Raw genomic sequence first — 72089 nt, forward strand, 5'->3', positions numbered from 1 at the left:
TGTGGTTCCACCAAAGGTGTTCGGGTGTGTGTGTTTTGTGAAAGATTACATGCCATCTGTTGGAAAGTTAGATCCAAGGGTTGTGAAGTGTGTGTTTGTGGGGTATTCTGGGAAGCAGAAAGGCTATAAGTGTTGGTGTCCATCAGAAAAACGAATGTTTGTGAGCATGGATGTAATCTTCAGGGAACAAGTACCATTTTATGGGGAACCTGATGATTTAACCGATGTCTTTCCTGATCTGTTTTCTAGTGATGTTTCAGATCTGGACAACGGGACAGGGGGAGAAAAAGAAGGAGAAGAGAGCAATTCTACACCATCAAGAGAAATGGTGGTTGGAGTAATACCATTGGAAGACAGAAATGATAATATAGATGTGGATCTTATAGAAGGAGAACCAGGGCGAACTATGCAAGGGGAGAGACAAAATACATCAACTGAAGTTATGCGGTGGGCAAGACCGAATGAAGAACAAAATCTGTGGGTGTATACGTGGAGACATCAAACTGAGGAAGAACATGTGCAGGGGGAGGAAATTAGTCCAGCGAAGGATGATTCAGAAGCTCAAGTTCAATCCGACGGGCATGATTCCAGTTCACAACCATCAGCTTCATCTCATACTCCACTACTGGTCTCCACAAGCGATGGTATACCTCCTCTTGCTTATGATGACTTAAATGTTCCCATTGCCCTTAGAAAGCAGCCTCGCACTATTGCTGGAAAATTGCCCTCTAAATTAGCCCCATATGATGTCTCTAATTATGTTACATACAGTTCTATTGGGCCTTTGTATAAGTCATTTATAGCTTCCTTGCATTCAACTTTACCTATACCACGTGACTGGCAGGAAGCGAAGCAATACCCAGAATGGAGGGCGGCAATGTTAGAGGAAATGGCAGCACTTGATAAGAACCAAACATGGGTACTTACTTCTCTCCCTGTAGATAAGAAAGTTGTGGGTTGTAAATGGGTATTTACAGTTAAACAAACTCCAGATGGTAAGGTAGAAAGATATAAGGCTAGGCTAGTTGCAAAAGGGTATAGTCAAACTTACGGAGTGGATTATGATGAAACGTTTCTTCCAGTGGCGAAATTGAGTACTGTCAGGACTTTAATCTCGATAGCTGCAAATCAGAAGTGGAAATTGTTCCAGGTGGATGTTAAAAATGCTTTTCTCCATGGAGATCTGCAAGAGGAGGTTTATATGGAAATTCCTCCTGGGTTTAGAAGCCGGGAAACAGAGGGTAAAGTGTGTCGGTTAACAAAGTCTCTGTATGGACTAAAACAGTCTCCTAGGGCATGGTTCGGAAGGTTTCGAAAGGAAATCTGTTCCATGGGTTATCGGCAAAGCAATGCAGATCATACCCTATTCTTTAAATGCCAGTGCGATTACATTACTATACTTCTTGTTTATGTAGATGACATTGTGATTACAGGTAACAATGAGGTGGAGATATCTCAGTTGAAGAAGATGTTAGCAAAGTCGTTTGAAGTCAAGGATATGGGATATCTCCACTACTTCTTGGGAATCAAAGTTGCATATGGCCCAAAAGGTATTTATCTCTCACAAAGAAAATATGTGCTTGATTTACTTGAGGAGACAGGGATGTTAGGATGCAAACCTACAGTCACACCAATAGAACAGAATCATCGGATCTCTGCAGATGGTGGTGATCCCGTTGATAGGTACCGATACCAAAGGCTAGTTGGGCGGTTAATCTATCTGTCACATACGAGACCAGATATAGCATATGCTGTTAGTATTGTAAGCAGATACATGCATGACCCTAGAACTAGCCACTTAGATGCTGCGAATAGAATTCTAAGATACTTAAAGAGTTGTCCTGGGAAGGGAATCCTGTTCACTAATCATGGACATCTAAGAATTGAGGGGTACACAGATGCGGACTGGGCTGGTGCTTAGATGATAGGCGTTCAACTTCGGGCTACTGCATGTTTGTCGGAGGAAATTTGGTTAGTTGGAGAAGTAAGAAGCAGAGTGTGGTAGCTTGCTCGACAGCGGAAGCGGAGTTTAGGTCAATGGCTTCAGGGTTGTGTGAACTGATGTGGCTACAAACACTGCTAACGGAGTTGCAGTTGTGCAGTGGTGCACCCTATTCAGGTATATTGTGATAATCAGGCCACAATTAACATAGTGAACAACCCTGTTTATCATGATAGAACTAAACATATTGAGATAGATAGGCACTTTATCCGGGAGAAATTAGATGAAAGGTTATTCCAAATTAGTTACGTTAGGTCAGTAGATCAGCTTGCAGATGTATTAACAAAAGGGATAGGTGTTGTATCATTTACGAGGATTTGTAACAAGATGGGGCTTATTGACATCTTCGCCCCATCTCGAGGGGGAGTGTCGGTACTCTTGTCGTATAATAGGAAAGCTAGAGGTCTTATGTGTAAAAGTGAAGCTCTGTAAATATCTGTACTGAGGATGAATGGATGAGGTTGCCCCGACCAGAAATTCCAGTGTCTTCCCCTTCTCTCACCTTCGACTCCTCTCTGATTAGGTGTGTGTTCCACAACAGTATATAGAACTGGAAAAAGATGAGTGGGCATAATGGCAACAAGAAAAATGAACAAATAGAAGTACGTAATGAGCTGAATTTGTCACATGGCATGGAACGTAGCTAGCTGATATTGATCTTCAAAACGACACAGATAGAAGTATGTAATAATCAAGCTCCATAGAAAGCAAGCTGCATCAGTGGCTACTGTGTGAAGCATTGCTCTACAAGAATTTGAAGAGGCAAGAACGGTTGCCAGAGTTCAGGGTGCTGCCAGCTTCAGTGAACTTCTTCAGAGCAGAAACATCAAAGTCCTGCAGAATGTAGCATCAAAGTAAGCTGAATACAGATAAATGAGATTGGCTTTCAAATTAGAGTGGAACCTTGTTGTGAACAATGAGTTCATCGCATGGCTTGAACACAAGCACAAATGCGCCCAAACTAATCTGCATGTCAGATACAAATGTTAGGGCTACATGAGCTGATAAAAATCAAAAAAGTACCACAAAATTAAACTCACAAAACTGACATTAAGCTTGCTAAATTATCAAAGGTAGAGAGAAGACATGTACAACTAAAAGAGCATTGACAGTGACTGTAGTTACGAAAACTTGAATCTAGAATGAGACCCATTGTGCCAATATTGTTTGAAGCAAGCTGCTCTTCCTCGGGAATCCTCACCTGCTCCCTTAAAGGGGGGTTTCCTTATGTTCCATATCCTGAAATAGACCTAAAAAGTTCATTAGATTTAGCGTGCGTGGGACCTGGCAGTGTTTTATCAAAGACGGAAGATTGCATTATGCACTTGAGCAGAAACCGATGCAATCTATCAGGTGTTGGTGCGGCAGAGGTTTTTATTCACGAGACCGTTCAGAGAAGCTAACCAAAGTATGCAAGACTAGGCACCTGGAGGCACATGGATAGCTCCATCAAGCTCTTTACGTAAATTAGATGGGGAAAAACAATGTATGTGCTTCGCAGGACTTCTACCTGCCAATGAATGACTGGCTGAATGTGGATCTGAAAAAAAAACATACACTGTTACAAAGATAAATGGCACTGCCATTCACAATATAGTTCCCGAACTATTAGCATAGATCAATGTTTTATTAGGAGATGAATCAATCAAATCATGGAAGGGCATCGTAAGAAACAATTCCTGAGATATTAACAGAGAGCCAATGGAAGCTATAACAGATGGACTGAAGGACTGTCCCTATTCTAATACAAAACCCAAAAGCACAAGGGCGTTGTAATTTTAGGTTCAAATTCCAAGCCAAATACAAATAACTATTCTAAAAATGCAACTAACCAAAACGAATGGATATTATAGTTGCAAATTGTGGTAGAGACTAAAATACTACTAGGAGTGTTGCACCTTAAATATATAAGAAAATGTATTGCACAATTCATGAACGCTTTGGAAATGGAATTTGATTTTCATCTGCACCTTCTCTTGAGCTATGAATGGGATACCACAGCTACACATCTGGTTAGACCAAATGTTATTTTCATTTTAATTTTTGCCTAAATAATAAACATACTGCACAATTCATCAACACCAGTCTGTTTCAAAATTGAATTTGATCTCTTTATTGACTTTCAGGAGCGTTGAGACACCATCAGTGCCGCAAGGGTCATGATTGAAGTCAAAAGACAAATAAGAACGGAGTTATCTGTAAAAGGGATGAAAGGTGGTACTTCACACAAGCCTAGCACGCGGGGATCACATCAGAGTAACCAACTTCATTAAGGGCGTCATACAAATGATATAGTTACTCCAAAAAAATGAACGATAAATAGCATTGCATATTGAAAATTTGTGGGGCATGATGGTTACTACAGCCCACAAGCATATAATTGCAGATAAAGCTACACTGCTACCGAGACAAGCTACTGGGCAACTAAGGGCAAACATATTTCTCACTGGAAAAAAAGTCCTTATATGACAAGTTCGGATAACTGATGAACTATACTGTTTTTAGAAGGTCATCACAATCTCAATATTTTGTGCGTTCTTTCCTCCCCTTTTCTTAACTTTATGGTACAATAACAAAGGCCTGCTTTTCTTAAAGCCAAATTGTGATTTGGAGAAAATAAAAACAAGTACATACCATTTTAGGAAAATGTTTTTCCTTTTCTTCAGAAAAGACGTACTGAAGATAAGTTACAGGCATATGACAAAGGATAGGTGTTAACATGCTTGACTATTGGTGCTTACTTTCACATATGTATAAAGCAGGCAGATCAGCATTGATCGACTGCTTGTACTGTTATAACGACTGAAAGCCCTGAAATTCTGATAAGCTGCATTTTCAGCATTGATCGATGACGTTCAAAATTCATACAAGGCAGGGGAGAAAAAGTGGCAGGTGCACAGGTGGGAGGCCCCCATATTGGTTTTGTGTATTTGTCAGTAGTTTGCAAATTACTTAAATTAGTCAGCATTTTTTGGCTGGACAAACATTTTTGGGAAAATAATAGTTATATTAGACTAAAAAACAAAGGATCAGGAGGAATTTTCTTAGTTTATTTTTTATCTCTGCAATATTTTCTTAGTGTATTGAAGATACAGACAAAGAAGCAGCGCCCAAAAAAGAGTGTGGTGATAAATGGGGTGCTGGTCACAAATGCCCAAGACCATTCCTCTGTACGTCTTCCCTTAGGCTCCTATGGGCGGCAGCCAAGTAGAATTAATATAGCAGTGATTGGATCCACGGCTTCGTAGGCAATATGAATAAAGCTGACTAAGAGAAAGAAGTAAGCGTATCTTCCAGCTGTTTCCATTCCTAGGTCTTGAACCGTAGCAGATCAAGCATTGATCTGATGGATCAAATTCTTTCGGATGAACTACTCGGTCAAGGGCTTATTAAGAAAAGTAAAGAAGGGAAGCTGTCTACCATGTAGTGGTTACTTTTTACCTACTATCTACTCCACCAATATATCCAGTACTTGGACTCCTCGAGAAAGGATTTCTCTCCTTGAAGAGACCAAACTAGTCTAGTGGCGGGATGAAAAGGATGGGACTAACTATGTTCGAAAGACTTCATAAATAACATCAGTTTTTGACTTTGGTACAACATTGTCTTACATATGAGAGAAAGCCGGTGTAGTATCCTGACAGCTCTGGCCTAAGATAGACACATAGCTTGTCGACCACAAACAAAGTCCTAGAGATAGTCTCCCTTGCATAAGGATGAGATCGAGAGACAGGGTTCTTAAATGCTACAATCAAGAGTGATTCAAACATGCAACACTTTTTATACAATAAATATCTACACAGACAAGCTTAACACCCACTGATGATACACACCGGGATGGCTTCTTTCTGGGTCTCCCACTTGGCAGGCTCCCACCAAATCCAAAAGTAAGAAGTGGTTCAGGGGTTTCCATTTACAACGTCGGTTTCTTTCAAAATAATGGGACTAGAAAGTAAAACATCAGATGAGTTGGCACTCATTTGTTCATATCTTTCTGAAAAAGGAGATATCTTGCTCCTTTCCGGGCCTGCATATGAAGAATGGGGTCAACCAATCTTTCTAGCTGCATAGCGTAGGGATTCTACTCTATGGGTGGGTAAGTCTTATAAGCGAAGAGTTCGCCAAGGTGATCGTCGCTTCTCCAATTGTTCTATCTTTACTAAGATAATTCACATTTCAACGGAGGAGGTTGATGAGACGAGACGAGTCCACCAATACAAATTGTATCAACGCATATCAAAGAACAAAGAAATTAGACGTTTATCTGATTGATTGGCCAAGCCAATCCCTATACCCAGACCGCAGAGACAAGGAACAACAGAAGTAATTATCACCCAACCCCTGCACATGTTTTCTGCTAATCTATAGATAATAACAACTAACTAACCACTTCAGGCAGAGAAGATTCAAGAAGACTCGAGTCTCATGGATTGCAATAGCACTAAGAGAAAACAGCTCATAGTGTTTTGAAGGAACTAAACGGTAGGTTATCAGACCTTTCTTGTTTGATTTGGAAGTGCCTTTTCACCAAAGAAGTGGAATCGAGACCTCGGGAACAACTCCAGCCAGCGCAAGTAATAGTTGAAGCAGCTGCTGAGCGAAGTTTCACATGTGTCGCTCCATCCTGAGTCAGTGCAAGGAAAAGGCCAAGGCAAGAGCAGTATATCCTTGGTCAGGACTCGCTTCTTATAGACTGCCTTTCCACAATGGTAATGAAATGATTGGTTGTTTTGTTCCAAACTTTGCATTCTGGTATAGCAGCTATAAGAAGAGGTCAACTAGAGTGGCTCAGCCCAAGACAACCATAATTAAATTCAGCGCCAGGGCTTTCTCTTATCCTCAGCCATACAATGCAACTTTCTATAGATTTTTTTTTCCGGTACAAGCAATTACGAATGCTGCCCCGTGTTGAGAATAAAAAACCATGTATGCCGGTGAAAGAAAGTCAGCCATTAGTAAGCTGGAGCTCTTTCCCGGCCTAGAATGGCCTTGCCACTTTGAGGAATCCATTCCTACCGCTTATCAAGCAAACCCTGTCCTATGGTGAAAGAAAAAATAAATGTACCTTTGCCCGGACCAGGACCTAGAAATGGAAAACAAACCTACTATAGTACGAATTCTCTTCTCGGGGATCACAATGTCAAGTTGATTTCTTACTCGAAAGCTGTTGCACGGTACTCAGAATGCCAAATAGATAGGCACTTGGGTCAAGTAGAATTGAACGAAAAGAAGCAGACTACCGTTGTTTTAGCTGGAATGGAGGGCGAAGGCCAACTGACAGAAGTGTCTTTTCTTGGCTATCCGGATTTATTGGATCATTCCTTCTTGTGACGCCTTTTCCCCCATCCATCTCCTACGCTATGCATAGATCCTATCCTGTTGCTAGCGCTTGTGCTCAGTAGCTACTCAACTAGTATGGAATGAGCGATTAACACGAGGAGTATAAAAGGGATTGGTCTACCTACCAAATTAATTCCATTTCCACTAGCTCGAGGAGCAGTTAACTAGTGGTGTGTGATGACGCGTATTCTCCTCGGGTTAGGTGTTCATTCCGTACCATCTGAGTAGCTGCTGAGCTTAAGCGCCAGCAACAAGACATGATCCATCCGTAGCCTGGGAGATGGATGGGGGAAAAGACGTCACAAGAAGGAATGACCCAATAAATCCCAATAGCCAAGATAAGACACTTCTCTCGATCGGTCTCCATCCTCCATACCTCCTAAAACAACTTTAGTTTGCTTCTTTTCGTTCACTTGTACCTGGCCCAAGCGCCTATCTATTTAGTACTTTCGAGTGCCACGCAACTGCTTTCGAGTAAGAAAGCAAACTTGACATTATGATCCCCGAGAAGAGGATTCATATCATAGTAGGTTTGTCTGGGCAAAGGTACATTTATTTTTTCTTTCACCATAGGACGAGGTTTGCTTGATAAGCGGTACAAATTGATTCCTCACAAGTGGCAAGGCCATTCTAGGTCGGGAAAGAACTCCGGTTGACTAAACACTAGAAAACTAATGGCTGGCTTTCCCTCACCTTGGCATACATGGCCTTTTCTTCTTAACACAGGGAAACATTCGTAATCACTTGTACAAAACAAAATTTTATAGAAAGTTGCATCATCTAGCTGAGGATGCGAGAAAAGCCTGCAGCTGAATTTAAGCATGATTGTCTTGGGCTGGGCCACTCTAGTTGACCTCTTTCTTATAGCTGCTATCTAGCAAGCACAAACACGATAGGAATTGCCGATCTGTCGTTCTGATACGGCGGGATACGGGGACACAACGGGATACGACAGGATACACGTATCCCTAGTATCCCCTGATTTTTTATTTTAAAAAAGAAAACAATGCCGGGATTGTATGTGAGACGGTTGGGATACGGCCTAGTCCAAAAACGATTTTTTGTTAAAAGAGACCACCTGCCCAACAGAATTAACAGAAAAGACCCCCTTTGAATTTTTTTGACAAAAAAGACCCTCTGATCGTGGCGGCAGGCGCACCAAGCGACACGTCGCTCCTGCCGCCACGGTGCGAGGCGGCAGGCTGCTCGTAACCGGAATCAAATGTAGCAACGGAACGGGGCTGACGTGATGGGCCCTGCCGCCTCAAGAGCAGGCGGCAGCACTGTGAGATGCAGTGCAATATCACCTTTTTGCCTTGGTTTTACTACTTTCTAGTTTCCACCCATAAACAAACTGCTGCCTTCCTCCTCGTGCAATCTCATGCATGTGAGATGCAGTGCAAGACCAGCTGTTACATGCATGCACGCATGTTCTGCCGTGCCAGTTGCTAGCTAGCTTAAACGTACTGATTATAATACAATATATTTTAAATTTAAAACGTACAGCGAGACTAAAAATTGAGTGTAGCCGCCAGCCCGTGAGGCGGCGGGGCCCAGCAGCTACAGTATTGCCGCCAGCCACTAAGGCGGCAGGGCCCACCACGGCAGCTCCGTTCCGTCGCGATTGCTGATTTCAGTTATGGGCAGCCTGCCGCCTGGCCCGGTGACGGCAAGGGCTGCCGCCTCGCACCGTGGCGGCAGGTGCCACGTGTCGGTTGGCGCGCCTGCCGCCTCGCACCGTGGCGGCAGGTGCCACGTGTCGGTTGGCGCGCCTATCGCCATGGCCCAGGGGGTCTTTTTTGTCAATTTTAATCAGTGAGGGTCTTTTCTGGCAATTTCATTGGACAGGTGGTCTTTTTGGACAAAAAATCCCCAAAAACAGCCTTGACCCAAAATGAAACCCTATTTTTTGCAGGAGCCACACACACCTTTCCACACAAAAATGAGGTGCTCCCAGGTCGGAGCCTTTCTTGGATCGAAGCCGCGACCTCCTAGATCGACACCATCATCGCGTGGACTCGATGCCACTGCCGCCGGCCACGCGTGTAACACCTTGGATTTTCCCTTCTGGAAAATTCCTTTCTTGTTTTGCCTTGTGTCTTTTTCATTTGGTGTTCTTGCTTTTATTTGCACTAGTGTGTTTAATTTAGAGTATTGACTTGCCTAGCTACATGGAATTAGGGTTTTGCCTCCCAAAACCCTAACTGCCCCCTCTGCTAACAGAAACCCCAGGTCCCCAGTTGAACTGCAACACCCTTATTCCTTGTACATAAAATCCCCAAAATATTTGCAGAGCCTCTCCTACAAATATATTCACCATGTCCATCTTAAACCACCCACACCCAAGTCAATTTTGACCAAAGTATCCCTCCTAAGCTTTTGCCAGATCTATCAGGTCGCAAAGCAAGTGCATTATAGCTTCATACTTTGAAGCTCATATTTTGTATACACCACCATACACTCATATTTTACATGACCACCAAATTTGAGCCACATCCAACACCCATAGCTCCTCCACAGTTTTCCCAAAGGTTGCATCCACCTAGGCATGTTGTGAAGGAAGTATATTTTTCATCCACCCACTTGATCCAAAAAAAACATGATTCCCAAATATGACAAATTACCCATGCCACCAAAAATATAGCACATGACACCACTCCATATAACCCTGGTGAATTTCCAAAGATATGGACCAGAGAGCCTAGTTCTACATGAAGTGCACTTTTCCCTCAGTCATTTCATCCCAAATTTTGCATGCATGATCTACATCATATAGGACCCCACCGCACCAAAATTTGGCTTTATCAGCTTCACAATTTGAGCACAACAGGCTCTCCAAGTTTCTGTGCATACTATTAAATTGTACATGAAGTACCATTTAGGATCATCCACTTGCCACCAAAATTTACAGGCATGTGCATCACCATATTAGATCACCCTACAGCGAAAATCAGCCCAAGTGGTCAAGCCACTTCACCACAGAAAGATCACCAAGTCTCTGTACACAATTTCTGGTTGTACAGGAAGTGCCACATAGATGCATCCATATGTCCTCATATTTTGCATAAACATCCATCATCATACCAAACACCGCCACAACAAAAATGAGCATGTTTTGCGAAGCCAATTTCAAATGGCAGATCGCAAACACTTACTGATGGAAACCTAACATGGATGCTCAACTCACAACTGAACCTTACTAGACCCATTCGAGCACACACCCACACTAAAACCACTAGGGATTATACTCTGGACATGGTTGTTTACGTGGGAACGCGCCAGAGCATGCCACGCCCGTGGTGATCACCCCCAGAGCGTGCCATCTGTGCGCTCGACTGTTCATCCTATAATACCGATGTCTTTCTTGTTGATACCATTGTAAAGGGAAACGCTTAAAAATAGGTCAAAAACGTCCTGGACTGGCCATGTGGGACTGAAGCATCGGTCTTACCATGAACTGAAGCCGCCGGCGTGTCCACCCGCTCCGCCCCGCGTCCCGCTTCCGCCCGTCGCCGCTGCACTCGTCCCCGTATCTGCAGCCGGCGTGGGGAACGATGGACACTCGCCGGTGCGCGACCCCGATGCTCCTCCTCTCCACGCCGGCAGTCGCTGCCTCCCTCGCCGCTGACCGCGAACTAATCCTACACGCCAGGCCCGGTGGCGATATTCCGGCGCCGTAAGACGATGGCCGCGGCTGTGGATGGATTCGTGGCGGAGGAGACGGAGTTCAGATCGAGGCAGTGTAGGTACCGAGTCCATCACCTCCCTATATACAGTCGCGGGTGGATGGATGTGGCCCACAAAAAGTACAGGCCAGGCCCTGTCGATGACGGCCCAGGTTAAGGGCTAAAACTGCGGCCCCCTCAATCCCGGTCCCGTGCGCCACCCGCCTCCCCTGCCGCTCGGTTCTGAACTCCCGACTCCCGCGTCGACGCGCTCGATTCCGACGGGATGTCGTACATGCGAGGCGCGGTTGGTCAAGAACGCGCCGGAGGTGAAGAAGCTCGTTGTCCTCTCCCGAGCCGGCGGTACACGAGCCTCCCTCGCCCAGCTTCTCCTCATGCCTCGCCGGCGACTGCCTCCTCCCGGCCGCGCACGGCCGAGCCATCTTCACCGAGGCTCTCCCGGGTCTCTTCCTCACCAACTTCCTCCGCGGCTGCTCCAATCAAGCTGGTTCGCCTTGACGACGCCCGCCACCTGTTCGACCGGATGCCACGGTGGAACCTCGTCTCCGGGGGCTCCGACATCGCCATGTATGCGCAGCAGGACCGTGAGGGAGACGCCTCCGAAGGCCAGGGGCAGAGTGAGTTCCTACTCGCCACTGCCCTGAGGGCCTGAGCACATTCGAGGGCGGTCTGTTTTGGCGAGCAGGTGCAGGTTGCCTCTACGCGAAATGCTACTAATTCTGGGAAGATGGCACTTCGCTATAGTAATCCTGAACTATTTCATTGAGACTGTTAGTGTTACTTGCGGCATTTTGCCAACGACTATCTGACTGGTAACTGGTAAGTGGTAACTTAAAACCACGGTTGAGAAGGGATGAATGATCAGATCAAACGAAAAAGAAACGGGCATGAGACATCATATTAGCTTTGGTAATGCTTGTCTATGTCGAATACCATAGGCTACTCTGCCATAAGTACTTGTCATTCCTTCTGTTAGTGGTTTGGTGATTTGCAATTCTGAACACTTTGGCCTCCAGCCATCTTTTCCTTTCAAAAATAAAAATAAAAAAATTCTGAACACTTGAAGATTAACCAATCTTACATAAAAAAATAAGCTTGACAAATCTGTAAACCAAGTCAACTGTACACAATAAAATTACAGTACCTCCTCAATCAGGATTGTATTTAGTGTTGCTTATTTGATGTGGTTCAAGATTTGGGTTTCTTGATTGATAATTGTCTAACTATGGTTCGTGTACTATTAGGTTCTGATCTGCAAACTTGCCTAGTTCATTTGCAGCATCTATGCTTTTGTATCGATCATCTTGTTTTTTTAAATGCCTCTTTCTTTTCTTACATATGGATAAAATTTGTACCTCTTTTGTTTAGTTGGTTAATAGGAAGCAATGAAAAGGATTTATCGCACAGGTACTCAATTTTGGATGGAATAACTCATTTCATCTGCTCTTTGGAGCTGATGTCTCTCCTATAGATCCCGACCAGTTCTTGCTATAACTACATATGCACATATAAGTTTAGTTAATACACGCCATCTTATCAAACGCTATTATATTTTGCTAGGATTGACTTGAAGATGACCAGTTCATTTTTAGACTTTGTGTCTTTTGTTCTAGTTGTACTAAAATGGCTTCAACTTTGCTGTCGAGCAATCAGTAATTAATTGCTGAGTGTTCAATAAATTAGATGAGCTCTTTTACGGTGATTGGCGAGTTACAACTCGTAATTTCGTATAACTCCGTCTCTGTTTTTTCTAACCGTCGGATCTGAGAAATGACTTAAAGGGTTTTTTTTGTGTGCAAAGGATAGAGTTATAAATTAGCAGGTCAATCTAATCGCTAGTCAATCCCTGGCACAGCCCTCGTCGTTGTTAGGCTCCTCAATCCCCTCGCACAAGGAGCCACCGCCAACCCTGCCCTCGACCGTGGCGCCGTCGGCGTCCTATCGCTCGTGCCACCGCCGCCGGCGACCCTCGCACAGCCGCAGCCGCAGCCGCCTGCTCTCCTCTGCTGCCCCAGCGCCCCGAGCATCGCCCCGTCGAATAGGGCCTCCCCACGGCAGCGCCTCCTCCCTGGATCAGCCACTGAAGGCCATCAACGCCGGCGACCGAATCCATAGGAAGGTAACCCCGGGGCTTAATCTTCCGCCGCCGCTGCCGCCGAGGACGGCCCTGTTTTTTCATGTACATCCTCTGACCCCGTTCTCCTGCCCAGTCGTCCGCCGCCGCCGAGGACGGAGAAGGTCCGGTGTCTATAACCGTCGATTCTGAAAGCTCAACAGGTCAAGTGACCTTGTAGAAAATTTTGGTATGTAAAAGTTTCACTTATGATCAACATGTTCTTGTGGTTAAAATTTAGAAATAGTATCTTAACCAGAATAATCCGAATGATAGAGGTAGTGTCGTACAGGAAATAATCTTTTTTGCAGTAGAAAACAGTCAGTAGATATCATATCTTGTTTAAGTGTTCAGTTGCCGGTTACGGTTTGAACACTGGAGAGTGTGCCTTTTGTTTTGATACAATTCAGTTAGCATGGATGGTGTTTGTGATTGGGTGATGAATTTCACCGTGGCAACTACGGACAAACGTAATATTGGGAAGACTGTGCAGTGTGCTTTTTGTTCCGATGAATACAGTTCTGTTAGCTTGGAGGGACTTTGTGATTGGGTGATAAATTGTAGGTGTAAAGATAAGAATCTGGTTCTAATGGGGCAGCGACAGTTATTTGTTATTTTTGGAAAAAGAGGACCGATGCTTTGCTTCAGAAATATCTTCCCTATGGATTCTAGCGTTTAGTTGATAAAGTTACAGAGAAAAGACTTGTGTGATGTGCAGGTAGCAGGCTGCACAAAAATGTTGGGTGGGCAAGGAATTGAAGGATGGAAAAACTTTCGAGCTTCGCTGGAAGTTGCGTGATCGATGAGCTTCTTTTAAACCAGTCGCTTGTTTTGTAAGGGTGTTGGAGTGAATTGATCCATTACAAGGATAGCTTGCTTTGTTTTGGCAGAGAGCCATCGTTGTTGCTCTGCTTTGCATGTTGTTACGTCTTGCTGATGGTTTATGTTTTTTTCTCTGAACTGGACAAACCTAAGCTTGTATTATCCGTTTCATGCTGAATGACAGTGGCTCACTTGAGCTCCTTAATTTTACAAAATATCTATCTTTCGCTCAAAATATCTACTCCTATTGATTTTTAATGAGTGGAACTTAATAGAGTTGGACTTCAGGGATTTATAAGGTTGCAAGTGTCTTTTTATTCTAGCAAAGTTGCTGCCTCATTTATTGAGGAAAGTGTTACTAATACTTTTGACCAAAAGAAGTAGGACTAATGTTTGCTCACATGGTCTCCTATGAACAGTGATTGTGGGCGTCCACGATGGACGCTGCGGTGCAGGGACTTGTTTCAACAGCGGCATTTTGAGGTCATGCATATGAAGATAGGAAATACTGTTGATGAGGTGGAGTTGATCGGAATGGGATGTGTTTGGGATCATATCGGGTTCCCCTGCTGCTATCTCTGCAGAGGGTTGAGCGAGACCGCAGTTTCTTGTTCTTGCAGATGCATTCTTGGATCATTTCTTCTGACTATAGTGAATGCCTAATCCTACAGTTATATGAGCAGCATTGTTTTGATGAACTAGGCCTTGTGGTTTTCCATCCCTGTAGCTTGATTGCATTCTTCAAAGGTGGCAAAGTAACGATCGAGTTGCATTTTTTTATTTGTGGGTCTGTGTGTGTATTGGGGGTTGTATTGCTCGCCTTGTGGTTTACAGAAATTTAGACGGGTGCATGACCTTGTTGGGAGTTGTATTGTCGGGGCTCCTGAAGATTGATAAAGTTGGGGCTGCTAGATTGCACGCCCACAAGTATCTTTCTTAGTCGTCTAGTCCCACAAGTACTAATCTTACTCGTTCGGGATAACTAATTTCAGTTGTCCGGGTCCACGCGCACCGATCTTTTAGTCGTTCGGGCGGCGGTACCGCTCTTAGTCATTCAGAGCCACAAGTATCGATATTAGTCGGCTGGACCCACAAGTACCGGTCTTACTCGTTTGGGCTCACTAGTATCAATGTTAATCATTTAGGCCCACACGTACTGATCTTAGTTGTTAAGGTAGTTGCAGGTCCGGATGACCGGTAATGCTAGTTGTCAGTCCAGACAACCCATAATAGTAGTTCTGGGTTCGATGACCCATAATGCTAGAAGTGGGATCAGATGACCAATAGTTCTAGTTGTGGGACCGGATGACCCATAGTGGTGCTGGTGGACCTAGACGACCCATACTTGAAGTTCTAAGTTCGGACGACCCATAGTGGTGATTGTATAACCGGATGACCCATACTTATAGTTCTGGGTTTAAACGACCCATATCTAGTAGTGGGATCAAACTACCCATAGTGCCAGTTGTGTGCCCACAAGTAACACTACGGGTCGGGCCACCAATACCACCTCGTGCCCCTTTATGTCGTCCGGACCACCAATGCCACTACTAGTCACTCTGGATCGCCCGGGCTAACAAATACAACTAAGAATCACTCTGGGTCGTAGGGCCCACACATACTGCCGGGAGGATGACCCCCGGGTAGCCCCAAGACTGCGAGCCGGACATGGTGCCTGCCTGCCCGGGCTGGCTGCGCCAGGGCGTCTGTCGATAAAAGACCCCAGGGGGCTCCTCGCATCGACTTGCTCGTGGACGCTCGTTCCCGCCTCTCTCTTAGACGACGACACGATCGAGAGGCAAGAATGAACAGCTAGCTCCTTCCTCCTCCACCAAACAGCTAGCTCCTTGTGCATATCATACCATTTCAGCAGGACTAGGGGTACCTCCCCCGGAGGGCCACAAACCTAGGTATGTCTTGTGTCTCACACCCGCGCGTCCCTACCTTGCTTCCGGAACCCACCGGCGTCCGCCGGGCATATGAAGCGGGTTTGGGGCGCCCGGCTGTAGATGCTCCAACCCTCACAATACAAGTGCTTCGTTGGTCCATATAAAATGCTTCGGACACACATTGAATTAGATGAGAGGAAATGATTCAGTACCATCATGCTTCCGGTGCATGCTTTCTTTAGTTTTGGAATAGAGAAACCAAAGAATATGGAGGAAGCACAAAAAACTGATCAACAAGGGCTAAACCTGGCGTGATTTGTGGGGGTAGTTGTCAGGAAGCAAACTGCATGTAAACTGCCTAGCAGGCCCACGTTCTATTATTCCATCGTACGGAGTCAATTAGCGAACGGAAGGAGCTAATCCCGTGCCGGCCTTAAACATCAGATCCGACGTCCATCTTACTTTCTATCCCACGGCACAGCTTCCCTAATGATTCACTCAAAAGAAAAAAAACTGCCCTAGTGACGGATTTACCCTTTCATAAATGGTCCCACCTAAATTTTGTAACGGTCCCACCATTATATGTAATTTCACGTAATTTCAATTTCGTAATTCCTCGTAACTCCTATTTTCCCACTGTCAGATAAGGGTGGATGAACGGCTCCTAAAATCGCCAATCACCGTAACAGTTGTAAAATTAGATTAATACAGTGTAGATAAAGATTGTCAATGTGGCATTTCTATTCGTTTACTGCCTTCAAAAGCTATTTAAGATCAATATAATATGTACGAAAGAGGTTGGATTATGTATCCCGTGGCCACCAACTTCCTGTAGTTTTTTCAAACTTTTCTGTACATTTTGAACCCATAAATTGAACTTGGAAAAAAATTAACAAATCTCAGTTTTAACTGAAATAATACCGTTTTGAAATGTACATTTTGAACCCATAAATTGAACTTGGAAAAAATAGCAAATCTCAGTTTTAACTGAAATAATACTGTATTGTTCACTGAGTTATGCTTGATTTGCTGGAATGTCTTCAATTTTTCGGCATTGTTTGATTTTTTTTCACTTTTTAGAACTTTGAGCATTTCAATGGCATAACGGCAGTATTTTCTAGGTATCGGCGGCATGTACCACAAGGTGTCAGGGTGGATTTTTGCCATCGGTCGCAGATGCAGCGGCAACCACATCCAATTCCGAGTTCCCAATTTTTGTTTTGGTCAGCTTAATACGAGGTAAGTTCATCTAAGGGACCTTTACTTCCGAGGTCTGGAATCAATGAGTTATTTATGAATTGTTTGTTTCATGTGATAGAGATATTGGATTCACGTTTTTTTAACCTTAATTAGCCACCTCGTGGGTCTGCAATGTACAGTCTGAACCCTGGGTTCATCATCATGACCGAGCAATCTGGTGTACTTCGCATTTTTTTTGAAAATTAGAGAGAAGATGTTGAAGTTTCATCGATTTTCCTATCATGGATGCTAGGATGAACAACCCCTTTTAGTTTTCCTTCAAAACTTATGCTTATTCAGCAGTCCAAATTACAAAAATACATATATAAAGATAATTCAAACATAGATGAAACATTTCGCCGTCGGGTAGTGGTTTAACAAATGTCACTCTCTTTTCTGAGTATGGACATATGTATTGTGTCCTTCAGTATAACTAAGGGTGAATTATGGCTAAAATGAAAATAAAAACTTAGCATCATGTTTGAGTGAGTATGTTTGATGTTAGATCGCTCGCGTGCTATCCCAGTTGACAGCAACGTCCCTAGTTATCTGTTCATTTACTTGACAATTCAGTTTAGGTAGTACATTGACTGGTTCTTGATTAATTTTCTTTTGTTCAAACCTTATGGTTGACTAAACTAAATACTACTCCCTCCGTTCCGAATTACTTGTCTTAGATTTATTTAGATACGGAGGTATCTAGCACTAAAATAAGTCTAGATACAACCGTATCTAGACGAATCCAAGACAAGTAATTCGGAACGGAGAGAGTAGCCACTAATAAACCACTATTGTTCTAGTAAGGCAAACCGCTTCTGACGGACATTATTGGTTTAACATTTTTACAAACAATCTCAAGTGAGATAAATGGACGTAAAATCGATATGCTCAAGAACATTGGGTTGCAAATTGTAGCAAAATGTCACGGTTTGCCTCTTGTTGTTAAAGTAATGGGAGGACTCTTGTGTCAAAAAGACAAAACACACCGTGTGTGGCAGATGGTCCTGGATGACTCTATATGGTCAATATCTGAAATGCCCGAAGAGCTAAACCATGCAGTATATTTAAGCTATGAGGATTTGCCTTCTTGCATTAAACAATGTTCTCTGTATTGCTCCCTTCTCCCTAAAACTGCATTAATTTATCAAATGCGACATCATTGGCATGTGGATTAGTGAAGGATTTCTTCACGCAACCTCAGAAGACTTAGAAGAATTAGGAAGGAAGTACTATGAGAAACTGATACTAAGAAACCTTATAGAGCCGAATTCACGCTACATTGGTCAAGTTGTGTGCAACATGCATGATATTATTCGCTCGTTTGCTCAGTTTGTGGCAAGAGATGAGGCACTAGCAGCTCACAGTGGAGAAACTAGTTCTGTTGGTAAGCTTAAAGCACAGAAGTTTCTTCGGATATCTATAGAAAGCAAAGCATCAGGATCAGATGGGCTAGATTGGAGTTCTTTACGGCCACAAAGGACATTGAGAACACTAATATCAGTTGGCCACATAAATATGAAACCTGGTGTTTCTATGGTTAATTTTCCATGTCTACGAACTTTAGATATAAAGTCTGCACATGTTGTAGCATTGGTTGGATCTTTGCATGAACTCAAGCACCCGCGATACTTGTCTTTAGAAAAAACTGATATATCTAGTCCCCCAGATGGCATTGGAAATATGAAGTTATTGCAGTACATTAGCCTTAGCGGATGCAAACAATTTGTGAAACTTCCCCGGAGCATTTTAAAGTTAGGACAACTAAGGTATCTTAACTTCAATGAAACAAGTATAAATGGCATACCTAGAGGATTTGTGTTCTAAGAAATTTGAGGGTATTAAGAGGGTTCCCAGCCCAGATGAAGGGTGATTGGTGCACTTTGGAAGAGATGGGTCCTCTTTCTCGGCTCGAGATTATTGGACTGCATGGATTGGAGAATGTAACTGCTTCCTCCTCTGCAGCAAAGGCAAAGCTTTGCGAGAAGTTGCATCTTACCACCCTCGACTTATCATGCGGTAGTATATTGCTGGGAAATAGGGCGATTGAAGAGGAAGATACCATCTCTGAGGAAGAGCAACATCAAATCAAGAATGTTTTTTGGTGAGCTAAGCCCTCCGCCCAATTTAGAATATCTTATCATCAACGGATATTTTGGTCGAGGGCTCCCAAGGTGGATGATGTCATCATCAGTTGTGCCCCTCAATAGCTTGAGGATTCTATTCATTAATGACGTGGCTTGTTGCACACAGCTTCCTGATGGCTTGTGCCAGCTCCCCTATTTGCAGTTCATTCAGATCCTCCGTGCTCCGGCCATCAAGCATGTTGGGCCTGAATTCGCGCAGTCCTACCATCACAGTTATCATCCTTCCCAGATGGCGGCTGCATTTCCGAGATTGCAGAAGATGAAGTTAGGAGAAATGGTGAAATGGGAAGAGTGGGAGTGGGAGGAGCAAGTGCAAGCCTTTCCTGTCTTGCAGGAACTTGTGCTAAAGCACTACAAATTGAAGCGTCTTCCTCCTGGCCTTGCCTCCCAGGCAAGGGCTTTGAAATATTATACATAGAATGTGTCCAGGGTCGCGTCTCTCTAGAGAAATTTTCAGCAGTGGTTGAGCTTCGAGTGTCTAAAAACCTTGAACTGGAGAGGATCACTAATCTCCCCAGACCGCAGAAGCTTACCATATTGGATTGCCCAAAGTTGGAGGTGCTGGACGATGTTCCTGCACTCCAGAGGCTGTCTCAAGGATGAACACATAGAGACACTCCCAGAATACATGGGAGGTATAAACTCTATGCATTTGGAGCTATACTTCAGCCTAACGCTGTTGGGTTCCATAGCCGCGGGACAATCTGGCCCTGAATGGGACAAGTTCAGCCATGTTGAACATGTCAAGGCATATGAGACAGGATTTTTGACTCCCGGGTGCAGGAACACCCCACTATCCACGCCGTTCGCGTCATTTTGGCTTCTTTCAGGATCTGACCACACCCTGTCTAGTCCTTGCGTTTTGCAGAGAACACGAACAGTAATCCCAGCGGCTGCATAGGGCATTGTTTATTTGAGATTCCTGACACCACCGCGTACATAAAGAAAATGAACTCACATGGGCACTGCTCCTTCTCTCCTCATTTTTTCATTTCTCTCACATTCGCGTGGAAGACACAGACCAGTAGTGATACGGGCTCTCTCTCTCTTCTTTCCTTTCTCATCTTTCTCTCTTCACGTATGACTAGTTACTGTGACCTGCCTGTCACTCATGTCAGGATTAGCTCCGAGACCCAGCACCTATTGTATGCGTGGATGCGCCACATGCTTCGCCCACGTCTTGTCTTTTCAATAGTAATCAGCCAGTCAGACCAACATGCAAGAGGGCCTAGTATCTTTTGCCTACTCTGCCTACCCCTACACCCTACTTGTCCCTAGGAGCGCCCCCCATTAGCTTGGTCAAATGGACTAGATAAATAGGCAACTGCTGCTAATGCTTTGATGTTCGGTAGACAAGGGCACAAATCTCATCAAGGGTGAACGGCTAGATAAAAGGGGGTCGGGACACCCGGGTGTTACCACACCTTTCCGCAAGGCATATGCCTGTGAAGTGTTAAACATGCAACATGTTACGTTATGTGACCGACGCATCTCATAGGAGATAGTTCAGATAGTTAGGTTATTAGAGTCTTATGTTTATCTCATGTAACCTCTTATCTCTATCTCCTTTCTTGATCTCCAAGATTGTAATCCAAATCGTATGTATGCGCTGTTATGGGAGGTGCGCCCCATCTATTTAATACGAACCCGTAGGCCTGAGCAAGGCAAGACGTTCCGCTAGTTCGCACATGGTAATCAGAGCCCCATCTCTTCCCATCTACTGAGATCCCATCTACCCGAGCCTAGCCATGTCTTCCTCCACCTCCGGCGCCTCCCAACCTACCCGCAATGCACAGGTCACCGAGAAGCTAACACGCACGAACTACGTGCCGTGGCGCACGCAGGTCACTCCCCATCTGCGTGGCGCCGATGTCTTCGGCTACGTCGACGGCACCACGCCGGAGCTGGCCAAGCTTCATGTCACCAAGACAAGGATGCAAAGAAAGCTCTGAGCCCAACCCTCTCCACCCGATCTGGGTCAGGGAGGACTAGCAAGTGTTGGGCTACTTGCTCAGCACCCTCTCCAAGGAGGTGCTCGTCACGGTGACCACGGTCACCACATCGCTCGCGCTTTGGACCACGTTGGTAGGTATGTTCTCGTCACAGTCCATGAGCCGTGTGAACAATATCAATATCAGGACGACGCTCATCAACGCCCAGAAGGGCAACCAAACGGTCGCCGCCTACTTCGCCACTCTCCGTGGCCTCGCCGATGAGCTTGCGGCTACGGGGAAGGCCATCCAAGACGACGAGCTCATCTCCTACATCATCCACGGGCTCGACGTCGACTACCAGCCCCTTGTCTCCGCCTGTTGGGGAACGTTGCAGAAAATAAAAATTTTCCTACGGTTTCACCAAGATCCATCTATGAGTTCATCTAGCAACGAGTGATCGGATGCATCTACATACCTTTGTAGATCGTGAGCGGAAGCGTTCAAAGAACGGGGATGATGTAGTCGAACACGACGTGATCCAAATCACCGGAGATCCTAGCACCGAACGGACGGCACCTCCGCGTTCAACACACGTACGGTCAGCGTAACGTCTCCTTATTCTTGATCCAGCAAGGGGAGAGGAGAGGTTGAGGAAGATGGCTCCAGCAGCAGCACGACGGCGTGGTGGTGATGGAGTTGCAGTACTCCGGCAGGGCTTCGCTAAGCACTATGGAGGAGGAGGAGGTGTTGGAGAGGGAGAAGGAGGCAACCAAAGGCGTGGATCAAAAAGCCCTCCTTCCCCCCTTATATATAGGAGGGCCAAGGGGGGGGGGGCGCCGGCCTAGGAGATCCAATCTCCTAGGGGGCGGCGGCCAAGGGAGGTTTCCCTCCCCCCCAAGGCACCTAGGAGGTGCCTTCCCCTCCTAGGACTCTTCCCCTTTGAAACCCTAGGCGCATGGGCCTCTTGGGGCTGGTTCCCTTGGCCCATGTAGGCCAAGGCGCACCCCCTACAGCCCATGTGCCCCCCGGGACAGGTGGCCCCACCCGGTGGACCCCCGGGACCCTTCCGGTGGTCCCGGTACAATACCGATGACCCCGAAACTTGTCCCGATGGCCGAAACAGGACTTCCCATATATAAATCTTTACCTCCGGACCATTCCGGAACACCTCGTGACGTCCGGGATCTCATCCGGGACTCCGAACAACATTCGGGTTACTGCATATACATATCCCTACAACCCTAGCGTCACGGAACCTTAAGTGTGTAGACCCTACGGGTTCGGGAGACAGGCAGACATGACCGAGACGGCTCTCCGGTCAATAACCAACAGCGGGATCTGGATACCCATGTTGGCTCCCACATGCTCCATGATGATCTCATCGGATGAACCACGATGTCGAAGATTCAAGCAACCCCGTATGCAATTCCCTTTGTCAATCGATATGTTACTTGCCCGAGATTCGATCGTCGGTATCCCAATACCTCATTCAATCTCGTTACCGGCAAGTCACTTTACTCGTACCGTAATGCATGATCCCGTGACCAGACACTTGGTCACTTTGAGCTCATTATGATGATGCATTACCGAGTGGGCCCAGTGATACCTCTCCGTCATACGGAGTGACAAATCCCAGTCTTGATCCGTGTCAACCCAACAGACACTTTCGGAGATACCCGTAGTATACCTTTATAGTCACCCAGTTACGTTGTGACGTTTGGTACACCCAAAGCACTCCTACGGTATCCGGGAGTTACACGATCTCATGGTCTAAGGAAAGGATACTTGACATTGGAAAACTCTAGCAAACGAACTATACGATCTTGTGCTATGTTTAGGATTGGGTCTTGTCCATCACATCATTCTCCTAATGATGTGATCTCGTTATCAATGACATCCAATGTCCATAGTCAGGAAACCATGACTATCTGTTGATCAACGAGCTAGTCAACTAGAGGCTTACTAGGGACATGTTGGTGTCTGTTATTCACACATGTATTACGATTTCCGGATAACACAATTATAGCATGAATAAAGACAATTATCATGAACAAGGAAATATAATAATAACGCTTTTATTATTGCCTCTAGGGCATATTTCCAACAGTCTCCCACTTGCACTAGAGTCAATAATCTAGTTACATTGTGATGAATCGAACACCCATGGAATTCTGGTGTTGATCATGTTTTGCTCTAGGGAGAGGTTTAGTCAACGGATCTGCAACATTCAGGTCCGTATGTACTTTACAAATATCTATGTCTCCATCTTGAACATTTTCACGAATGGAGTTGAAGCGACGCTTGATGTGCCTTGTCTTCTTATGAAACCTGGGCTCCTTGGCAAGTGCAATAGCTCCAGTGTTGTCACAGAAGAGTTTGATTGGCCCCAACGCATTGGGTATGACTCCTAGGTCGGTGATGAACTCCTTCACCCAAATTGCTTCATGTGCTGCCTCCGAGGCTGCCATGTACTCCGCTTCACATGTAGATCCCGCCACGATGCTCTGCTTGCAACTGCACCAGCTTACTGCCCCACCATTCAAAATATACACGTATCCGGTTTGTGACTTAGAGTCATCTAGATCTGTGTCGAAGCTAGCGTCGATGTAACCCTTTACGACGAGCTCTTCGTCACCTCCATAAACGAGAAACATTTCCTTAGTCCTTTTCAGGTACTTCAGGATATTCTTGACCGCTGTCCAGTGTTCCTTGCCGGGATTACTTTGGTACCTTCCTACCAAACTTACGGCAAGGTTTACATCAGGTCTGGTACACAGCATGGCATACATAATAGAACCTATGGCTGAGGCATAGGGGATGACACTCATCTCTTCTATATCTTCTGCCGTGGTCGGACATTGAGCAGAGCTCAATTTCACACCTTGTAACACAGGCAAGAACCCCTTCTTAGACTGATCCATATTGAACTTCTTTAATATCTTATCAAGGTATGTGCTTTGTGAAAGACCTATGAGGCATCTCGATCTATCTCTATAGATTTTGATGCCTAATATAGAAGCAGCTTCTCCAAGGTCCTTCATTGAAAAACTCTTATTCAAGTAGGCCTTAATGCTGTCCAAGAGTTCTATATCATTTCCCATCAAAAGTATGTCATCTACATATAGTATGAGAAATGCTACAGAGCTCCCACTCACTTTCTTGTAAACGCAGGCTTCTCCATAAGTCTGCGTAAACCCAAACGCTTTGATCATCTCATCAAAGCGAATGTTCCAACTCCGAGATGCTTGCACCAGCCCATAAATCGAGCGTTGGAGCTTGCACACCTTGTCAGCATTCTTAGGATCGACAAAACCTTCCGGCTGCATCATATACAAATCTTCCTTAAGGAAACCATTAAGGAATGCCGTTTTGACGTCCATTTGCCATATCTCATAATCGTAGAATGCGGCAATTGCTAACATGATTCGGACGGACTTTAGCTTCGCTACTGGTGAGAAAGTCTCATCGTAGTCAACCCCTTGAACTTGTCGATAACCCTTAGCGACAAGCCGAGCTTTATAGATGGTCACATTACCATCCGCGTCTGTCTTCTTCTTAAAGATCCATTTATTTTCTATGGCTCGCCGTTCAACGGGCAAGTCAGTCAAAGTCCATACTTCGTTTTCATACATGGATCCTATCTCGGATTTCATGGCTTCTAGCCATTTGTCGGAATCCGGGCCCGCCATCGCTTCTTCATAGTTCGAAGGTTCACCATTTTCTAACAACATGATTTCCAAGACAGGATTGCCGTACCACTCTGGTGCGGAACGTGTCCTTGTGGACCTTCGAATTTCAGTAGAAGCTTGATCAGAAGTATCTTGATCATTATCATTAACTTCCTCTCTAGTCGGTGCAGGCACCTCAGGAACATTTTCTTGAGTTGCGCCATTTTCCGGTTCAAGAGGTAATACTTCATCAAGTTCTACTTTCCTCCCACTTACTTCTTTCGAGAGAAACTCTTTCTCTAGAAAGGATCCATTCTTGGCAACAACGATCTTGCCTTCGGATCTGAGGTAGAAGGTATACCCAATTGTTTCTTTAGGGTATCCTATGAAGACGCATTTTTCCGACTTGGGTTCGAGCTTTTCAGGTTGAAGTTTCTTGACATAAGCATCGCATCCCCAAACTTTTAGAAACGACAGCTTAGGTTTCTTCCCAAACCATAATTCATACGGTGTCGTCTCAACGGATTTCGACGGAGCCCTATTTAAAGTGAATGTGGCAGTCTCTAAAGCATAGCCCCAAAAAGATAGCGGTAAATCGGTAAGAGACATCATAGATCGTACCATATCTAATAGAGTGCGATTACGACGTTCGGACACACCATTACACTGAGGTGTTCCAGGCGGCGTGAGTTGTGAAACTATTCCACATTTTCTTAAGTGTGTGCCATATTCGTGACTCAAGTATTCTCCTCCACGATCTGATCGTAGAAACTTGATTTTCCTGTCACGTTGATTCTCAACCTCACTCTGAAATTCCTTGAACTTTTCAAAGGTCTCAGACTTGTGTTTCATTAAGTAGACATACCCATATCTACTCAAGTCATCAGTGAGGGTGAGAACATAACGATAGCCACCGCGAGCCTCAACACTCATTGGACCGCACACATCAGTATGTATGATTTCCAATAAGTTGGTTGCTCGCTCCATTGTTCCTGAGAACGGAGTCTTGGTCATTTTACCCATGAGGCATGGTTCGCACGTGTCAAATGATTCATAATCAAGAGACTCTAAAAGTCCATCTGCATGGAGCTTCTTCATGCATTTGACACCTATGTGACCAAGGCGGCAGTGCCACAAGTATGTGGTACTATCATTATCAACCTTACATCTTTTGGTATTCACACTATGAACATGTGTAGCATTACGCTCGAGATTCATTAAGAATAAACCATTCACCATAGGAGCATGACCATAAAACATATCTCTCATATAAATAGAACAACCATTATTCTCGGATTTAAATGAGTAGCCATCTCGAATTAAACGAGATCCCGATACAATGTTCATGCTCAAAGCTGGCACTAAATAACAATTATTGAGGTTTAAAACTAATCCCGTAGGTAAATGAAGAGGCAGCGTGCCGACGGCGATCACATCGACCTTGGAACCATTCCCGACGCGCATCGTCACCTCGTCCTTCGCCAGTCTCCGCTTATTCCGCAGCTCCTGCTTTGAGTTACAAATGTGAGCAACTGCACCGGTATCAAATACCCAAGAGCTACGACGAGTACTGGTAAGGTACACATCAATTACATGTATATCACATATACCTTTTGTTTTGCCGGCCTTCTTGTCCGCTAAGTATTTGGGGCAATTCCGCTTCCAGTGACCACTTCCCTTGCAATAAAAGCACTCAGTCTCAGGCTTGGGTCCATTCTTTGGCTTCTTCCCGGCAGCTTGCTTGCTGGGCGCGGCAACTACCTTGCCGTCCTTCTTGAAGTTCTTTTTACCCTTGCCCTTCTTGAACTTAGTGGTTTTATTGACCATCAACACTTGATGTTCCTTCTTGACTTCTACCTCTGCTGATTTCAGCATAGCAAATACTTCAGGAATGGTCTTTTCCATCCCCTGCATATTGAAGTTCATCACAAAGCTCTTGTAGCTTGGTGGAAGCGACTGGAGGATTCTGTCAATGACCGCATCATCTGGGAGATTAACTCCCAGCTGAGTCAAGCGGTTATGTAACCCAGACATAGTGAGTATGTGCTCACTGACAGAACTATTTTCCTCCATCTTACAGCTGAAGAATTTGTCGGAGACTTCATATCTCTCGACCCGGGCATGAGCTTGGAAAACCATTTTCAGCTCTTCGAACATCTCATATGCTCCGTGTCTCTCAAAACGCTTTTGGAGCCCCGGCTCTAAACTGTAAAGCATGCCGCACTGAACGAGGGAGTAGGCATCGGTATGTGCCTGCCAAGCGTTCATAACGTCTTATTCTGCAGGGAGAATAGGTGCGTCACCCAGCGGTGCTTGTAGGACATAATCTTTCTTGGCAGCTATGAGGATGATCCTCAGGTTCCGGACCCAGTCTGTATAGTTGCTGCCATCATCTTTCAGCTTGGTTTTCTCTAGGAACGCGTTGAAGTTGAGGACTACGTTGGCCATTTGATCTACAAGACATATTGTAAATATTTTAGACTAAGTTCATGATAATTAAGTTCATCTAATCAAATTATTCAATGAACTCCCACTTAGATAGACATCCCTCTTCTAGTCATCTAAGTATAACATGATCCGAGTCAACTAGGCCGTGTCCGATCATCACGTGAGACGGACTAGTCAACGTCGGCGAACATCTTCATGTTGATCGTATCTTCTATACGACTCATGCTCGACCTTTTGGTCTTCTTTGTTCCGAGGCCATGTCTGTACATGCTAGGCTCGTCAAGTCAACCTAAGTGTTTGCATGTGTAAATCTGTCTTACACCCGTTGTATGTGAACGTTAGAATCTATCACACCCGATCATCACGTGGTGCTTCGAAACAACGAACTGTCGCAACGGTGCACAGTTAGGGGGAACACTTCTTGAAATTATTATGAGGGATCATCTTATTTACTACCGTCGTTCAAAGTAAACAAGATGCAAAAACATGATAAACATCACATGCAATCAAATAATAAACGTGACATGATATGGCCAATATCACATAGCTCCTTTGATCTCCATCTTGGGGCCCCATGATCATCTTGTCACCGGCTTGACACCATGATCTCCATCATCATGATCTCCATCATCGTGTCTCCATGAAGTTGCTCGCCAACTATTACTTCTACTAGTATGGCTAACGCCTTTAGCAATAAAGTAAAGTAATTTACATGGCGTTTCTCAATGACACGCAGGTCATATAAAAAATAAAGACAACTCCTATGGCTCCTGCCGGTTGTCATACTCATCGACATGCAAGTCGTGATTCCTATTACAATAGCATGAACATCTCATACATCACATATAGATCATTCATCATTCATCACAACTTTGGCCATATCATATCACAAAGCACTTGCTGCAAAAACAAGTTAGACGTCCTCTAATTGTTGTTGCAAGTTTTACGTGGCTGAATCAGGGTTCTAGCAAGAACGTTTTCTTACCTACGTGAAAGCCACAACGTGATTTGTCAACTTCTATTTACCCTTCATAAGGACCCTTTTCATCGAATCCGCTCCAACTAAAGTGGGAGAGACAGACACCCGCCAGCCACCTTATGCAACTAGTGCATGTTAGTCGGTGGAACCGGTCTCACGTAAGCGTACGTGTAAGGTTGGTCCGGGCCGCTTCATCCCACAATACCGCTGAAGCAAGATAAGACTAGTAGCGGCAAGAAAGTTGACAAATCTACGCCCACAACAAATTGTGTTCTACTCGCGCAAGAAGAACTACGCATAGACCTAGCTCATGATGCCACTGTTGGGGAACGTTGCAGAAAACAAAATTTTTCTTACGGTTTCACCAAGATCCATCTATGAGTTCATCTAGCAACGAGTGATCGGATGCATCTACATACCTTTGTAGATCGCGAGCGGAAGCGTTCAAAGAACGGGGATGATGTAGTCGAACACGACGTGATCCAAATCACCGGAGATCCTAGCACCGAACGGACGACACCTCCGCGTTCAACACACGTACGGTCAGCGTAACGTCTCCTTATTCTTGATCCAGCAAGGGGAGAGGAGAGGTTGAGGAAGATGGCTCCAGCAGCAGCACGACGGCGTGGTGGTGATGGAGCTGCAGTACTCCGGCAGGGCTTCGCTAAGCACTATGGAGGAGGAGGAGGTGTTGGAGAGGGAGAAGGAGGCAACCAAAGGCGTGGATCAAAAAGCCCTCCTTCCCCCCTTATATATAGGAGGGCCAAGGGGGGGCGCCGGCCTAGGAGATCCAATCTCCTAGGGGGTGGCGGCCAAGGGAGGTTTCCCTCCCCCCTAAGGCACCTAGGAGGTGCCTTCCCCTCCTAGGACTCTTCCCCTTTGAAACCCTAGGCGCATGGGCCTCTTGGGGCTGGTGCCCTTGGCCCATGTAGGCCAAGGCGCACCCCCTACAGACCATGTGGCCCCCGGGACAGGTGGCCCCACCCGGTGGACCCCCGGGACCCTTTCGGTGGTCCCGGTACAATACCGATGACCCCGAAACTTGTCCCGACGGCCGAAACAGGACTTCCCATATATAAATCTTTACCTCCGGACCATTCCGGAACTCCTCGTGACGTCCGGGATCTCATCCGGGACTCCGAACAACATTCGGGTTACTGCATATACATATCCCTACAACCCTAGCGTCACGGAACCTTAAGTGTGTAGACCCTACGGGTTCGGGAGACAGGCAGACATGACCGAGACGGCTCTTCGGTCAATAACCAATAGCGGGATCTGGATACCCATGTTGGCTCCCACATGCTCCACGATGATCTCATCGGATGAACCACGATGTCGAAGATTCAAGCAACCCCGTATGCAATTCCCTTTGTCAATCGATATGTTACTTGCCCGAGATTCGATCGTCGGTATCCCAATACCTCGTTCAATCTCGTTACCGGCAAGTCACTTTACTCGTACCGTAATGCATGATCCCGTGACCAGACACTTGGTCACTTTGAGCTCATTATGATGATGCATTACCGAGTGGGCCCAGTGATACCTCTCCGTCATACGGAGTGACAAATCCCAGTCTTGATCCGTGTCAACCCAACAGACACTTTCGGAGATACCCGTAGTATACCTTTATAGTCACCCAGTTACGTTGTGACGTTTGGCACACCCAAAGCACTCCTACGGTATCTGGGAGTTACACGATCTCATGGTCTAAGGAAAGGATACTTGACATTGGAAAACTCTAGCAAACGAACTATACGATCTTGTGCTATGTTTAGGATTGGGTCTTGTCCATCACATCATTCTCCTAATGATGTGATCTCGTTATCAATGACATCCAATGTCCATAGTCAGGAAACCATGACTATCTGTTGATCAACAAGCTAGTCAACTAGAGGCTTACTAGGGACATGTTGGTGTCTGTTATTCACACATGTATTACGATTTCCGGATAACACAATTATAGCATGAATAAAGACAATTATCATGAACAAGGAAATATAATAATAACGCTTTTATTATTGCCTCTAGGGCATATTCCCAACACCGCCCTCGACGCCCGCGTCACGCCGGTCTCCCTCGACGATCTCTACGCCATGCTCAGCAACTTCGATCAGCGCCTGGCTCAGTTCAACCACTCGGGCGGCGGTTTCCGCTCCTCTGCCAACGTCGCGGTCCGCGGCCGTGGTGGTGGCTCATGTGGCCGTGGCTCTTCCCGCGACAAGGGGAGGTCTGGTGGCGGTGGTGGTGGCAACGGTGGCGGCGGCAACTCCAACGGCCGCTTCGGTGCATCCCGCGGTCGCTGTGGTGGTGGCCCAAATCGGGCCCGCTCAGAGACGCCCCACTGCCAAATTTGTGGTAAGCTAGGGCACACCGCGAAGGACTTCTGGTATCATTACGATGAAGATCACGATGACTCCCAAGATGAAGAAAAGGAGGTTGCCGCGACTGATGGATCATACAGCGTCGACACAAATTGGTATGTTGATAGTGGTGCCACTAATCACATAACCAATGATCTTGAGATGGTCACGATGAAGGAGAAGTACCGTGGCAAAGATCACATCCACACGGCAAGTGGATAAGGTATGCAGATTTGTCACATTGGTCATTCTATTTTTCGTACCCCTCATCATCCAATTCATCTTAAGAAAATCTTGCATGCCCCTAGTGCCGCTAAAAGTCTTCTCTCTGTTCATAGAATTGCCCTTGATAATCATGTTTTCCTCGAATTTCATCCATACTTCTTTTTGATTAAGGACCAGGCAACGAAGAAGGTTCTCTATCTAGGTAGATGTGTTCAAGGGCTTTACCCATTGATTCCGGAGCTTAGGAGACTCAATAAAAAAGCCAATGGTGTTGTCAAAGTCTCGTCAACATGGTGGCACGATCGATTAGGGCATGCTGCTTTTTCTTTAGTTGAAAGATTACTTAGGAAAAATAAACTCCCATTTGTTGGTGAGCGAAATGTCGAAACTATTTGTGATTCCTGTCAATGTGCCAAAAGTCATCAATTACCATACCCAATATCTACTAGTGTTTCTACCAAACCACTTCAATTAATTTTTTTCTGATGTGTGGGGTCCTGGCCCTACTTCTATTGATAGACACGAGTATTATGTAAGCTTCATAAATGACTATAGCAAATTTGTATGGATTTACCTCCTCAAAAAGAGATCCGATGTCTTCCAAGTTTTCCAAAACTTCCAAGCCTTGGTTTAACGAAAATTTGCTAGCAAAATTATTGCAGTTCAATCAGACTGGGGGGGGGGGTATGAAAAACTAAACTCCTTCCAAACACTTGGCATATCACACCATGTTTCATGCTCTCATGCTCATCAACATAATGACTCTGCTGAACCAAAGCACAGGCACATAGTTGAGGTTGGGCTAGCCCTCTTAGAAGGGGCCTCCATGCCTCTCAAGTTTTGGGATGAGACTTTTCTCACCGCTTTTCATATCATCAATATGCTCCCTAGTTAAGTCATCAACAATGAAACTCTGGTAGAAAGACTTCTTCACACAAAACCAGACTACAAATCTCTTTGTGTGTTTGGATGTGCTTGTTGGCCCAATCTTCACCCATACAACAAACACAAACTCATGCTACGCTCAAAACAGTGTGTCTTTCTAGGGTATAGCCCTCAACACAAAGGTGTCAAGTGCTTAGATATATCCACTGGTCGCGTTTATATATCTCGTGACGTTGTTTTTGATGAAACAAAGTTTCCATTTGCCACTCTACATCCAAATGCCGGCGCTCGCCTTCGAGAAGAAATTCTTCTTCTACCCACTCATCTCACCCGTATTGATCAAGGGGGTCCGAATTATGATGATCAATTGTTGACTAATTCCGCTACCAATGGTGTGCATGTGTTTTCTGATGATGCTACAGGAGAAAACAACGAAAACGATGCAGAAATCAGTGAAAAAAAAATGCACCGGCAGACCTATATTCCATGTGTCCGGTTCTGGGAGACAAATCCTCCTTAGGATCAGCCCCGCAGCAGCAGCCCAGTCGATCCTCCTCGGGATCAGCATCGGCAGGCGCGGCAGACGCGCCAGCAACAGCGCCCGCCGACCGTGTCGCTGTCTCCAGCCCAGAGCGCGACACGCGTCGTCCTTCCAGTGGAGGCGGCCCAAGTCCTCCTCCGCGCCAATCCGCGTCCGGCACGCGGCAGCACGCGGCTCGTCAGGACGACGCGTGGTTCCGCGACCAGCCGCTCGTGTACAAGCGACGCGACTCCGTTCGCCCACCTGGCGCGGGGCCAGGTCTGATGCGGGATCCGGCGCGGACTCCAGCACGCACACACGCGCGTCCATGCACCCGACCGGCGTCCACTTCGAGGTGGATGCGCCATCCTCAGCCAATGATGAGGCCCCGGGATCCTCTGCACCGACTCGAGAAGCTGGACACGACCAAATTGTCACAGAAGATCCGGTAGGAGCAGATTCTGCTACAGGAGTTCCTGCCCCAGGATTCTCTGTGGCTGGTGATCCTGCTGCTGCACCATCACGACGTACACGACTACAACATGGGGTAATACATCCTATTAACTATAAGCACATAACCAAATATGGTATGGTTTGTTCGACAGGTGAACCCGGTGAACCACATTCGCTTGAGGAAGCACTTGGTGATGAAAAGTGGAAGAATGCAATGAATGAAGAATACATGGCACTCAAGAAAAATAAAACCTGACATTTAGTTCCCCCACAGCAAGGTAAAATTTTAATTAATTGCATGTGGGTATTCAGAATCAAAAGGAAATCTGATGGAACCATTGATCGCTATAAAGCTAGGCTCGTTGAAAAGGGTTTTAAACAACGGTATGTCATAGACTATGAGGACACATTTAGTCCGGTTGTTAAAGCTGCTTGATGTAGAGAACGCATTGTTTTGTCTGTTTTGTCTGTTGCTGTTTCCAGGGGATGGAGTATCAGGCAACTTGATGTAGAGAACGCATTTCTTCATGATGTTCTGGAAGAGGAGGTATATATGAAACAACCTCCTGGGTTTATAAGTAAAAGTGCACCCTCTTATGTCTGCAAATTGGACAAAGCACTCTATGGCTTGAAACAGGTACCAAGAGCATGGTATTCCCGTCTCTGTCACAAAATGAAAACACTTGGTTTTGTTCCTTCAATGTCTGACACCTCTGTGTTCATCTACAACAAGTCCAATACATGCATATTTGTCCTCATATACATTGATGATATTATTGTAACAAGCTCATCTGATGAAGCCATCACTGGACTATTGAAAGATTTGAGTGCAGATTTTGACTTGAAGGATCTTGGAGACTTGCATTATTTTCTTGGGATTGAAGTAAAGAAGCACTAGGATGGACTTCATCTCTATCAAGAAAAGTATGCAGTTGACTTGATAAGAAAAGCTGGTTTGCAAGGTTGTAAACCTACACCTACTCCACTATCAAGCTCGGAAAAATTATCTCTCACGCAAGGAACTCTTTTGACTCAAGAGGACAACATAAAATACAAGAGCCTAGTAGGAGCTCTTCAATACCTCACTCTTACCAGGCCTGATATTTCTTTTGCTGTCAACAAAGTATGTCAGTTCCTTCATGCACCTACGACTGTCCATTTAACTACTGCAAAAAGGATAGTTCGATATGTCAAAAACACATTAAGCATGGGTCTTAATTTCAGCAAATCATCTTCTACACTTGTCAGTGCCTTCTCTGATTCTGATTGGGCAGGCTGTCTTGATGATAGACGATCCACTGGTGGCTTTGCTATTTTGTTTGGACCCAACTTGATATCATGGTGTGCTCGCAAACAAGCCACAATCTCCAAATCCAGTACTGAGGCAGAATACAAGGCTCTCGCAAATGCCATAGTTAAAATCATATGGGTTCAGTCCATGTTAAAGGAACTTGGTATAAAGAGTAAACAAGCTCCTTGTTTGTGGTGTGATAACCTTGGTGTTACTTATCTCTCAGCCAATCTAGTGTTTCATGCCAGGACTAAACACATTGAGATAGATTTTCATTTTGTCAAAGAAAGAGTTGCTCAGAAGCAACTTGACATTCATTTTGTTCATTCCCGTGACCAAATTGCAGATGGTTTCACAAAGGCATTGCCTGTCAAGAGCTTTGAAAACTTCAAGTATAATCTCAACCTAATGCAGTTGTGATTAAGGGAGGGTGTTAAACATGCAACATGTTACGTTATGTGACCGGCGCATCTCATAGGAGATAGTTGAGATAGTTAGGTTGTTAGAGTCTTATGTTTATCTCATGTAACCTCTTATCTCTATCTCCTTTCTTGATCTCCAATATTGTAATCCAAACCGTATGTATGCACTGTTATGGGAGGTGCGCCCCATCTATTTAACACGTACCCGTCGGCCTGAGCAAGGCAAGACGTTCCGCTAGTTCGCACATGAAGGAGATAATCCAAGAAAAGGGTATGTCTTGTACTCATCTGACCCCTACAACTTGGAAACAAATATCAGCCACTCTTTCAGGAAGTTCATGTCCAGAGGTAATTTAACATTGCTCGCGTATTTTTTTGTTTTATTTTCTGGTTATTTGAACTGTTCTCTTTGTTTTCTACCTTTCATCGGCATGTTGGAGTTTAATATATTCCCTGCATGATCATTCTTTTTGAATATGAATTGCTAGTAATGTCTAACATAGATGTACTACTAGCTTTTTCTCTGGAGAAAATAAATAGCTTGTTTTCATCGATTTGTAATAGTTTTTTTTCCGATTTGTCTGGAGAAAATAAATAGCTTGTTTTCCGATTTGAATATGACTTGCTAGTAATGTCATTTGTGAAGTTTCTGTTGTTCTCACTTGCTACCTACTTCCCCTTCATATGTTATTGTTGGATCTCACTATTTTAACTCTGTGTTCCAACCTATGGATTGTATAACCACTTTTCGATTTTCTTATGCAGGAGGCTTATCTTCTTGTGAGGACAGATAAAGATTTGAGTCTGTCTTCAAAATGACAAAAAAGTAACCTTGAGCTACATCTACAGTTCGGTGAAGGTGCCATCACTGGAAGATATATATGAACAGCTGCACCTTTTTGGCGGGAGGGTGCTGTCTTCAGAATATCAAGTTGTCGTTGCTCTGAGAAGGTTGTACTCTAATGGGCCATCGAAGACCTTAAGATCCTCTGTTAGTGTGAATGAGTCAACAGTCTTGTTGGTAACTGAGAGGTTCATTGATGCTGTGTCCGAGCAGGTAAGGCGCCACTAGCTTGCCAAACTCCAGCGAAAATGATAAATCAAATCCATGTTTGACAAGATCCACAATATGCATAACTTTTGCAAGATTCTGAAATCTTCAAGGAGTGTGAGAAGGTAGCATTAGATGGATCAGGAGTCGGGGAATACATAATTGGTGATGCATGATTCCCTCTTCTCCCCAGACTACCCACATCTTAGCAGGAAGAAGATGTTACAAATTCGAAGGCAGAGGTCGGTAGGGGACACTCCGCAGCTAGAACCTGCCTGCTGAATGCGCTGGCAACAAGAAGGCATGGTGGCAGGTCAACCCGGACACTCTGTAACAAACTCTGCCTGCTCATGTTGCACAACATAGTCATAGATATTGAGGATGACACAACCATGCCAAGCTCTGATGCTGAGAATTGGAATTAGCATAGTCAAGTGCGCCAGTTAGCAAAAGAGGATGCTGTCAGGTGAGGGATATGCTGTCGCAGTTTTTCCTGACCAGCGAGTCATCCAAATCGGGAGGTGAATTAGCAGCTGCTCTTACTTCTCAATTTTTCTCAATTTGTTTATCTGGGTGCTCTGTCCATAATTCATCATGTATATTTGTCAGACTAGTGGATGCCCAGGAGGACCATGGAGTGGCTGCATCAGGCTCAGGGGTTAAAGACAAGGAACAAGAACAACAGAGGGATAGAGACATGCTAGCCGGAAGATCGTTGTGTAAAAAAGACTTCCAGATTCATGCTAGGCATTACTGCCATGTGCCATCATGATGTGCTTTAAATCTTTCTTTAACCAGATTTTTGGTTTGTTCTTCTTGTTGACGTATAATGTGATGCCTAGTCTCTTCCATCAGATCGGTCTTTTGGTTGCATTGGCTAGAGCATGCACTTCTACATGGTATCAGAGCCAAGAGGTCTTGAGTTCAAGACCCGGCTGCCGCAATTAAATTGCAGTCCACTTTCGGTCCATGTTTAGGCCTGAGGGAGCCACACGTGAGGGGGAGTGTTGACGTATAATGTGATGCCTAGTCTCTTCCATCAGATTGGTTTTTTGGTTGCATTGGCTAGAGCATGCACTTCTACACTTCTGACATGCCGCATTAATGCGAGTGAGAAACATAACTGATACAACTATATCAGCAATGTGCCCCGTAGCTATTAACTGACACTCATGTATTTCCTCTATGTGCTGGCAATCGCTTTAGTTGATGGTTCGTTTAATAGGATGGTGATTGAGACAAGAATAAACTTAGCAGCTAGAGACGATCATGGCGAGTTCATAGGTGCAGCATCATGGCTTATACCGCATGTACAGAGTGTGGAATCAGCAGAAATTGCTGCGATCAGGAATGGGTTGTACCTGGCTGCCAAACATGGATGTAGCTCAGTGATTATTGAGTCCGATAGTCTGAATGCCTGTACGTCTAGGATTATTGGTCTGAATGCCATTGAAGCTATCAACCAAGGAGAGTACTTGGGCCCGGATGCAGCAACTATCACAGAATTTAAGGCGCTTGAGGCAGAACTAACAAAACTCGATGTGGTTCATTGCTTCCGTGAAGCAAATGGTGTTGCTGATATGCTTGCGAAAAACTCCCTCTGTAATAGCTTGTCTGGGTACTGGGATGGCCCCGTACTGGACTTTATTTCTCATCTCGTTGTACATGATCTTACCACTATATGAGGAATAAAGTTATTTACCCGTAAAAAAAACGTAGCAGCTATACTATGCATCGAACTTGAAAATCTTGACATCACAAATCCTGGCGCATCGAACTTGAAAATCTTGACATCACAAATCCTGGCGCATCGAACTGAAAAACGAAGAAAATTTAAATATAGAAAGAAACCATTACAAAACAGTAAAAACATAGAAAATGACACTACAGTGCCGGCCTGGCCTAATACTGTAGCGAGAGAAGAAATCCTTCGGACACGGGAGCTATATCTCGCTACAGTGTTGAATTTGTTATTTTTGTACCTCACGCAATGTTTCAAGTTTTGATTTAAAATTTTGCTACAACATAGACCCATGTTGTGTCTTTTTCCGGCTAGCAGCCTAGCATCATGAAAGATTTAAAATTTATAGTGCGGTCTCGCGTCCGTGGCTGCGGTGGCGGCTCGGTTTTGGCTCGGCCAGATCTGGCGGGCCGGCGGTGCGTGGTGCCTTGCCGGCGGGCTTGGATGCCTCTACTGCGGGCGTGTCGCGCGGAAGATGGTGCCTCCATGCTCGTTTTGGTGTGAACCGGTGCGGCACCCACTCTGGTCGTCTCCTGGGTGGATCTCGGCCGTTCCGGCGCCCTCCTCGTCGGACGGACAGTCTGGGCGGGCTCCTCGCGCTCCTGCTCTAGCGGCCGTGGATGGGTGTTGTAGGGGGCAACATAGGGGGAGGTAGGCAGGGGGGCTCTCCCTTTCCCCGACCTATTGCCTCCAGTCCAAGGTTTGGTGCTGCGGAGGCATGCCGGCCGTTGTCGACTTCGGCTCAGTAGGGGTTTGCCGGTTGGTGGAGGCCCATCCCTTTCGATGGCCGATGGGGTGTCAGGATGCAGGGCGACGGCTCTGTGGTGGACGCTGCGATATTCGTGGGCGTTTCTTGTGGCTCAGGGGCGGACTGGCAACCCTGGTCATGTGGGTGGCCGGGGTTCAGCATTACGTGGTGGTGGTATGGCAGGTTTCTCGTGACTCGTCGCCCCCTGTACGGAGGTGAATCAAGTGCCAGGGAGAATTCCCTGTAGCGCTCCGGAGTCATACTCTTCCCGAACGCATCGTCTTGGAGCTCATGTGCGCCGACGGCCAGCTTGGGTCCTCGCAGTGGCTAGTTTATTGTGGAGGGCTCTATCATTCCTGTAGTGGTTCTTATTGCTCATCCTTTGCTTGCTTGTGGTTGATGTTGCTGATCTGTGGTACCCTTGGGTGTGTGCGTTGTGGTGTGGTGGTGTTTGTTTCGGATTTTCTTGGTTGGTCGCTTTATATATAAAATGGGGCGACACTACCAGAATCGTGATTAAGCCTGTGAGCCAACATATATTCCCGTCGGCCCCGCGTAGACTCCCAGGAAAATGTCATTTTACTGTGGGCCAGACACTGACCGACAGGTTTTTTTACCATATTCCTGTAGGTTCTGAGCAGGCGCACAGGAAAAGTATATCCCTGTGCGTCGCGGCCCACAGGAATCGCATTCGGCCCTTCGCGCCCGCGGGCTGCCGCTTCGCGCCATTAGGTTTTTATTGCGCGCGCATTTTTTCGGAGAGGCCCACCCTTTTGTCTATTTTCCTGTGTGTTTGGGCTCACAGAGTTAGGCCCAATACAAAAGGAGAGGGCAAACACGTACAGCCTCCATCCCCAATTCAGTCGTAGTCTCCAGAATCCTCTCGATCCCCAATCCAGTCCTGCGCTTCACCGCCGCCGCCACCATCGTCCGGTCCACAGCCGGAGCCGCCGCCACACCATCCTCCGGTCCACCGCCGCCGCCGCCACACCACCCTCCGGTCCACCGCCACCGCCGCCACACCATCCTCCGGTCCACCGCCGCCGCCGCCACACCATCCGCAGGTCCACCGCCGTGGCAGCAGCTACACCATCCTCCCATCTACCGTCGCGGCTGCCTCCCCTCCCTGCGGAAGGCCGTCCTTCCGCCTGCATCTTCCTCACCACTTGCGTAGTGCCGGTCTCTGCCTCGCCACCCGCCGGAGCACCAGCATCTGCCCCCCACCAAGCTCCCGTACTTGTCCCCCCATTCAGATTTACACGTCTTCACCTCCGGCTGCCTGTACTCCTCTACTCGCTGCCTCACAAGTCCCCATTCTCCATATCTCTGGTAATATATTACCTTCTTTTCCTAGATCTACGATTTGTTTGCTCTATTTCTTGTGTAGCGTACAAGCTTCGTTGGAACTAATTTAGGCACATCTGATTAGTATACGGTTGATTTGGATAAGTTCAAACACCAATTTTTATGGGTTCCAACGCAAAACTAGTTGTACATGACCATGTACAGTTCTTTGGTGTGCAAGTTGATTTGGACAGATTAGTTTTGGTTGTTCTTAGACGTAAGTTGGAGCTTCTGTAGCAACATCAGTGAACAGCTAGCATGTAGCTTATGTACATGACCATCTAACTGTTCATTTTTTCTAGGTTGTAGCTTCCGTGACACCTACCTGCTATTTATTTATTTATTTAAAGTGAATTTAAGATCTATAAATCCTAGAATAATCTTATCTTTTCATATTCCAGAAACATCAGTGAACAGCTAGGGGAGTTGGCTGGCCACCCTTTTCGACGCCGTAATTTCCCAGCTTGAACAAGTATATTGGTAAGTTATAGCTTTGAGCTCTTAAATTTATGTCTGAAACAATTGTCTTTTTGTGAATTGTTATTTGTGCTGCTGCCCTTTAGTATGCTATTATTTTTCTGAAATAGCCCCATTTCTGTGAATTTTATTTCAGTATGAGTTCTTGGTTAAATAATGGAGAACCGTGATTGGATGTATAGTGGATGGGTGTTTGGTCAAGTCCCTTCTAATATATGGCTTGAAGAAACTGCATGATTTATAGACCGGGCCTTCTCTTCCGTAGCTCAAGGTGGTAAAATTAAGTGTCCATGCGCCAAATGTCAGAATTATTTTCCGCAAGAAAGGCACATTGTAGAGAAACACTTGTATAAACATGGGTATAAGCCAAATTACAAAACCTGGACAGAACATGGTGAGAGTTTTGTAGCTGCTGCTGATGGATCTGTCCCTTTAGTACATCAAGAGGGCTGTAATGAAACTGATCGAATGGACAATATGTTGGTTGACTTAGGTGGTAGCCATCTTCCACCGGTTACTGAGGAGCCAACCTCCTCTGCCAAGGCTTTTTATAGGATGGTCAGTAGTGCCGATGAATTGGTACATGAGAACACAAAACACTCACGTCTTTCTGCTGTAGCTCGTTTGCTGGCTATGAAATCACAATACAACATGTCCATTGCACATTTTGATGATACCTTAAAAATAATCCATGAACTTTTGCCTCCTGAATCTAATTTGTCCGAAGACTTCTACCAATCCAAGAAACTCTTAGAAGGTCTTGGGATGCCATATGTCAAAATAGATGTGTGCAAAAATAATTGCATGTTGTATTACAAAGATAACAAACATAAAGAGAAGTGTGACTTTTGTGGCACATCTCGTTACGAGGAAGGCCAAAAGAAAATCCCATGTAAAGTTTTGCGGTACCTCCCTCTAAAAGATAGATTGCAAAGGCGTGCTAATGAAGAAAATGCAGAACTCAGGCGTGCTAAGGAGATGCTACAGCAGAAAGTAGATATGCATGGGCAGCTCATAACTGTATGTACAAATTAACGCCCAAATTCTAAACCAATGGATCTCAAGTTCTCAATTATCAACTCGAGTAACATTTCTTCCTTTTGCAGGCACTTTTCAAGGAGATAGGAAAAGAGTTGCCAGCGCATATACTACATATACTAAGCCATGGAGCTGTTTCGCAACCAGAAGTAAGTGTATGAGAAACTTGAAGTTATCTATATCATATGGATGAATGTGTGATGTCCACTACTCAACTTGAATTTGTGCATTCCTTCTGACCTGTCTACGCTGATGTAGCTGCAATATCAACATTATGTTGCATATGAGATTTTTTTTCATGTTTTATATCAAGATATTTGGCTGTTTGCATCTGTGAGCTTGTCTACTCTCATAAGATTCTTTAGCTGTTATGCCCAATTTTTTTTTCATGCTTTATATCAAGATATTTGGAACTTCAAAGTAGCCTGGACATGTAAATGAAAAGAAAATCCATTCTTGGTGCCAAGCATTAATCAATAAATGGAAATTATTTTGTTCTGTTGTCTCCACTTATTATCCAACAAAGTATTGTGTTTTTATTGTTCTAAATCAGATTAAATAACAATTTGGTTACTTGGGCTTGATTCAGGGGACAAATAACTCGTCTCAAGCCGGCTCACAAGCGGTTGATGGCAACAATGATGTCATGGAGTCGAGCGAGGAGAACGACACCACTGGGAATGTCGGTGATCAGATCGTTGACGCAGCAGCCAACCATGGCGGAAACTGATTGCTCAAACAACAAGATAACATCAGACTGTAGGTGGTCTTCATACGCTCTTTTGCGGACTTGTGTGTCCAGTATGGTTTAGGAATGAGAACTAACATCTGGTGGTAGTTGCAAGCCGGCGTATTTTGCTAGTATTGTTGTAGTTGGAAGGTCCTTTTGTGGATGGTACCATTGTAGCCTTGTAGTGTACTTTGTTGATCTATATGTATGGAACTAATGATGATATATGAAGTCTGATGTTGTCATATAAATCTATTCTCACATGGTCTCTGTGAAATAATGTAACATCTGTAGCATCTGGGTTAAGCACATTGCTTTTCCGGCAGGAATATGAAAAAAAACATCATGATGCAACAGTGACGGCCAACGGCTGACAGGAATGCACGAACGTTGCAGCTTTCCTAGCACAAATTCCTGTCGGCTGAACCTACAGGTATAAGTTGGTAGGAATGCCTCCTAGTACAAATTTCCTGGCGGCCTTTCCTGACAGGTGGTTGACAGGAATATATATTTTCCGGGAGGCATAAATCTGACAGAGCATTTCTTTCGTGTGAGCCAACCGTCAGGAATAACCGACAGCAATAATATTCCTGTAGGCCGACCGGCAGGCATATTGTTTCATTCCTGGCAGGCTATGGCTGTCGGTTGTTCCTGTCGGTTGGCCGACAGGAATTATATTCCTGACGGCCAGTTTTATTTTCCTGATGGCTGTTGGCCCACACGCTTAGTCGCGTTTCTGGTAGTGTGAAAGCCTTTTTCGATAAAGGAAGCCGGACATGCCTAATTGTTTATTATATTTAAGTGGCGACCAACAGAGAATTGATGCAAACTTTAGTAAGCTATATATACATGTTAAGTTCATAAAACCATGATACTTTAGTACATCAAGTAGATGCTACAAAAACTATTAAGCTGGTCCAAAAATTAGTATATATGACTAGCCTGTTAGGCAGCGAATACAAAGTCCAGCCACTCAATCTTGTCATGAAAACAACATTTATTTGCTTATTTATTAAGAAAAGAAAAGAATCAGGAACTCTAACGAAATAGTATTCTGCAAACAATTATAACTGAGTAAACAGAAAACATGGCGTGAAGTAGACTCAAACTACATAAACTTGACAACTAATATCACTCCTAGGTCTAAATTAGGGGCCAAACACCCATTGCATACTTTACATGGCCAGCAGCTAGATAACTAATTGATCATCAAACACGACTTAATTAGTTTTGGAGTACTAAAAATATAGATAGATACATGGTTCACTAATATAGATAGATACATGGATGATTGTTAAAGATAGCTAGATAGAAACACGGAGCAAGACAGACGACTCAATCTTCTAACTTGGATTGATTCAAGCGTGCAGTTCCCTTCAGAGATCGACCAGGCACCTCGCCTGCTCCTCGTAGTCATACGGAACATGGGAGTCGCTGCCGTAGTTCACGAATTTGATATTGGGGTCTAGCTTCTTCTCCAACTCTTCCCACCTCGCCCTGGTCTCTTCCTGGATCTCAGCCCTGTCGGTGAAGTAGTCGTCGTCCACCTCCACGTAGCCCTTCTCGAACAGCTCGTCGCGGATCTGGGCCTGGTACTTCACGAAGTCGTCGTGGACCCTCTGGGTATGGACGGCGGATTCCCTGTACATCCGCGTTCTGTCCTCGAGCCACTCCTCCGTCACGCCCATCTTCTCCGCCATGTTGCTGTCGCCCCGGAGGAAGTTAGGCAGGACAAATTCTTCGGGCTTCTCTGTCGGCATGGCCAGGATGTAACTGACGTGCTGGGCGGGCATCCGCTTCTTCTTGCCGGTGGTTGCGCCGGCAGGCTGGTCGGACTCGGCGGCGCACTGGACCTGGACGTCCGTCTGCATCGCCGTGTCGATGATCGTCTTCTCCTCGCCTGAACCCTCCACGTTGCTCCTCGACTCCTGTGGATCGGTTTGCCGGTGTTGATCGATTTGGGGTGGCGAGGAGGATCGATCTCGCGCAATTATATAGAGGAACGGAACGAAACCCCTAGACATACTCGGACCCCAACTCCAGTCACCGACCGGATCGGAGACGACTGCAACTGGGCCGGCCCACCTCTCTGACGCCCGTTGGCGTGTCCAGGCCACGCCCGCAGCGAGGCGAGTTGGACCAGACCAGTTCGGGGACTCGCTTTATCTAAAAAGAAAGTTCGGGGACTCGCTGCTCCCTGTTTCGTTGGTTTTTTTTTGCGGTTCCCTGTTTCGTTGGTTGCTCTGCTGCTATTTCTTTATCTCTACTACTTAAAAAGAATGCAAAGTTCCCATTTCACCTCTCTTTCGTTCAACCTTTCATATATACGTCCTACTCTTTCCTTATCCTTTTTTATTTTTTCCACCCATATTTGATTTTTCTCTCATCCATTCAATTGTCTCATGTTTATTAACTTACCAAAATAAATACATATTTTGTTGGCAAGTCATTAAATCTCTACTACTTATCTCTACTACTTAAAAAGAACGTAAGGTTCCCATTTCACCTCTCTTTCGTCCAACCTTTCATATATACGTCCCACTCTTTCCTTATCCTTTTTTATTTTTTCCACCATATTTGATTTTTCTCTCATCCATTCAATTGTCTCATGTTTATTAACTTACCAAAATAAATACATATTTTGTTGGCAAGTCATTAAACCTCTACTACTTAAAAAGAACGTAAGGTTCCCATTTCACCTCTCTTTCGTCCAACCTTTCATATATACGTCCCACTCTTTCCTTATCCTTTTTTATTTTTTCCACCCATATTTGATTTTTCTCTCATCCATTCAATTGTCTCATGTTTATTAACTTACCAAAATAAATACATATTTTGTTGGCAAGTCATTAAACCTCTACTACTTAAAAAGAACGTAAGGTTCCCATTTCACCTCTCTTTCATCTAACCTTTCATATATACGTCCCACTCTTTCCTTATCCTCTTTGATTTTTTCCTTCCATATTTGATTTTTCTCCCATCCATTCAATTGTCTCATGTTTATTATCTTACCAAAATAAACACATATTTTGTTGGCAAGTCATTAAATTCTTACCAAATAAGTGCTTAACAATAAAATGGCAAAGAAATCATGACGATTGCATACAAAGATTTGGTAAGATTTTAGTGTATCAATATCCCTATATCTCTACTACTTAAAAAGAACGTAAGGTTCCCATTTCACCTCTCTTTCGTCCAACCTTTCATATATACGTCCCACTCTTTCCTTATCCTTTTTTATTTTTTCCACCCATATTTGATTTTTCTCTCATCCATTCAATTGTCTCATGTTTATTAACTTACCAAAATAAATACATATTTTGTTGGCAAGTCACTAAATCTCTACTACTTAAAAAGAACGTAAGGTTCCCATTTCACCTCTCTTTCGTCTAACCTTTCATATATACGTCCCACTCTTTCCTTATCATCTTTGATTTTTTCCTCCCATATTTGATTTTTCTCCCATCCATTCAATTGTCTCATGTTTATTATCTTACCAAAATAAACACATATTTTGTTGGCAAGTCATTAAATTCTTACCAAATAAGTGCTTAACAATAAAATGGCAAAGAAATCATGACGATTGCATATAAAGATTTGGTAAGATTTTAGCGTATCAATATCCCTATACTTAAAAAGAACGTAAGGTTCCCATTTCACCTCTTTTTCGTCCAACCTTCCATATATACGTCCCACTCTTTCCTTATTCTTTTTGATATTTTCCTCCCATATTTGATTTTTCTCCCATCCATTCAATTGTCTCATGTTTATTAACTTACCAAAATAAATACATGTTTTGTTGGCAAGTCATTAAATTCTTACCAAATAAGTGCTTAGCAATAAAATGGCTGATAAATCATGGCGATTGCATACAAAGATTTGGTAAGATATTAGCATATCAATATATTAATATACGTGGATTCTCAAAAACAATAATACAATAATAGATGTGCAGTCAGGGGCTAATCTACTAGAATGTTTATACTCCCGTTGCAACGCACGGGCAACTGTCTAGTCCTCCAAAAAACAGTTTGTTGCAGTCTTTTGTGTGGTTTTTGTCTTTCATTTTTTCCCTTTTCTATTTTGGTTCTTTTTATCATTTATTTCCTTGATCGGGGTTGTTTTTTCTTCTTCACCTTTTCCTTTTATTAGGTTTCTGTACAAAAACATATTTTATATATGATGGATTTTTTAAATACACACTGAACTTTTCTTAATATATGATACATATTTTTTCATATATAGTGGACCTTTTTAACTTATGGTGAGCTTTTGCAATAGACACTCAACTTTTTGTAGCATACACTATATTTTTTTATTATAATATTTATTTGGAGAAAGCTAGGAGCAAGGGATCGCCCGCAAAAAAAAGAGAGGAAGAAGAAGTTAGGGAGAGATGGGGGAAGAAGAAAGTGTCTGATCACTCTATACGTACAGTGAGCTGGTGATGTCGTATATATTAGTGGTGTGCAGGCGAAATTGCATGCCATAAATAATCAAATCACTAGCAGCGTGCAAAGTAGACACACACCACTAGTAACCAGGGCCCCACATCCCATATACTAGTGGTGTGCGATAACATGCGGCACACCACCACTACATATTATACTAGTGACGTGCCAAACTGAGTAAACACCGCAGGAAAATAGGACCCACAGGCGTGTTAGGAATGGGTTACTAGTGGCATGTAAATACATGGCGCATGTCACTAGTAGTTCATCTATTAGTGGCATGTCCGTAAAGCAATCACCACTAGTAATTTCAGACTGGCAAATTTATGGTTATACCATACTACTGGCATGCCACCGATCTTGGCGCATGCCAGTAGTACTATGTCTTCAGCGGCCTGCAGCCTCTAAGGTGTACACCGCTAGTATTTTGTCAAATTACCAACTGGGTGCCGCTTTGGGGGCATGTCACTAACGATGAAATCCTATAAGGGGTTCCTAGACTAGTGTGGGTTGTTATATTTTTCTTCTTGTGACACTTGTCAATACATTGATCATCTTACAAGTGATTATGATGAAAAGTGACTTTTCATAGAGTTATGCACCTCTATTCAACATGGCTCGCCTGTGACGTAGTTGGAGCTCTATCAAGATTTGATTATGCTTACTACTGTATTTAACTACCCCCTCCGTTCCTAAATATAACTCCATTTAGATATTTGAATATGGACTACATACAAAGCAAAATGGATGAATGTCACTCTAAAATATGTCTATATACATCCGTCTCTAGTCCGCATTGAAATCTCTAAAAGTACTTATATTTAGAAATGGAGGGAGTATTTGATACTCTATTTGTACTAGCCTTGGGCTAGGTTGTAATGAATTATTTTATTTGTGGATCATTTTAATTGTGCATTGTGTTTGATATTACATCGATAACGTATATATTGGTGAACCGATGGTAAACGCGTAGACTATAACCTTATTAGGTTGGTCGTTACAAAAAGAGTACCTCCTTTAAGCCGAGCCACTGTGGGGATCGCTATTATCTACCAGAGCATTAGTCTCTGTCGACACGTTTAGGTTCGGCATCCCGGTGGCACGAACACGTAGCAGATGAGGCTATTGACCCCATTTGTTTTTGGTCTTTATATGCTCAATGTAAGGATTGTTATCCTTTGTTGTCCTGTATACGAATATACACGGTGTTGCTTAAATTAGTTAAATGGTTTGATGTATTCTTACTTTTGTATGCCTCAGCATGTAGCCATGTGTAATTTGTGTGCTTCTCCTTTTGAAGGCCTTGGATGTGCAGGAACCATGTTTTGTTGGTGCATATCTTAGCGTTTGTCGTTTATTCTCTTTGTTTCAATATAATTGAAGTCATAGAATTGCCCTAAGTCAAACCTTTTCAAGTTTGACAAATTATATTGAAAATTTTGTGAAGAACAACAACATCAAATGTATATACATATAAATATATCTCATAATGACTCTAATGAAGCAAATTTGGTGTTGTAGATGTTTATATATTGTTATATAGGCTTGGTTGAATTTGATGAAATTCGGCTTAGGACAAAACTAGAAGTTCAATTATTTTGAAACAGATGGAGTACATGAGTGAGTACTACTATATTAATAACTAGTCTAAAAAAGACCACCACACCAACTCCCCTCTTGCGTGTGGCCGGTTAAGGCACGTTTGCTTCTTCTTTTTGAGTTGGAAGGCACCTTTTCTTTTTTAACAGGAGTGCAATTATAATCCACTGCATCAATCTTAAGTAGCAGGCGACGCGTGGTTAGCCCATGACCCTTACTTAGATCCTAGGATGTGTTTGGACAAGCACATTGTGGACACGTGTAAGTGCCATGCTAGTGCAATTGCGTCTTTTCCATGGGAAATCAAGCAAAACTAATCCCACTTTCCACAAGTAAACTTGGCCAACACAAATTAATTAGATAAAAAAACTGGTTTTGATATCTAAAGTAGACGGCTGAATGTTCATCGTACCCCATGATGATAGGTCGCTTTCATGAGCTTCGAACTTCTTTGTTGCTGCTGATCCAGCGTTCAGTTTCACTGCCAAACTCGACTGCCCCCACAAGTAAACTTAACCAATTATCATAGATCCAGACTAAACTGCCAATCACGTCTAGAAACCAAGAGATCAGGTTGTGCCGCCCCAAAAATGTACTACTACTATATTCATGCAAAATTGAGACCAAAATTTGGACAAAATTAGGAGAGACCAAACACCAGACTTGATCACATGCCAATATATCTCTACTCCTAATGTCTCAGTTGGTAGGTCACGTTCCGGGTTTTATTTTCGTCCCACCTAACCCGGTCTATTTTGGTACTTCTTTGGTACTACTTCCCACCTCCCTCCCAAGAGCGGAAAACCAAAAAAAACCCCGCGATGGAGTCCCGCACCCGCACAACCTCCCATTCTTATCATCTGAGATGAACGCAAAAAAAATGAAAAACCGCTGGCCACAGACCGTCGAAGATTAACCAGCGAAAAAAGAACGGCATAGGTCTCGAACGAGTACTCGTGCCCTCGAGCGAGGTCTCGTGTGGATCTTGCGAGTGCCCTCCTTCGCCCGCCGCCGCCCATCGGTCCTTCCCCGCCATCCCTCCATTGCTCCGGCGCTGGTCCGCGGCACAACTCCCCGCTGATCGCTTCGAGGATCCGGCGCGGATCAAAACCGCCGGTATCCATTGCGCCGGCGCGGATCCCCTTCTGGACCTGACGCTGGACAGGTCCAGGACGTGGCGCCAGCTTCAACAGCGTACAAGATCCGCCCTCCAGGTATCACATATCTGAAATTTACATCCAGATCTGGAACTTACATCCATACACAAAGACAATGGTATGAACCTACATACACAAAGATCTGGAACTTACATGATTTCATATACACAGTCATCACATACACACTGCCAGCACATACAAATACAATGGTATGAACCTACATAGCAGATGTGAAATTTACATGATTTCATATACACAGCCATCACATACACACTGCGAGCACATGCACACAGAATAGATGCAAGCCGTAGATACACAAAGACAATGGTATGAAACTCACAATATACAAATCAATAACAGAACGACAGCCAAAACCAGTGAACAACTATAAACCGTAGAACTTAGGGAACCACAGCCAAAAAAATATGTGACTGCGTGTGAAAATAAAAGAAATATTTCTTTGCAGGTAGGACGTGCCAGAGTTCTTCAAAAATTTAGTGCAAAGGAGAATGATATATATTTCACTCTCAAAAATATAACCAAAGGTTATCCCAGAATCAAAAGCTCCCACTTGTTGTGGGGTCCTGGGAAAGGGAATTATTAGGGAATCAAAAGTTCCCACTTGTTGTGGGGTCCTGGGAAAGGGAATTTTTAGGTTCTTACCCAACATTTCCCTTGTTTGATTTTTTAAGTGGAGATACTGCCATTCTCTTGAGAAACAAGCCCAATAATAAGGGTTTGGTTCTAAAAGTAATCCTGGACCTCCAGGACACAGATGGAGATAATTTGTTTGTTAATGATAGCTCAACGAGAAATTAAAAAATGATAATCAAATTAACGGTATAAATACGAACCTAGCGTTCCGTATCATGTGCTCTGGTACGGGTCCCAAAACCCTCTCCATCATTGCTATGTGTTCCAGGTTCTCATGTGTCTGAAACATATATCAAGGTAAAAGAGGAAAGACAGGCATCACAAGCAATCTAACCGAGCATAGCTCAACGAGGATGCAACCAACACTCCAAATATCACATGGCAAACTCCAGCCTAAGCCTGCCAAAGGAATATTCCGTAACATCAGAACTCAGGATTCCACTCTTGGAGTAGAAACATTAGCCACTGCTACAGCAGTTGGTCTAACACCAAGGAAAAAGGAGAAAAGATGAGTTCTTATTCAACAAAGAAAGAACAGAGTTCAGTATAATCAATATTTATCGGTAGTTCAGCGGGGTAGAATAAGAGGATCATTGTGCAGGTTTCAGCTTGACATGTATAAAAACGCACTGTACAATTTAGACCAATAAATACCCAACTGTAGTAACCACTAACGGGCACTCTACATGTGCCTTTTGCTGAATGTGTTCTATGTTTAGATTAAAGTTCAAGATCTGCTTAAAGTTCAAGATAGAATAAAGTCGAGGAACTCAATGATTGACTGTTGATGCTTTGAATTAAAGTACCTTCTTATTCATGCCTTCTAAAGTCGAGGAACTCAATGATTGACTGTTGATGCTTTGAATTAAAGTACCTTCTTATTCATGCCTTCAAGTTCGCCATATCTCTTGCGTTCATGTTGCATCCATTATATCCATCTGATCATCTCCCAGGCCTCAAAAACACCAGAGCCAGCGGTCATTTCATTTGCGAATGGGTAATGCAAGAAGCAAAGCCGGTGAACATGAACAAGAAGACGGCATAGCTACAGGTGGTGTTCACTGTACTATGAATACTTGCTTTTCTGCTAATTACGCTTCTTGCATAATGTGTTGCAGATCAGACGAGCGTAAAACATGCTGAAGAATACAACGCAAACTTGATACCCGTTGATGAACAAGTAGATGCTATTCGCGCGATTGAACCAGGTATATAAACTGTGAAAATATTGTTATGTGATGCCTGACGTGCAATTCTAACAATGACTTGTACCATGCTTAATGTCTTGCAGCACCTACGAGCATGACAAAAATGAAAGATGGTAATCCAAACATCATATCCATAGCTGCAGATGTTGATCCTTTTTACACGACGGAGACAGGTACATGATTGATTGCGTGCATACCAGACAAATATTGAAGTTGTATTCATGCTTACTATACTCTACAGAAGGACCGGAAAGGGTAAGGCCTGGGTACCATGATGATGGTCAAACATTAACACCTACGGCTAGCCTAACACTCCATCATGCCATTCATGACATGCAGCTACGAGATAATTCCCAAGGTATCCATAGGCATGATATCCACCTTCCCAACCGTCGTTTTATTTGTTTTCTTATTTGTATTTATACATGCAGACGACATTGCTTCCGAACATCATGAAACTCTATCATTAAATAATGAATGCAAAAAATACGCGGATAATGCAAGGGCGGAGTACAATGCAAGGAAACGTGCAGCTTATTGGATTAAACGAAATGAGGATATTGTCAGCTTACAAAATGAGAATCAGCTGGTAGTTGCAAAATCTGGTAAGCTTGATGGACACTCTTAGTTTGATGTGCATACGTATGTTGCGTAGTAGGTAATATTGTGCTCATATCCCGGGTAACAGAATATATGATGCACAATAATTTGCCACTTATTAGATCATAGGGATCTTATCAACGCTCGTAGGCGGGCTGCTTATCGCAACAAGTTGTCAGATGTTTTGGGTAACCAACAAGTCATTGGGAAGTCTGCCCGTCGCCAGTCTCTATGTGATATCACAAATGTTCTCGAAGATAGGGAGAGAACTAAACCTAATGTCCAAGATGAAAATGCACTTGCCCTTCAATCATCAGGTAAGCTTAAAGAGTATTATCCATGATATTCGGTATGTCAAAACCATTTAGCTGACATGTGTTTGGACAACTTTTGTTCACCAGACAACCCAGCTAACTCTAACTATACAGCATTCTCGCATGATGCGTCAACGTTTTCTATTACAACTACGGGCCTTTCTGGTCTCGTTAATGAGAATGAAAGTCAAGGTGATCATATTTTGAGTACTCATTGAATAAATTGCTCACATTTTTCTGTTATATTCTCTAATATTTGTGTTTCCCCCTAATGACATCAGATGCAATAGCAAACCAGTATTACACCCAAGAAACAGAGGACAGAATGGAGGCAGAACGCAAGAGAGACCATAGAAACGCACTGAGAATGGCCTCCTATCGGCGGAAAAAGCTACCTAATGTCCTAGATGAAATTGCAAAGACCCTTGTGTTAACAAGTATGGTTCAAAATGTTTTTAACATTATATTTGGTATCGTCTTAACCAATTAGCATAATTTTGTTTGGTCAAATCTGGTTCACCAGACAACCCAACCAGCTCGGAGTCATTTCCAAGTTCAAATACGGTGTCATCTGGAATCATATGTGACACCGAGCATCAAGGTGATCATAATGTTCCTAATCATCCACCAATTTCGTGGGCGTATCTGTTTTATTCTCTAATATTGTAAGACACCCAAGAAGCAGAGCATAAAACGGAAGAAGAACGCAAGAGAGACCATAGAAACGCCCTGAGGAGGGCTTCCTATCGGCGGAAGAAACAATCTACCGTACAAGTTGAACATGCACACAACCTGCATTTATCAGGTATGCTATTAATGATTTAGTCATTATGTTAAGACCAGATTTTATCAATAAGCAATAATATGCCTGGACAACTTTTGTATGCAAGGCAACCACACTAGCTCTAACTATACATCATTCTCGAATGATGCGTCGGCATTTCCTGATTCAACGGAGGTCTCCACTGGGATCGTTAATGACATAGAGCTACAAGGTATTGTAATTTTGTTCTACTATAACAGAAATTGCTTCCATCTTAGTTCCATGATTTTTTATTTTCGGTAATGTTTGTAATGGCTCCAGACGGGATCTTGAATGACATACAAGAAACAAATGAAAGAACTGAAGAAGAACGCAAGAGAGACCATAGAAACGCCCTAAGGCGAGCTGCTTATTGGAGGAACAAGGATAAGTGTATCCAGGATCAAAACAAACATTTAATATCCGTTTCTATGGAAGTCCCTGCTATTCTATATGTGACTCCTCCAAATCCGATAAATCAGAATTAACTAAATAAGAATTGAACTTATTTTTGATCCAGACGACCAAAATAGCCCTAGCGTTACAGAATTAACGAAAGAGGGAGCAACATGTCCCCCTTCAACTTTACACGCGTCTGTCATTCAGGACACTGTTCTAGCTAGGAGGCAGACTGACAATGAGCGGAAACGTAATTTAACAAATGATCAAAGGGAGGCGAAAAACGCAAGGAGCAGAGCATGCCATCAGAAGAGAAGTGACGAATTAATGTTCGAGGTCAAAGAAATAATGAACGAAAAAAGACGCGAGAGGAGCATGCAACGCCGCAAAAGCATGTCGGCGAATGAGAAGGGGGACTCAAGTGCACAGAGGAAGGCCAATTATGACCGAAGGAAAAAAACACCGTGCAAAGAATGCATCGCAATCCCCCTTACAGACCTAGCAAACTCAGACTCCGAATGTCTCGCATGCCCAAGCCGCGCATCACCCGTCTCCCAGGCCGCAGAAGATGATTCATCTGATGACGATCCGGGGACGAATATGCCGACATACTCTGCCGGTGCCACTGGTAAGAATTTGCGAATGTTAGTTTCTTAAGCTCATTCTCAGCATGTCGTTCTAACATGATTGTGTCCGTTGTCACTATCTGTATGACGACAATGCAGAGGACATCGATGTTTTCCAAAGCGGCACCATGCGTCATGAGCAGGAAGCACATGAATTGATTGATGAGGAGTACTACATGTTTTGCAACGAAGGTATTGCAAACCCTGCACTATTGACACTTTGGAGCTCTATTGTTGTCTCATTTATTTGTTGTTAGTGAATTGTACGTGATTTTGCAACAAATCCCCGTAGGGTCCGATAATGACATATTGGATGATGATGAGGAAGCGAGCAAGTCTACCGATAAACTTAGCGAGATTGATCCATTTGACACTGTCTACTCAAACATTCCAGACAGCACTCACGTCCTGAAACTCGATGAAAATTGCAAACACTGTATGGCCAGGAAGTTTGAATCTGAGACTGACGGCTTCTGCTGTCGCAATGGCCAGATCCAGCTTAAGCAACAGGAACCAATCCCAGAGCTAAAGAGGCTATGGTCCAGCATGGATGCAGATTCGAGACATTTTCGGGAGAACATACGGTTCTTCAACGGGCATTTCGCCTTCACCACCCTTGGCGTCAGCCTTGATGAAACCTACACAAACATGAGGTCTGGGGTGTACACATTCCGAGCTCATTGCACCATCTACCACAATGTCCATTCGTTCGGGCCTAGCTCGCGTCCAGAACATCTGCAGTTGTACTTCTATGACGACGACCCTAACCTAGATCATCGTAAGGCGGCCACCAAGCAATTAGACCAAGATGTCGTGAAGAGGTTAGTAGACATACTCAAACAAAACCCATACTCCCAGCAATTTAGGAGTTTGGGTGCACACAAAGACAACCTCGATGATTATAGGATACACCTAAACACCGATAAGAGGCTGGACCAAAGAAGGTATAATAGACCGGTGTCCTCTGAGGTCGCTGCAATTTGGGTTGAGGGCACTGACCTAGCAAAGAGGTTTGTAACACTCTATGGTAACAACGACGAAAGGCATAGTATTCGTGTGACCTCAGGGGCATACGACCCGTTGTCTTATCCATTATTCTATCCAATGGGGGAGCTAGGTTGGCATCCGAAGCTACCCAAACGTAATGTTGATTGGGATGTTGTCCAAAATCCTCGTTTGTCTCATGATGATGAGGATGATGCAGGTATGTCCTTTTGTGTCCCACTTTGTTAAAAATATCTTGTTGTGTTTAAAGATAATGCTCACGCGATCTAAATCAAACGTGTGCAGAGGGGAATAGCAGGTTATGCGTCTCCGTTAGAGACTACTACTGTTACATGCTGCAAACAAGGCCTGCAATCTTCAATCCAATTCTGTGTGGAGCACGCCTACTGCAGCAATGGGCGGTTGACATGTACATTAAGATTGAGAGCTGTCGGTTGAGGTGGTACAGGAAGAACCAGACGCAGATCCGTGCCGATCTGTATAAAGGAGTTGTTGATGCAATAACATCCGGGGAGACCCGAGCAAGCGCTGTTGGGAAGAGAATAGTTCTCCCTGGAACTTACCCTGGTGGCGACCGCGACATGAAGAAGAGACATATGGATGCCATGGCAATTGTCCATACATACGGGAAGCCTGACATCTTCTTGACCATGACTTGCAACCCTAAATGGGAAGAGATAACAAATGAGTTGCTTCCCGGACAGACGGTGCAAGACCGACCTGATATTGTGGCTCGCGTGTTCTATGGCAAACTAGAGGCTATGAAAGATTTGTTGCTCAAGAAGGTGGTCCTGGGTGTTATTGTTGCTTATGTTTACGTAGTCGAGTTCCAGAAGAGAGGCCTCCCCCACGCACATTTTTTGTTGATCATGGATTCAAATTATAAGCTTCTTGTCCCAGAGCAGTATGACCGACTCATTTCCGCAGAGCTCCCAGACAAGCAGAAGTATCCGGAATTGTATGCAATGGTGGTAAAACATATGATGCACGGACCATGCGGTGCTCTCAACCCGAAGAATGTTTGCATGCAAGATAATGAATGCAAGTGCAGATACCCGCGGCCGTTCAATGAAAACACGATACAAGGCAAGGACTCATACCCAGTTTATCGTCGTAGAGACGATGGTAGACGCGCTAAGGTTCGAGGGAAAATGTTGGACAACCGATGGGTTGTGCCATATAACCCTTACCTTCTGCGGATGTTTAATTGCCACATCAACGTCGAGGTCTGCTCTAGCATAAAGGCTGTAAAATACATTTATAAGTACATTTATAAGGGCCATGATAAGGCTTCTTTCAGCATTGACCAGCCAGACGCTGATGGTAACATTGATGAGATCAAGAGATACGTTGACGCAAGATGGGTCACCCCTCCGGAGGCTATGTGGAGGATATTTGGTTTCCCACTGTGTGCCAATTACCCGCCTGTCTTGCAGTTGCCTCTTCATCTCCCGAATATGCACAGGGTTGCATTCAATGCACAGGCTGACTTGAAGAATGTTGTATCCTCCGAGAATGCTTCAAAATCCATGTTAACGGAATATTTCAAGGCAAACGAAAAACACCCTTGGGCAAGGCATATATTGTACAAGGATTTCCCCGGAAGCTTCACGTGGGAGAAGAAGAAGTTCTGGAAGAAGCGGGTGGAGCGTTTTCAGATAGGTCGTATCGTGTCTGCCAATCCTGCCGAGGGGGAGCGATACTACCTTCGTGTGTTGTTGAACCATGTTACGGGGAAAACATCATTTGAGGACTTGCTCACCGTCAACGGCGTTGTATGTGGGAGCTTTAGAGAGGCCGGTGAAAGGTTGGGACTCATCGAGGCAGATAACACGCTCGACGACTGTCTTACTGAGGCGGAGCAGTGGGCTATGCCATGTTCTCTTTGGAGGCTCTTTGCAACAATATTGGTGCACTGCGAGCCAGGCAACGTGCGCGGTTTATGGGATAGACACCTCGAGCCTATGTCCGATGACTTCCGTCGGACACGCACGTCCCCGAACGAGGTGGAGCAGATGGTGTTGCTTGACATTAGGGGTATGTTGCAGTCTATGGGTAAAGACATTATTGATTTCGCTCTTCCAACGATCGATGATGCATTTGACCCAACCGAGGGCGAGGCCAGAGAGATCATCGAGGAATCAACTGTTGAGTTTGACGAAAGTGACACTAAATTGTCATCTTCCCTGAATTTTGAGCAAAGGGCTGCATACGACGAAATACTAGCGTCTGTTGAACGTGGTGATGGGGGTATATTCTTTGTTGATGGTCCTGGAGGTACGGGGAAGACCTTCCTCTACAGGGCGATGCTCGCCAAGGTGAGGCGCGAGGGCAATATTGCTATCGCTACCGCGACGTCGGGTGTCGCTGCTTCTATCATGCCTGGCGGCAGGACTGCCCACTCAAGGTTCAAAATCCCACTGAGTTGCGATGATGGAGCGTCGTGCAACTTCACCAAGCAGAGTGGGACCGCCAAGCTACTAAGGGTGGCCTCATTGATACTATGGGACGAGGCCAGCATGACTAAGCGACAAGCGGTTGAGGCATTAGACAATAGCATGCGCGACATCATGGGAATACGCGACCGACCCTTTGGAGGAAAGACAGTTGTTTTTGGCGGGGACTTTAGGCAGGTGCTTCCGGTCGTCAGAAGGGGGTCACGGGGCCAGATAATTGATGCAAGCCTCCGAAGTTCTCATCTATGGAAGAGTATGCGGCAGCTTCGGCTCATCACCAACATGAGGGCTGGTAATGACACTTGGTTTGCAGATTACTTGCTCAGGGTCGGTAATGGCACTGAGGAAGCTGACGACCAAGGCAACATAATACTGCCTGATGATATTTGTCTGCCATCAACAGGTGAGGTTGACGACCTGGAGAAGCTGATTGACCACGTGTTTCCAAGTCTAGATGACAACATGGCAGATTCGAGTTACATGATATCTCGCGCAATCCTTTCCACGACAAATGACAACGTCGACAAGATAAACATCCGCTTGATAGAGCGTTTCCAAGGAGATGAAGTAATCTACCATAGCTTTGACAGTGCGGAGGACGACCCATATGGCTACTACGCTCCTGAGTTTCTAAATGGAATGACTCCCAATGGTCTTCCTCCGCATGCACTCAAACTAAAGCTGAACTGCCCTGTGATACTTCTAAGGAACATTGATCCAGCTAATGGTCTGTGTAACGGGACTAGGCTTGTTGTTAGAGGTTTTGAGATGAACACCATTGATGCAGAAATCGTGATTGGACAACACGCTGGTAGGAGGGTCTTCCTTCCTCGAATACCTCTATGCCCATCTGACAACGACATGTTTCCTTTCAAGTTTAAGAGGAAGCAATTTCCTATAAGGCTTAGCTTTGCTATGACGATTAACAAGGCTCAAGGGCAGACCATCCCCATTGTTGGTGTGTATCTACCTAATCCAGTGTTCTCTCATGGTCAACTCTATGTTGCTTTGTCTCGAGCCACCGCGAAGAGAAACATTAAAATACTTATTCAGAAGGAGAAGCCAAAGGATAAGGCCAACAAGCAACATAACAATCCGAAGAAGCGTAAAAGACCGACCGTTTCCTTGCTGACTTCAATGAAGAACATCGTCTACAAGGAAGTACTTACAGGATGAAGTTAGGTCGTATAAGACCTGGTGGAATTATATATGCAATTTACTCTTCCGATGGTCAAGAATTGCTGTAATGCGGTTGTATGACATATTTTTTCATTTGGTATCTCAGTTGTTAGAGGTATACACCAATAAGTTAAAGTAATAAATCCATTTCAATAAATTTATACTGTGTTATGTGTAATCTGATTTTGTACATGACACACAACGTACTGTGTTATGTGTAAGACTAGAATCAGAAATAATGATTGGCTTCATGAAGATCTGCATCATGTTTAATTAATATTTAACCTTTATCACTGTTATTTGCTTTCCACTATCGCAATTTTTCTGGCAATGTATATGTCACACAGCGTACCATGTTATTTGTAATTTGATATTCCGAAATAATGTTTGGCTTCATATAGAGCCGCTACCTGTTACATTTACTTTGTACAGTTTGATTAAAACCTGTAGCATGCATGTGATGTCATCATTTAGCATGCAGATTATATTTGATACATTGAATTTCAGTGTGTGATAAATTTATTTACATACTCATTAAATGGCTAAAATCTTACATGTTGGCCTACTGCCTTGAGCTTTATGAGTGTGTATGACTGTAATATATCCTTTGTTCAACCCAGTTTTAAATGGTGTACATTTTTCATGTACAGCTATAGCTATGAAGGTCTCTTTTTATTTAGTTCCCTAATTCTTGTTTATTTTTTGATGTTCTCATCCCTCTTTGAACAAGGAGATGTAAGTAAATGTTACAGCTGGCACAAACTAGAATGAAATGTTGATGCATTCAACGTAGACTTGGAAATGTTACAGCTGGCACAAACAGTATTCAACGTGGTTCTAATAAAATCCCGTGTATAAGTAAATGTTACAGCTGGCACCATCATCGTTGTTATATCTTTTCTACTATCGCAATGTTTATGGCAGTGTACATGTCACCCACCGTAGTATTTCATGTGTAATATGTGATTCAGATATAATAATTGGCCTGAAAAATACCTGGAACATGCAATGAAACTTTTGTTTTACGGCAAGTGATCATGTCCATTGTTATTATTTTGATATTTTGATAATATGGTTGAATGTAAATTTATTGGCGTCCTTATTATCCCTGTATGTATCTGATAGGTCAGAAGTATAGGATTACGACTGGTCTTAATTATAAGACCAACACACGCAGAACGGAAGTTTGTGCAGCTTTTCAAGATATATTTTCCATATGTACATCTAATAAATAATAAAATGGTAGCCTGCGTTCTTGCAAATATGTTCAAATGCCCGTGCGACTTTGGAAAAAAGATTGATTACTTGTACTTTCATGCGTCTAAACTAATTATTTATCAGTTCAGTTCAAGTTTCATTTTTATTTTTTTGCATTGGTTCATGTACCTTCATTAGTTTACTGCGGATCTGAAAGAGTTGTAACCTAAAAAATTGTACAAGGCTGCATTAAACGATTGGTTCAGAGAGCAAGCATCGTTCTGCAGTATCTTAAGGACGCTTGTTGGGCTGAGGGTGGTCGACTTATAGGTTGCACCCAGCCAAGACGATTGTCTGTGCAGGTATCAACTGTTTTAAATGTTCATCAAAATGTGTATCCTTCTCTAGATGCCATGTAATACTAGGTTTCTCTTTTTACCTTCTGACATGAGCATGCACCAGATTATTCTTTTGGGTACGTCCCTAGCAACTAGCATGGCGAGTAAGGATCTTAGCTAATTATCTAGAGCAAGCTTCTGTATTACTTATGGATATGCTGGTGCAACATGAATCAAACCCGGGCAACATGAATCTAAGAAATAAATTATTAGAGATAGATAACTCCTAAAAGATAAGCTTGGAGGACTTTTGCAGAGCTCCCAGCCACGGAGATTTATCCAGCTTCCACTTTGTTACCTAGCCGTTTGTGATGACAGGGTTGCCATGTGGTAGTGGCCATAGTGCCCAAAAGTGTGTCTGTAACAGGAGACTTCATCCTGCAAAATTATTCATGTGCTCCGGCAGTGATTTCTAACATCCTATACGGAGCAGTCATCTGATAGAACCATGTCTGTACTAATTAGAAGATGGTAGCTGAACTTTTGTTTACTGCATTGGTATTACTAATTTCCATATGTTTGAATTTTTTTACAAGGTAGGGGTTGCGTTCTATTTTACATTTGTTGTCAATGTATTTTTTATGTAGTACTATGTCACTACTATATAACACTGATTTTTAGCGTAGATATCCATGAAGCCAGCCTCATGACACTTGACGAAACACGTGCGTACGTCAATGGTGTTGTTCAAGCTAGGAACAATGGAGACTAGAAGTATCTGTGTACACAAGTGCACAATTTGTCTTAGATATAAAAATATATGAACGCTTTGCATGCATCATTTTGTTGCCAATTGTCACATTATGAAGTGTTCGCTAATGTCTTGGAGGTTTAATAATATGTGATATTCAATAAAAAAACTATTTAACAGTGTCGTCATATTTCGGAGCCATATACCGTGAAGTTCTGAACTATATATTTGACTAATATATATTTGATGACCAAACTGTCAATAGTGGACTTCAAATGGTAACCTGTCTACTCTCATTTGAGCTACACGTATGAATCTCTTTCAGTGTAGGTTCAAATTTTTTTAATATACAGTGCAGCGCAAAAAGGAAAATATGTTTACCTTGACAGATGCTATCGCATGCTATCATGCATTATGACATTCCAAATATAATATAATTTATTTTGTACATGGAATCAAGGACTGCCGTATGCCCGTGCGTTCTGTTTCTTTCTACACACAGAAACAACAATACTTCAAGTGGCGCGGGCTTTTTGATCGTGGTGAGGAGGACAAAAACGGAAGAAGAAAAAACGTTGTGTTTCTTTATATTTCTCGAACGCCCGTGTTTGACGTATATTTGGGAAATAAATTAATTGTTTCTTACTATATATCTGGAGGCAAAGTTTGGAAAGGAGACAAAAATTAGGAAATATATAATCCGGCGTTGATACATCTGCCGGGTGGAGCATGAAACCAAAATAATTTTATTCCATGTTTTCGTATAGTTTTTGTTATGGGATATTGTAATTACGGAAGGATATGGGTCACCTTCCGAGTACATGCCCATGATTCCTCCCGGCCAAGATATGTCAATTAGAACTATAAATATCCTTAAAGTCATTTCCTTCCAAAACGTTATAGTGTCCAATCTCCCGGTCCGGCCTTTCATACGTTCAATGTGTTTCCCAGTGTGGCCATTAATATTCCCTTAATCGGATTTGTTTATAAGGAAAGTTAAATTATGGATCTTCCGAAAGGGAAAGGGAGACATATATAATAGATATATAATCCGGCGTATAATTATTTGCCCAGTGGAATATGGAAGAAAAATATATGCTTGTCCTTTTATTAGCAAGGATTTGTAATGGAAACATGCACGGATGGAATGATAAGGGGCACCTTCCAATCCATACAACATGCTAATGCGTCACCGAACTGGTGCCGGACGATTCCCCTCCGGCACTCATATATATGGTCCGGCTGTGAGTCCACCGTTGTCCACTGCCCCCTCGCTTGCTCGTCCTGGTGCTAAGACGACTTTCTGCCCGTGCCAATGGCTGCAATGCCGATTTTTGATGGAGTGAACGACGCAGTCGACTACATATACAACTACATCATGCTTTCCTCAGACCAGGAGCAGTTAGAGTTAGTTCTGCCAGCCCTAAACTCTATCTATAATTTATTTGCAACTGTTAGCTGCAGATCAGTACCATTGCATTATGCATTATCGGCTTCTTATATTAAACCCGAGTAAAAATCTGTTCTTTCACCTAATCCACGTCGATGAGTTGGTCACGTTCATAAGTTGTTGCATGCATGCACTGGTTAGGATCATGCGATCATTTCTAAGTCCATAAGGTTCTTAAGATATAACGTAGGCCCTATTTGATAGCAAAGTATTTTCTAAGTATTCTAACAATACTATAGTTTTTTAGATTATCATAGTTTTATTTACAATAAGGTGTTTGGCTGTCCTTTAAAACTGTGTTTTCAATAATACAATATTTACTAAACCATGGTTTTTTCTCTGTATTGAAAAAAGAGCCCCACACCTCTTTTTAAAAAACAGAGCAGCGGCAAAGAACGACATGGCACTCCGTTATCCTCTCCCCCGCTATTCTCAACAACTCGTCTTTGCTCCCTGCCGCGGCCCTGCCCAAGCGTCATTTTTTATAACCTGCAAGCCTTGAGCATGGCTGTGTAGTGGAGTTCAGTTTGTGCAAGCTTGGGTTGTTATGCATGCGGATGGTAAGGAGTGGCCAGCTGGGTAACTAGATAGAAAAATGCCTCTATGGCTGTGTGCATGGCCATTCTTTGGCCGATCGCTACATGCAATGGCTAGCTCCTCTAGAAAAACGGGTGTGTTTAAAGCAGTACAACTAATTTTACAACGCTGTGTCAAACAGCTTCTCTGTATTGTTAATACTTTAAAATACTCTGCTATGTCAATACCACGGTATTTCATACCAACTGACTAAATTACTGTAGTTTTTGATACTGTAGTTTTTTTTAGTACCTTGCTATCAAACGGGGTAGTGGTTGAAAAATTCTGGTCATGCGCTAATATTATCCTTTTACATTACGCCATGTTAGTACCATCCACAACATGTTATTTTAAACTACAAATTTTCTATGAACTGTAGTATATTGCAACGGGTCCTGGTACATGATACATGTACCATCTATAGATTTTATCATCACTTTAATAGGAACAAGTTGCAACCGAACATATCATAGTAGATTTGGTTATCTTACGAAATAGTACTTATGTCCTCAAATGATACTACAACTTCAATTTTTAGGTACATACATTTCAGACCGTTCTAAAGTTTTGAAAAAATATATTATTGTTTGCCCACACATTTAAGTACAATATTTTTATGATACCCTGATTTTATCATCCCGGTTTGTTTGCAGCACAATATGGATATGGAGCCATCGTCCATTCGTGATGGAGTTAAGTCTACGGACTATCCAAGACACCATGCGAGCTGATACACGGCTCAATCCGAGCTGCTTCGACCTTGCAGTGCGTAAGCTTAGTAGCGACGCTATACAGAGGAACGCAGGAATAGACTTTGTTGGCTCCACGCATATGTTTGATTTGCAATTCCATGGCCTAGCACGGGTGCTGAGTCAGACTGACTTATGCCAAGCTGAACGCACCAACTTTTTGATTAACAATGTCATTGTACGGCCTTTGCCGAAATACAATGTGCTCATGACCCCGTCCATGGTAAGGATTTTCCTTCTTAAATGTTGGTGTTTATACTATCTGTCCACCACTAACTTTGTATACTTATTGCAGTACCTATTGCCGTTGTATTTGGTGGATTCCTCCTACAGCCTCCTTGCAGTTAATATTGAAAATAGGAGGACTCTCCTGATTGATCATGCTAATGAGTCATTCCTAGGCCCAGAGGACTTTCATGACAAGGAACTTAAGAAGGAAGCCCTGATAGTTCTGAAAGAATTTGGCAGTGTATTGCAACAGGAGAGGCCTGGTTTGAATCCCCAACTCGTGGATTGGCCACAAGATAATACCTATATTACAGTCCCGCGGTAATAGTTTTAATTGGTCATGCACAATATAGTCTCACTTGTATAGGTTCTAACATATGGAGTTTTTTTTGTCACAGCCTGGACTCTGGATTCAAACTCCTATAGGAGATGGCTCACCAAGATGATACTCTCGGGCATAACATTTCCAGGACTTCGGTAGGTGTATATATAACAAGTTTTTCTCTTCCATATCATTGTTGAATATAAATTTATGTTCTTCCACTCACATAGGTTTGTTGTGCAATTCATTCTTGAAAAATTTATTCCCTACATATATATATAACAATTCATTTTTTATATTTTCTAGGATTCAATACAGCTCAGAAAGAACTTGCTGGTCCAGATGCTGACGATCAAAGGCAATGAAGCAGCTGGAAACATCCCAGCTGAAATTACAGCGGCCTTGAGGTTTTTGGACGAATGATTATGGACTAATTCATATTGAAATGTCGCATATATAATAAGCCAATAGAGCTTTGTTAGGGATTAATGATCAGATTTATCCTTTTGGCAATATGAATAATGTACCGGGTTATATATATGTAGGGAATAAATGCTTCGATGGCACCCTCTAGCTTCATATTCGCTTCAACGTTGTCTGCTTGTTTTGGTTCTATCTATATAATTTTTCTTCTATGTATATTTTGTACTATCATACCCATGCGGTCAGGAGCAGGTTTGTTGCTCCCGGTGAACCAGAGGCATTTTGAAGGTAATAATCTTTTTGAATGCCCATGCTGATCAAATGACATTTTCTGAAATATTTTTAAAGTTTAAATAGTGATTAATGGTGGCATCCACTAGCTATGTTGGTTGTATATCTATCTTTCCTTCTATCTAAATTTTATGGTTGTAGACCAGATAGTTTGGACCAGGTTTGCTACAGGTGAACCTAAGTACTTTTGTGTTGGACCATGGCAGGTTCACAACGTACTCAAAGTCCGGCAGGTGATGTTTTCAGACATTCCGTGCCTCGCATCATATACTACCTCGTATAGTATAACTCCATCCTATACGAGGTTTTCTTCATCGAAAATAACCAGCTAGAGAATAGTCAACAAACATATGACGGTCATGCAGGCACCATACACTACCTCGTATAGTATAACTCCATCCATACACGCACTGTTATACTATACGAGGTTTTCTTCGTCCGAAATAATCACATTCCAGCTAGAGAATAGTCAATAAACATATGACGTTCATACGGCACGTACCTTGCATATATTCTTAAATTTTGAAGTTGTCCTTGATCTTGCTCTCTCGCCGTGGCCTTTAATTCCAGCTAGCGAATAAACGCTGATTATCTTTTATGTGCTCCTGAATAGAGTAACAAAAATGAGAGAGGAATAGTTTTTCTTATTGATCAGTACGTACAGTAAAAAAGTAAAACCACGGTAACAGTAGATATGTTAGTGTGCAGGCTGTGAATTTTAATGAGTTGCATACAAATCAATGATAACTTCATAATATAATGAGTTACATACACCACGTTGTAGAAAGCAAACACATCTAGAAGACCACATGTATATTAGTAGTAGAATAAATAGCATTTCTTGCGGACAAAAGCAATGAAATAAGTTGATATTCTTTATTCACTTCAGTGCAGATGCGTCCTTTGTGTGTGCTTGTGGGTGGTGAGATGCACCAACCTATTCAGCATATTCGAGAGAAGTGAGACACATAAGATGCTACATGAAAGCTGTAGTTTTTCAGCTTTAAGAGCTGCCCGTGCGTTCTTATGGGTAATAGAAATCATTTTAGACAAACGTGTTCTCATAAAATTATCAACAGAATACGGTTGACACTTCACCCATTTTTGGAGAGGTTGAATCTAAGACACAGAAAGCAGTGCAAACCAAGCAAGATAGTTTTATGAACTGAAAGAAGGTTATTCAGGTGAAGCTTGTGCTCTGAACGGGGCCCCATGTCGGCAAGTTGGCAAAGTCAATGGGATACGCAATATAGTAAAAATCCATGGAATTATGAAAAGGCAGAGTTATGAATGCGAAAGAACTGTTAAATGCATGCTATATTAGGCAGCTCGTAGACACTTGCCATATCAATCACCAACTATTATCTTTCATAACACAAGATTTGTGTAATATAGTTGTCCAGTACATGAAACTTGTGGGTAGACGAAGTAAACAAACATGTGGGTAGGCTCATAATTTAATGCCTCCGTGTATAATACGTCCTCAAACCCATTGCAAGTTGTGAGCAAGTTAGCTAAATTCCTGAGCTAACCACTGACTGAAGAGGAGGATAGAGCTCTGGTGTTGCTAAAGAGGTGGTGAGACTCTCCAGTTTTGATACACTTACCAGCCTATAAGTTAACCAGGTTGGGGCCGTTAGCCACGGAACAAAGTTTACTTTGGTAATTCCTGGTTTATAGGAAATCAGGAGTAGGGGACTGGGTGAACCACATGAGCCGCGAGATGGGCGAGAAGTTAGACTGCATCAGCCAACAGAAGCTTCACTGGTTTGGGCTTGTGCTTCAAGTCAATTTTGTTATATGTTATGCTATCAATATCCATAAGCACATTACAGAATGTTCCCTACTTATATCTTACTCAGTCTACTGTATAATGTTGTCAAAAATCTGATCCCAGTGTTGTGCAACAAGATTACGAGTGTGTGCATTTTATCTGATACCTGTGTCAACTGTACACCATAAGCAAGCTGGCATTTGAAAACTACGGTATTTTGTACAGAAAAAAAATTAAGTAACCATTTGATCTCAACACATTTTTCCCGTACACTTTTGCAGGATCAATAGAAAGTAGTGGATATGAAAATTAGATAAAAAATGTTTTGTTTAGGTTTGGGCTGGTTTCAAAAGGAACCTGGTGGGCTGGTTGCTGTTGTACTCACAATATCACAGACCCCCACACATATATAATCCCAGGCTTGCATATACGATGCAGTGATTGTTTGACATAAACTTGCGAGTACAGGAACCTACTACTACTAAGCTACTATACTAATCAAGTCACATTTTGTTCAATTTGCTACCATGTAGTTGTGTAGAGGATGTACCTGGCTGGGCAAAGTCGCTCGAGTCTGCTCTGTCTCACCATCAAAAATCACCACCGTGGCCATGTCTTGGCCGTCGGGGATACGTCTTTGCCCTGGCCCTTCCTGTGAGGCCGGGTCACGGCTCCTCGATACATCAGTGAGGAGGATATCAGGTCATGGAAGCAAAAAGGAAGAATTTTCTTCGAGTTGCTACCAAGTGGAGGATGTACCTAGCTGGGCAAATTCGCAGGAGTCTGCTCTGTCACAGATGGGCTGCAGCAGTTCCACGCCCCCTTGTCACCAACTATTGTGCAAACAACAAAATCCGAAGGCTGTTAATTGCCATCTTTCAGAAACAAAACATTTAAGATTGTTTGTTTGTTAATTTTACTTGATTTACAGTACATGTTGAACTGATTAGATACACATAAATTATATAGAAAGTTCATGTTTACCTCTTCAAATTGAACAATATTAAAAAAGAAAAAAAAATTAAATAGACTAATAAGATATTTCGTTTTTATATCGAAATTTTTTATAAGAACTAATAAGTAACTTAGTGGCATGCAATCAATGATAAGTTGTTTATTTAATCAATACAACAATTTAATTCTTTAGTAAGTTCTGATTTCTGACATATTTTCAAATTTATTAAGAGGTGTGCGTTTCATGAAAAAAGGAAAGTTATCTGCACCATACATAAGTACATATCTGAAAAAGGAAAGATATCTGCACCATACATAAGAATATATCTGAAAAAAGGAAACATAGCTGCTACCCAGCCTTCCCCTGCATGGCCTACCTATATATGTTAACCTCATGTGCCATCCCTCATCCCCCTCCTTACTCAACCTTCCCCCATCACAGATATCAAAGGATCAAAATACCCAGACTTGGAGGACAAATTCCCGAGGAGTACCTTCTGTAAGCAAGGGGCATCAAGAAGACGAGTTCCTCTAGGTATGCAAATTTCTGGATCTTTCTCTTCTGTAAAAGGGTAACAGTTATTATATTAGGATCATGTTTGGTCAGTCATACCATCAAATTCCGAAAAAAAAACACTAGTGGAGATAGTGCCATCTTATAAAAAGATCATAGCCAATACAATTGACTGTAGATCTAATCAAGCAGTCCTGTTAGGTGGGCTGCAACTGAATACAAACAGTTCTTTCAGATATTATAGGCTAACAGTCTATTCTGGACATCGCACGTGTGTCATACACCTAACTTTTGAAGTCATGACCATAGGTTGACTGCCTAACTTTTTAATGAAATCTCATATATATATTTCAGCCAGAAAAACAAACAAATAACTTATTAAGTGTTTCAACATGCCAGAAAACAAACAAATATAATAGGACTGCTTGAAGATATATATCATCAGAGTCATAATATTAAGTCATTACATGTAATAGAAATTGCTTGAGGACAAAATGCTTCGATGGAATAGTCTAAAATTATTCACAATGGATATGTAATACTCTAATACCAACTATATCCCTACTATATCAAGATAGAGCAAGTAATACAATGAATATAACAAATTGAGGACAGTGTCAAAGCACATCATCTGGACAAGCAAGCAATAAGAGCAAAGTTTGGCAGGAAGATCTGTTGCTTATTGATGCAGTACGTAGAAGGTTGCATAGTCAAATTAAAATAAACTACCACTGGTTTTGAACAAAAAAACTGTACAGAAGTCAAGGGGAGTAATTGTATATGACATAAATAAAAGAATATATAAGGAATACAGATTCAGGCATAAGTTCCAGGTAAGCATGGTACTAAAGTACAGAAAAAAAGATAATATGCTGCTCATAAAATTATATACAATTTGCCTGTTTTCCAATTCTTTGTGAACTGTTCTCTTCCTCTTTAAGTACTTTTTGAACTCTTTGTACAGCAGCTCTAGCATTTTCAATCTCCATGCGTGCATTAGTTCGTTCTTCGTCAACAATTCTCCTAGCATCTTCAGAATCCTGTGAACAATATAAAAGAGTGATTTGTGAAAATGAAAAAATGGGAATATACCAAGATTAAGCATACTTGATATGGATAAACGATGTTTATAAAAAATACTAAAATGACGCGCCAATCCAAGAGGAATTGGAACATGCTTTACTCACAAATCATTGCCAGCATGTTATTTTCTTAACCATGGTAAGAAAATCAGGCAGAACTCCTAAAAATTTGCTGTTCAACAAACCATCGGCAGGTCCCTGAAAGTTTGCTGTGCATTTGCAAGAAAAGAACACCATTTCAAATTTGTAGTACTGTTTGTTCTCTGTTTCAGAAGTCCCAACAAAGGCAAAACTTCAGCTTGGCTTGCTTAATCATGGCAGATAATTTACATTTAAAAACGACGGAACTAAGTTTTCCTCCAAAGCCAGTAGCAAGCAGGGAAAATACACATGACATTTGATAGTACATTGCAAACAGAGAACACAGAATGGATCATGGTACTAAAATGGGCTACTCATTATATATGAACATCACAGTTTCTTGTTTTCCCCTAATTTTGTGTTAGTACAATTATTTAAATTATGTAATGTCAATTATGTTTTCTATAGAGAAAATAGTGTGTTATTTTCACTACTATTTTTTCATATACTATATATGATTATATTATGCAGTAGAAAACATCATTTATATTTGCTCAGTGCAATCTCTTTCAATCCTACCAATCCGCGTGTACTCAATTCTTCAAACACACAAGTGATCGACTCCCAGTAAAAATACAAAATCCATGACAAAGAACAAATCACCTGGTGTCATTTCCCTTGGCTGCAGCATCAGAGGACAATTCCTCTCCTCCAACTTGGAGATCTCAAAGCCCCTTCCGCTGCCTGCGAACAAAGAAACAAAATTCAGTACGTATTACAGGCGCGACCACGCAGTAAGCAGGTAATTGAAGTGGTCGGTGGAGTGAGCAACTGACACGCGCACCAGAGTTGTCGATGGGAATTAGCAGTAGTGCAGTCCATCTACCGTGTGTGGCGGTCACGGGAGCAGAGCAATGGCGCCCGAACCCTCCCGCCCCGCTCTTAGCATGAGGGTGGGGAGAGCGCGCGGAGAAGAAGCAATCGGCAATCGAGGAGACGAGCAAGCAAAGCAGTGCACGCAAGCGCGAGCGGGCGGGCGAGACCATATGCGACCCGCCAACCGATCGAAGCCGGCGACTGGGAGCGGCGTCGGGGCGGAGAGGCCCGATCCGGCGGGTGGATAGGCGGGGCAGGAGAGGGCGGCGACTGACCTGGTCGCCGGCGGGCGGGACGGAGCCGGCTCCCCCGATCGCGGGATCGCCGCGCGCGGGTACGGGGAGGGAGCGAGGGCGCGGCGGGCGGGCGGCGAGGAGGCGCGCGGCCATACGGCGGGGGAGGGGAGAGGGCCGAGCTGCTGGTGGGGGTGGAGAGGGCCGGTGAGGCCGCCCGGAGATTTGCCGCCGCATGGGATCCGGCGGTCGGCGGGTGGAGCCGCGCGAGCGCCATGCTCGTCGACGCACGCGGCGGGGAAGGGGAGACGGCGAGAGGAAATCAGCGAGTGGAGGGGAGTGTGGTGAGTGAGTGGGGAGTTTTGGATGCGGCGGGGGGAGGGGATAAGCCTAGGGTTGCCAGTGAGTGGGGTTATGGTTTGGGCCCAGTGTGGTGAGTGAGTCGGTTAGGGTTTGGGCCCAGACGCCAGCGTGCCAGGTGGGCCGTCGAGCCGGCCCATTAGGCAACCTAGGCCGTGGAGGCCACCACGCCTTCCTGGCCGGTAAGTGCCGGCCCACTTGTCGTGTTATAATGTAATCCCTCAGAAAAAATATAATGTGGATAAGGTAATTAATTTTATAGTTATTTTATTATGGGGCTAAGTTTGGGTGCAGGTTCGGCCATGCTGTGTAGCTAATTTGGGTCTTGTGTGCAAATTTTGCTCGACGAAATAAATGCTATACTCGCATGTGTAGGTTTTTAAAAGTATACATACCTCGCAGAAACAATAAAAGTATATATATTTGTTAAATATTGTTCATAAAAATAAATATTTTTTATATTTACCTTTCACATATTAAGGGTACCACAACAAAACTTGGTTGATGTATAAATAAATCTACTAATTATAAATAATTATAATTATGTAATCTACCTTGGGTGCATGTTTTTTTTTCTTGAGGTAGACAAATTTCCATGGCCTATATAAATAATTTAAATAATTTTCATATGACTACTCATTATATATGAACATCACAGTTTCTTTTTTCCCCTAATTTTGTGTTAGTACAATTATTTAAATTATGTAATGTCAATTATGTTTTCTATAGAGAAAATAGTGTGTTATTTTCACTAATATTTTTTCAGATACTATATATGATTATATTATGCAGTAGAAAACATCATTTATATTTCATCATATATATTTCATCGTAGATACAAAGTGATGGGTTCTGTATGTATATTATACATGAAAACATGAAAGGATTATTTTTATATTTTTATTTTTTTCAGAATATAGGAGACATGGATATGGACTTTGGAGATGCACGGAAAGTATCCATTGAGGGTTCATATGCGATGTTGCTGAAAGGGGACGAAAATTCACAACATAAAAATGTTGAAGAGGTTATATCTCATAACAAACCAAAAAAGGATGCTAATTTACATGTTATCCCACAAGGTATTTTTTAATATTACTATTAATCTTAATTTTGTGATGATATTGCCTTCTGTATTCAACTATTTTTGCTCAGTTTGATTGCTAAATCGGCTCATTTATTTACATATTCGACAGACTATGTTTGTACGCCTAGGGATATTACAGTCATTGAATCAATGAAGGCTGCCCCCAAGAATACCCAGTTTGTGGACATTGGAGATGCCTTATTATCAATCGATGATTTGGAATGCCTTATGAAAGATGATATGTTCTTACATGACGGTGTAAGACCAATTGCACAAACTTTAAAATTAATAATATGAACAATATTTAATATCATAAAATGTAAATATAATCTAAATGTTGTTTACAGGTGATAAATGCTTACATATATTGCATGCTTGCTCACGACCATCTACAAAACAGAGCGGGTGAAAAGGTACACATTGTTAGCACGTTTGTATCTGGCCAGATAAAAGAAGATGGGGAAAGAGACATAGACCCATCAAAATATCACCGCATTGTGCATCATGTTAATACTTATGTACAGCAAGACATGGTTAGTTTTTGTCTCGTTATCCATGCATATAATTATGGATTGTTTTTTTAATTCATATGTATAATGATTTATTAATATTTATATCTAATTGCGACCGTGACTTGTATGATATTTACACCAGTTATTCATTCCGATTAACATGCCGGACTACCATTGGTATCTAGCAGTCGCCAATGCCAAAAAACGTGAGATTCAAGTACTGGACTCACTTGGTTCTCGGGTCAACCGCAATGACCTTGCTACTACGGTAACTATTTTTTTTACTCAT

At 43.3% G+C, this 72089-nt stretch overlaps 1 long non-coding RNA gene and 1 pseudogene across 1 annotated transcript; both read left to right on the forward strand.

Annotated features, from left to right (window-relative positions):
• The first annotated feature begins 12872 nt into the window (after positions 1-12872).
• On the forward strand, positions 12873-14735 carry LOC125549059. The gene is made up of 3 exons (XR_007301231.1): positions 12873-13147; positions 13239-13331; positions 13860-14735. It is a non-coding gene; the product is annotated as an uncharacterized LOC125549059 (long non-coding RNA).
• A 2249-nt stretch (positions 14736-16984) lies between these two features.
• LOC125547143 lies at positions 16985-37159 on the forward strand (annotated as a pseudogene).
• Positions 37160-72089: the final 34930 nt, after the last annotated feature.

This window comes from Triticum urartu, chromosome 3 (assembly GCF_003073215.2).
Source record: "Triticum urartu cultivar G1812 chromosome 3, Tu2.1, whole genome shotgun sequence".
NCBI classification, from domain to species: Eukaryota; Viridiplantae; Streptophyta; class Magnoliopsida; order Poales; family Poaceae; genus Triticum; species Triticum urartu.